The sequence below is a fragment of the Zea mays genome, chromosome 10, assembly GCF_902167145.1.
Source record: "Zea mays cultivar B73 chromosome 10, Zm-B73-REFERENCE-NAM-5.0, whole genome shotgun sequence".
NCBI lineage: Eukaryota > Viridiplantae > Streptophyta > Magnoliopsida > Poales > Poaceae > Zea > Zea mays.
In genome coordinates, this window is record NC_050105.1 from 150,532,964 (window position 1) to 150,604,045 (window position 71,082).

General features: G+C 44.9%; 4 protein-coding genes and 1 pseudogene across 13 annotated transcripts; 4 read left to right on the forward strand and 1 right to left on the reverse strand.

The window, feature by feature from the left end:
- The first annotated feature begins 3,118 nt into the window (after nt 1-3,118).
- LOC100303965 (OSJNBa0064G10.17-like protein) lies at nt 3,119-3,900 on the forward strand. Its single transcript, NM_001165516.2, has one exon. The coding sequence runs from the start codon at nt 3,146-3,148 to the stop codon at nt 3,563-3,565; it is 420 nt and encodes a 139-aa protein (NP_001158988.2). The 5' UTR covers nt 3,119-3,145; the 3' UTR covers nt 3,566-3,900.
- On the reverse strand, nt 3,802-16,033 carry LOC103642198 (katanin p80 WD40 repeat-containing subunit B1 homolog). Of its 2 annotated transcripts, none has more exons than XM_008665508.3 (18): nt 13,931-16,033; nt 13,369-13,499; nt 12,786-12,903; nt 12,476-12,702; nt 12,232-12,334; nt 11,450-11,520; nt 10,315-10,389; nt 10,082-10,225; nt 9,762-9,990; nt 8,796-9,662; nt 8,034-8,090; nt 7,824-7,936; nt 7,245-7,367; nt 6,849-6,923; nt 6,661-6,773; nt 4,780-4,896; nt 4,639-4,707; nt 3,802-4,411 (listed from the first exon to the last, which is right to left on the reverse strand). In XM_008665508.3, exons 1-18 carry the CDS (start codon nt 13,962-13,964, stop codon nt 4,345-4,347), a joined length of 2,733 nt encoding a protein of 910 aa, XP_008663730.1. In that variant the 5' UTR covers nt 13,965-16,033; the 3' UTR covers nt 3,802-4,344. The 2 variants fall into 2 exon arrangements, 1 of the variants encoding a protein (XP_008663730.1); XR_004853449.1 differs by having other exon boundaries at nt 3,860-4,411; nt 7,245-7,396.
- Nucleotides 16,034-28,387: 12,354 nt separating this feature from the next.
- On the forward strand, nt 28,388-35,841 carry LOC103642197 (long chain base biosynthesis protein 2b). 6 transcript variants are annotated; one of them, XR_004853452.1, is made up of 6 exons: nt 28,748-33,401; nt 34,103-34,202; nt 34,490-34,653; nt 34,819-34,905; nt 34,988-35,046; nt 35,137-35,841. XR_004853452.1 is itself a non-coding variant. In XM_035963585.1 (5 exons), exons 1-5 carry the CDS (start codon nt 33,390-33,392, stop codon nt 35,239-35,241), a joined length of 609 nt encoding a protein of 202 aa, XP_035819478.1. In that variant the 5' UTR covers nt 28,811-33,389; the 3' UTR covers nt 35,242-35,841. The 6 variants fall into 6 exon arrangements, 2 of the variants coding, with proteins under 2 accessions (XP_035819478.1, XP_023157009.1); XR_002749423.2 differs by having other exon boundaries at nt 32,362-33,401; XM_035963585.1 differs by having other exon boundaries at nt 28,811-33,401; nt 34,819-35,046.
- A 356-nt stretch (nt 35,842-36,197) lies between these two features.
- LOC103642971 (tubulin beta pseudogene) lies at nt 36,198-36,596 on the forward strand (annotated as a pseudogene). The gene has a single exon (NR_160809.1). The product of NR_160809.1 is annotated as a tubulin beta pseudogene (transcript).
- A 943-nt stretch (nt 36,597-37,539) lies between these two features.
- Nucleotides 37,540-38,893, forward strand: LOC100286159 (fiber protein Fb34). Of its 3 annotated transcripts, none has more exons than XM_035963094.1 (3): nt 37,590-38,003; nt 38,203-38,408; nt 38,502-38,893. In XM_035963094.1, the coding sequence occupies exons 1-3, from the start codon at nt 37,914-37,916 to the stop codon at nt 38,773-38,775; spliced, it is 570 nt and encodes a 189-aa protein (XP_035818987.1). In that variant the 5' UTR covers nt 37,590-37,913; the 3' UTR covers nt 38,776-38,893.
- Nucleotides 38,894-71,082: the final 32,189 nt, after the last annotated feature.

Genomic DNA, 71,082 nt, shown 5'->3' on the forward strand with positions numbered 1-71,082 from the left:
ATAGGAAGAGTACATCAGGGACATGCCAATTCTTAGGAAGGTCCCTGGTGTCGTGGAACTCTAAGAAACAAACCTCCGTTGCCCTATCCACCGCTGAGGCCGAGTATGTTGCCGCAGGACAGTGTTGCGCGCAACTACTTTGGATGAGGCAAACCCTCCGGGACTTTGGCTACAATCTAAGAAAAGTCCCACTCCTATGTGATAATGAGAGTGCTATCCGCATGGCGGAAAATCCTGTTGAACACAGCCGCACAAAGCACATAGACATCCGGCATCACTTTTTGAGAGACCACCAGCAAAAGGGAGATATCGAAGTGTTTCATGTTAGCACCGAGAACCAGCTAGCCGATATCTTTACCAAGCCTCTAGATGAGAAGACCTTTTACAGGCTGCGTAGTGAGCTAAATGTCTTAGATTCGCGGAACTTGGATTGAATTGTAGCATACATATGTTTATGCCTTTGATCATGTTCATTCTGCATTTTGTTGCTTATTGTGGTGCTCAAGTTGTACAAACATTCCCTGGTCCTCACAAGTCCTTGTGTAAGTGATGCACATATTTAGGGGGAGTTGTGTTACAACTTGACCCTTTGAGACTAACCATATGCTTGAGTTTGCTTGTTTTAGTCTCAAAGGAGAATTAAAAGGGAAAAGGTGGACTTGGACCATGAAAGACTTCCACTGCACTCCGATGAGAGGGTAACTTATTCCAAGTTCATCTCATGAACTCTTATTGCCATTTGCTCTTAATTGAAGATTTTGGTGAGGCAATGGGGTTAAAGGGCCAAGATTGATCCCGTTTTGGTGCTTGATGCCAAAGGGGGAGAAAATAAAGGCCAAAGCAATAGATGGATCAGCTACCACTTGAAAAATTTTGAAAATAGTAGAATAGAGCTTTTGGTTTGTCAAAACTCTTGCATTGTCTCGGTTGTCAGAATAGAGCTTTTGCATTGTCTCTTTTGTCAAAAGTTGGCCTCTTGTGGGGAGAAGTGTTGATTATGAGAAATAGGGGGAGTTTTTGAAATCTTTGATCAATCTCTTTTGGAATGACTCTCTTTATGCTTCAACATGTGTGTTTGACTTAGAGATAGAGATTTGAGTTTGATTTGCAAAAACAAACCAAGTGGTGGCAAAGGATGATCCATATATGCCAAAAATGAATCAAAATAAATTTGAGTTTTATTCGAAGTGATTTTGCACTTATTCTAGTTGCTTTATGTTGTGTTGGCATAAATCACCAAAAAGGGGGAGATTGAAAGGGAAATGTGCCATTGGGCCATTTCTAAGTATTTTGGTGATTGAGTGCCAACACAAGTGTTTAAATGTGAATTCATGCTTATGGATGGACAAAGTGCAAAACAAGAGCAAAGATATGTTTCTAAGTCTTAGTACATTGGTTTTGTGTACTAATATACTTGTCTAAGTATTAGAAACAGAAAGAAGAAGAAAAGAGAAGAGTTGGCTGTGTACAGCCAAAAGGCTGTTTCGGTCTGGGGCACCGGACTGTCCGGTGGTGCACCGGACACTGTCCGGTGCGCCAGGCTGCCTCGGCGCGAAGTGGCCGCTCTCGGGAATTCGCCGACGGCGTACGGCTAAAATTCACCGGACTGTCCGGTGTGCACCAGACTGTCCGGTGAGCCAACGGTCGGCCGGGCAAACGGTCGGCCGCGGAATCCGCTCGCGACACGTGGCCGAGCCAACGGTCAGAAGGGGGCACCGGACTGTCCGGTGTGCACCGGACATGTCCGGTGCGCCAACGGCTCTCTGGCGCCCAACGGTCGGCAGCGCCAGTTAAGGAAGGAAATCAGGCACCGGACAGTATCCGGTGTGCACCGGACTGTCCGGTGCACCCGACGACAGAAGGCAAGAAAGGCCTTCCAGATTTGCTCTCAACGGCTCCTAGCTGCCTTGGGGCTATAAAAGGGACCCCTAGGCGCATGGAGGAGTACACCAAGCAACCTTAGAGCATTCTTGATCATCCACACTCATTCTTTGCGCATTCGTTTGTCATTCTCAGTGATTCGAGCTCCATTCTAGTGAGAACTTTGAGATAGTCTTTTGAGCTCGATTCTTGGCCGTGTGTGTGCGCATTTTGCTGTGGATTTGTGTGTGTTGCTTCCCTCCCTTACTCCGTATTTCTTTGTGAATCTCAAGTGTAAGGGCGAGAGACTCCAAGTTGTGGAGATTCCTCGCAAACGGGATATTGAAAGGAAAAGCAAAACACTGTGGTATTCAAGTTGGTCTTTGGACTGCTTGAGAGGGGTTGATTGCAACCCTCGTCCGTTGGGACGCCACAACGTGGAGTAGGCAAGCGTTGGTCTTGGCCGAACCACGGGATAAACCACTGTGTCACCTCTGTGTTTGATCTCTTGTGGTATTGTGTTTTGTTGAGACTCCTCTCTAGCCACTTGGCAATTATTGTGCTAACACTTAACAAGTTTTTGTGGCTATAAGTTTAAGTTTCGCAGGATCACCTATTCACCCCCTCTAGGTGCTCTCAATCATTCCAACTACTATTGCCCCTTTTGTTCATAGAATTAGGTGTCACTCGGCTTACCTCCGACATGCACTGTACCTGCGAAGGTTTGTTTGCTTAAAGTTCAATTGAAGTCATCATTGTCCCTTTTTTTCATCATGTACCGTGTTTTCAAAATAGGTGATATATAAGATAGACAGTGGTGAAGCACCCATTATGGTTTACTATGGCTAGAGTCATACCTAAAAACATGTTTGGTGTAGTGGTAGGTTTCAAGTTCTTGTCCTACATGTTGCATCATATTTTTTTTTCTTTTTTATCCTTCTTGAGTCATACTTAATTATTATTATGTCCTCCGCCAGATAGAAGATTGGTATCTGGTAGCTGACCTCATATTTGTGATTTCAATCCGTCTGATATACCCCCATTCGGGTCTTTTGGATGAAAATGGTGCAAGAGAAGAAAACAAAAATGGTGCATGTATGCTCGCTCGGTTACGAGCACGTAGCTGGCGCCTCTCACCCAAACCAGTAGTTGAGACACGCCCCTGTTGCTTGCTGCTCGGTTGCTCACGAACGTACTATACTAGAGCACTATAAAAACACGCAGGGACTGGAAGCGAATGCCACTCACAGCTCAAAAGCAGCCAAAACGCTAGCTAGCTGCAGCGATGATGTCTCGCTCCTGCTACCTCGCCGTGTCGGTCCTTCTCGCGGTCGCCGCGACAGCCAGCGGCGCCATCGCGCCGGCGTTGCTGCACGAGGTGCGCCTCGAGGAGGAGGGCCTGCTGGTCGCGGAGGGCGCGAGGGTGGCGTCCACCTGGGCGGGCAACAAGGTCTCGCGGGCGCAGCCGATGGAGGCGTGGCCGAGCGGCGGCGTGGCCACGCAGGGCGACGACCAGAGCTCGTCGGGCGGCGGCGAGCACGCCAAGGAGGAGGGGAGCAGCAAGGAGGGCGAGAAGCAGGGCAGGAGCTGCCTCACCAAGGAGGAGTGCCACAAGAAGAAGGTGCTCTGCGGCAAGGCCTGCACGCTCTCGGCGCACAGCAAGTGCGCCGCCAAGTGCACCAAGTCCTGTGTCCCTACCTGCTAGGACCCGCCGACGAGGAAGCTAGTTTCTGTGATGCAATTGCCAAGATGATTGGAATAAGGACGGGTACTTCTTGCATGCATGCCTCTGGTCTAGGGTGCCATTTGGTTTTTGTCTGCATAATGGTTTGTGTAAGGTACTGTTGTTTAACATGCCACACTACCAGCTGCCTGCCTAACAACAGTACAAACACGTAGATTTTTGCCAGATCAGGGAAAATGGAAACTCACCGAAACCAGTTCAAGGCAACACCACATGATATCATTTTCACTCAATGCAGTGCATGACAAAGGGAGGTACTCAGAAGAAGAAAAGATATTAATTCTTCAAAATGATGTACATGGCTCACTTCATTCGCCAATGATCAGTAAATCGGCCAAACAACCCAACCCAACCACAAACACGCACATGCTAACGGTACATGAGAAAGGTGCTGCAGACAGCAAGGAACTACGAGTTCCCATCTGCTGATCATCATTCGATCGGGACCTGTAGCATCGCCGGCAGCCCATGAAACGACATCCACATAATATTGTGGCTGAAGTCCATTGTCCATGGCAGCAGCTTCTCTTCACAAATGACACGGATTATGTGTTAGCATGTGTACAGACTGCGGGAATAGCAGCAGCAAAATGCCCTTCACCGCTGCTGTGGCCTTGGAGCTTGATGACGGCGCTAAGACTGAGTAGCTCTTAGCGCTCCATGGGCAGCTGATATCCAATCTCGGTGCCAGCAGAGGGAAGAACGTCCCATCTAATTCTGTGTGTCTAGTATGTCGTCAGTCAGCTCATGATTTCCTGGAAGACGAGCGCAAGCTCTTGTGCAGCATTTGCAACTGCCCCTTTTCTTCTGTTGAGATTAAACAGAAAAGAACAAGATATGAGTATTGCAGAAACGTAAATTCTACGAACTGAAACCAAAGCCACAGACTAAGTTTAGAGAAGTATGGTCTCAAAATGGCTATGAATAACTCACTCAACTAAACCATGTACGATATAGTATGTTAAGTAGACTGCTAATACAGGTCAGAGGTAGAAATCTCTATAAGAAGGTATAATATTCAGATTGAAAAATACCTTGTAAGAGATGGAAGCTTATTTTTGGCATTCTCCAATTCAATGAAGCATAAATTGCAGCGCTCCCTCCTACAATAAATAAAAATCGCATCAAGTAGTCTAGTAATGGTCTTTCATATAAGCAGCTATCTAAAACAATACCTTTGCTCTGCCTCAAGGTCTACACCAACACAAGGACCTGATGATACTGTTGAATGGATCATTGGACCAAAAGTCCTTACAAGCTTCACCAACAATTCCAATGCGACGCCTAAGTGTCTACATACATTCAGCACAAACCATACATAAATCAATCAAAAATTTGTTGGTGTAAGAGAGTTGGAAGCGTGTGTTTGTATATTGATGATGATAGACAGCACATGTACAGGTATATATAGGGGAGGAAGGTGAGAGGTAAAAGGAAGCCTTCTACACCTAAGGAAAGATCTAGAGTACAATCAGATCCTCAATCATAGTGATTGAGATCCTCCCCTAATCCTCTCTATCTATATCAGACAATACTTCCATATAGGGCGGCCGGCATATCTGCCAGGCGTCAGCCAGGATACAGTTTCTAACACCCCCCCGCAGTGTTAGCGTCCGTGGAGCGAACGGTAAGACTGGTCCGAAATTCAGTGAAGACTGCTGATGGTAAGCCTTTGGTGAAGATGTCGGCGTACTGGGAAGTCGTCGGGACATGTAGCACGCGAACAACACCGAGGGCGACCTTGTCACGGACGAAGTGAAGATCAATTTCCACATGCTTGGTACGCTGATGCTGAACAGGATTGGAGGACATGTAAACAGCACTGATGTTGTCACAATAGACCAATGAGGACTTGGGGAGAGGAACATGCAGTTCTGTCAACAACTGTCGTAACCAGGATACTTCAGCGACTGCATTGGCAACAGCGCGGTACTCGGCTTCGGCACTGGAGCGGGAGACCGTGTTCTGGCGCTTTGAAGACCATGAGACGAGGTTAGCACCGAGGAAAACAGCATAACCGGAAGTAGACCTCCTAGTGTCTGGACAGCCAGCCCAATCAGCATCAGAGTAAACCACAAGTTCCATTTGCGGAGAGGAACTGAGGTGAAGGCCCATCTGAAGAGTGCCTCGGATATAGCGCAGGATACGCTTGAGAGCAGCCAAATGAGGTTCCCGAGGATCGTGCATGTGAAGACAGACTTGCTGAACAGCATACGCAATATCCGGACGGGTGAAGGTGAGGTACTGTAGTGCGCCGGCAAGACTGCGGAATTCCGTGGGATCGGAGACAGGGTCACCGTCGGCTGAAAGTTTGGGGTTGATATCAACAGGGGTTGATATCAACAGGGGTTGTACAGGGTTTGCAGTTACTCATACCAGCTCGCTCAAGTATCTCAATCATATACTGGCGCTGAGAAAGAGTGATGCCAGAAGCAGATTGTTGAACATGCATGCCCAGGAAGTGATGAAGGGGGCCAAGATCCTTCAGTGAAAATTCCTGTTGGAGAGCAGTAATAGTCCGCCGGAGAAGATTCATGGACGAAGCAGTTAGCACAATGTCATCCACGTAAAGAAGAAGGTAAATCATATATGTGCCCTTGTGGTAGACGAATAATGAAGTGTCAGACTTGGCCTCAACGAATCCAATTTGAATCAAGTGAGAAGCAAATCTACTGTACCAGGCACGAGGGGCCTGTTTGAGGCCATAAAGTGACCGATTGGAAGCGTGTGTTTGTATATTGATGATGATAGACAACACATGTACAGGTATATATAGGGGAGGAAGGTGAGAGGTAAAAGGAAGCCTTCTACACCTAAGGAAAGATCTAGAGTACAATCAGATCCTCAATCATAGTGATTGATATCCTCAATCAGATCCTCAATCATAGTGATTGAGATCCTCCCCTAATCCTCTCTATCTATATCAGACAATACTTCCATATAGGGCGGCCGGCATATCTGCCAGGCGTCAGCCAGGATACAGTTTCTAACAGTTGGCAATAATGATTGCTTCCCAAAAAAACATCATAATTACTCACAAACAGTGCAACAAGTACCTGTCAATTTTACTCTCCAGAAGATCAGTGGCGGCAGGTAGGATAGAGGTACATAAATCAAGTGTGATTACATCACTTTTTTCCATCAGAACGCTAGCCATATCAGCACAGACCTGAATTACCAGAAATCACACAATCATTAACATGCTGATTATTGCGTACAAAAGAAAGAGCAGCAAAGTACTGACAGCATGATCACCCATCCTTTCCATCGCAGAGAGTACACCCCTGATGTCATTTCTTTCCCACATTTGATGAATGATCTGCATATTAACAAAAAGGGGCAGCCTTTGAGCAATTGTAGTTTAAAAGCCTATTTTCTATCCAAACTGGTGCTTTACTCTACTGAGCAAAACAGTGATTTACAAAGTCTGATAACTGGAGCAAAACGGTTTAAAAGCCTATCTTCTATCTGAATTATAAACTTAGAAACCACAACATAAGGTACATATATGCACTCTTTTCTTTCATTAACCTGGAGCGTTTATGATTAATTGGTAGGAGAGAACTGGAATTATAAAAATTGCTTTTCTTCAGCAGCATTACATGACCAATGCAACCAAATTGTCAAGCACTGCACTGACCTGCAATTTTGTCAGCCGAGACTTTGTCGAGCTTAGAAATAACTCATGTTGTTCCATGAAAAGAGATATAACATCTTCATCATTAGCTATGATTGGAGTTTCAGAAGCTTGACTGCTTCCTCTCTGCAGAAGAGGAAAGGTTTCATGTAGATCTGTGTAAAAAGCATAGATGGCCAAATATGCAATTCCAGGTATAAACTGATGTGTTAAATAAAGTTTAAGAGCTGGAAATCTTCAGTATAGTAAGTGCAAGGTAGTCAAGCACAAGTGTCACGATAATTTCATAGGAATTATTGGAATTCAACAGGGTTTCAAATGGGAACTAGTGATAGGTGTAGGCTGGGCCTGGGGCAAGAGTATGATTGAAGGAATGGTTGAGTCATAGGCCCATGATGCATGCACAAGAATCAATGGGACAGCAGCAGCCACCATGAACCATGATAAATGAAATCAGATAATAAAGTAAGCACAAGTATCTTCAAGCTTAACAAACCCACATATTTACAACCTTTGGGAGTTAAAAAAATGAAGTACCAGAACATATAAAAGGAAAAGGTTTATGGCTTGTTTTAGACATACAGATGAATTTGGACGGCCTGTAGGAGCCAGCGAAGAACTGGCTGTCATCGGTTCTTCGTGACTAGGGGACTGGTCCCGCCCTTCCCAATTACAGACACTTGACCTTGCTCTCCCTACATGATTATTTATTCAGATTCATGAACAGATTACTGGAATCCTGACATAGTAGCATCTTCCGTAAAAAGATACACATAGTAGCATAAACCACACCTTTTCTTGAAACTTCAATATAGCAGTTATCTCGTGGTTTGCGCATTCTAGAAACATCTGTAAAACAGAAACAAATGGAGTGATTACCCAAAAAATATTTTTTGTCAAAAAAAAACACAAGGATAGCTAATAACTCAACAAAAGAAGACAGGTTTAGTGTTTCTCACATTCAGAATGTAAACTTTGAGAGACAATGTTGCATACAGATAATGTTGAGTAAACAACATATTAGTAAATCAAAGTCATATGACAGCTATGAGATACCTAGAAATTTTATTGAGCGCCTTAAACAAATGTGTTAATTCTTTTCATGAGTAAGTAAATCATTTGCTCATTAAAGCTTGATTCAATGGAATAAAATGGAAATGTGACTAGATACTGTAAGAATCATTGTTCTCGAATTCGAATCCACAATCCCAAAGCATTTAGAACTTACTATGATGAGTACCTTACTGCATAACTCTATGATACATATGTTTTTAGATAAAATAAAATTTAATTAATATAAAAGCATTACAACTATGTGCAGATGAATGCACAATCACGTCATTACATACATGTAGGGACATAGACATGCAATGCAAACACGATAGCACATTATGAATGAGCACAACCTAAATAGCAAAAAAAAAGTAGTAGCTCGATTTGTTGGTGCGTTAAAACACATTATGAAGGAAATCAAGAACCACTGACAATTGTGAAACAATATGTGAATGAAAGTGGTAGGAGCACATAAAACATATAAATGAGTGCAGATCATACAATTCTCACTGCGGACACTTGCATTTGGTTCTGATGAATTTGAAAATTCCGTCCTGTCAACTGGACCACATTTTACATCTTTACGGGTTTCTTCAGAACTTATTGTTTGAAAAACACCATTTTTACGGGGAAGAAATATTTGGCAATTGAAGTCATCTGTTCCAGTAGTTTTACTTCCTCTGTCAATTTTGGCATGGGCTAGCTTCCGCAGCTCAGCATATCTTGACTGGATTCTGAATGGTGATACTCTTCCAGCAGAGGGTTCTCTCCTTGAATCAGAAATCAGAATAACAGGTACTGCATCAGCACTTTCTTTCTTTGAATCAGTACCAGAATCTAGCTTTTTGTTTGTCTTTAAAAGAGCAGGTGCAGAATCAGAGGCCATCTCCATTCTTGCATTTGCCCTGGGATTGGGAACAGCAGGTGCTGTATCAGCACTTTCTTTTTTTGAATCAGGGGCAGCCTCCAACCTTCTGCCTGACTTGGAAGTAGAAATGGGTGCTGAATCAGAGGCTATTTCCATTGTTGAGCTTGCTCTAGGAATAACAGGTTCCACATCATTACTTTCTTTTCTAGAATCACTAGAAGGATCAGCCCTTCTGGTTACCTTAGGGAGAACAGGTGCCACATCACCAGCATCACTTCTAGAACCCGTAACCAACTCCCCTCCTGAGCTAGCTCTGGGAACAATGACAGGCACTATATCAGCTTTACTGAAATTGTGAACATTAGAGGCACTGTTACTCCGCAACGAACTTCTCTTCAAGGTGGTAGTGGTACCACCAGATTGAAAAGTTGAATTTCCAACAGATCTATTATTGGAGCTAAATCCAGCCCTTTGTGGTGTGCTTGGGACCAACCCGCTAGCTTCAGTATATTAAGAACAGATAGAAGACAGATAAGGCATGTGAAATGCTTCAGCCATTAAATGTAGGAATGAGTAGATAGAGATGAGCAGGAACATACAGGGTGTTGATTTAGTCTCTTTGGGAGCAGAATCTGAGTTCTGAGAAACCGACAGTCTTCCTGAGGAAGCTTTTAAGTTATTCTCTGAACTTTGCAAGACTGATGATTGCCCTATGTTAGCCCTTGAACCACTATCATTTTGTAAAGGCATAGTGCCACTAGACACAGTCTTCAATTCAGAATGGCCATTTAATTTTGTTGAAGTACCCGTTGCATATGACTCAAGACGCTGCCAATTGATTACTTTGTTATTACTTATTAGATTAAAAGGCAAGAAGGAAAACAGATCAGTGTTACAAATGTAGCTGAAGTCAACATACCGTCAGATCAACAACCCATATTCCAACACAACTTTGATTGAAAGAACAACCAAGAAGTTTTCCCTCGTGGACATTCAAATCAGCAAGTCTAGACCATCCCACATCGACAGTATCATGGCATCTTATTGGCTCCCAGGAGAAAACCTGCTTAGTTTGAGAAAAAAATATCTTTAGAAGTCATAGGGTACAAGAAGCAAGCTTGACATGATCACTTGAGAAAATAATAGCACTACCTTTAAGCTTTCGTGCAACCCACATAACAGAGTTCTTCCGTCAGGATTGAATGTCATGGACCGAACACCTGTCGTCTGGTAATTTTGATGGAAACAAAGTAATTCAGATGAATTAAATATTGATGGAAACACAAGATATAATTCAAATGAATTAAATAGGTGCCCAAATGAACTGAATTATGCTGCAAAACAGTAGTATATGACTGTTTGTGGTACCAAGTAGCATCAACCAGGGAGATCTAAGTTTATTTTTCATTTTGCATTTCTTTTTCGATGGAACATAGAGATGAGATCATAGTTATTAAAGTGGTAAGGCGATGTAAGGCGACCGACCCCCTTTTTACTTTTTAAGCAGTAAAGTGTAAGGTGAGGCGACGCCTTATTATATAGTAATATAACACCTTAATAATATAGTAATAAAAAAATTGTACCAAATATTATTTATATAACACTAATTCAAAATTAATAAGTAAGCTAGCACAACTATAAGGTCTAGTAGGCCCATTTCAACCTAGTAGGGGAGAGACATAGGAAAAAAGAAAAAGGAAAAACACACAACAAGGCCCAACTAACCCAGCCCAATAGTTTTAGGTTAAAACTTTCTCCAGCTCTCCCTCCCCTCCCGTGCAGGCGTGCAGCCGCCACTCTCCCGCTCCTCCCATGTAGCCGCCGCTCCCTCCCGTCGCCAGCCGCCGCTCTCTGCCCCCACAGCTTCTCTCTCCCTCCCGCAGCTCCTTCTCTCTCCCTCCCGTGGCTCTCCTTCCTCCTGGCCGGCCCCAGCCGTGCACCGCCACGCCCTTTGAACACCGCCTCGCCCTGCGCGCACCGCCACCGCACCTTGGCATAAGTCAAGGAGTCCATGGAGCGACGCCTTAACTGGGTTCAAGCCTTCAAGGCGCCAGGGCGACACCATAGAGGATGAAGCGGACGCCTTAGGCTACGGAGTAAGGCGACCTGGATGCGTTATCGCAGATCCTCGCCTTACCGTCTATGCGTCGCTTAAGCGACGCCTTAACAGGTATGGATGAGATACCCACCCAAGTTACTTATTAAGGAAATAATGCTGAAATTCTGAGAATTACAAATGCAAACAAAATAAACAATTATGAATTATCAGCTCAAACCACTAATGTACCTCAGGTCCTGTAGATCCAATCAACTCAAATGTCTCCAAATCCCAGAACTTGACAGTTTTATCAGCTGAACCTGAAGGAAGCAACAAATTTTACATAAGAGATTTAGTTTCAAAAGGAATATACTCTTCTGAGCTCCCACATAAATATATGAATACACTCTTCACTGCCTAACAGGAGACAATATGTGTCCACCAAAACAAAAATGGAATTTGTTAATTGATGACACGAATAGAAAGTTTATATATAGAAGATAGAACATATTATACACAGTTTTAATGCATCTCTTCACAAATGTCACCAAGGAAAACAAACATGATATCCCACGACAAAAAAATAACATAATACGTGCATAGCGATTTACTTAAAGCAAGCTAACCTATGCCAAGATATGACTACTTGGAATTTTCTTGACAAATAATCAAAAAGCTAATATGTGGTGTGGTGGGGCAGATAACAATTACAACCATAGTATGATCCATTACCTAAAAGGTCAAAAGAACAGTCATTACACTTTGGTTTAAATCTTATTTTTAGTTAGGAAATCATGTTTAAACAGTTTTCCACTCAATGGACAAATGCCAAGCTCGTCTTAGATAACACCTAAATACTTAAATTAATTTACCGGCTCAATGAACCGACAAGTCTTTTCTTCAACCAAATGTCCAAATGTCATGACAGAGGTCCAAGATTTAACCATAAACAAGTACATAATACAACCAAAAGGGACAAAGAAAAGTTAACAGTTAAGAAGTAGATATGCATTGTAAATTCTGAACCTAACCTGTTGCCAGGAGGAACTCATGGGGATGAAAATCTATGCACTGGATCTGACCCTCATGACACTTGAATTCATGTAATAACTTTCCAGCTGTAAGATCCCAGAGCTGCCAAGGCAAAGCATATTGTGACGAGTTCCAAAAAATAAGAATTTTTCATTACAAAGATTAAGGCAAAAGAAAAATCAAATTCCAGCAGAAAAACTAGCAATTGAAACACACAGCACTGAGTTACTGGTAAATTATTACCTTTACTATATTATCTTCGCCACCAGACACAACCCACCGCCCATCGGGTGTGAATCTAATAGCATTCACTCCTCGTGTGTGACCTTTGTATGTATGGATGCAATTCTTCCTTCTTATATCCCATATCTTCAGATTAGTGTCCAATGACCCAGAGGCAAAGAATTCCCCAAAAGGATGGAAATCAACTGACATACAATTTGATCTATGTCCAGTAAGAGTACGGACAACTGCATAGGAAACGAGCCAAAAGATAGAATTACTCAACGATTCATGCATATATATAGTAAGTTAAATATTCATATTTGCATACTCTTTGCCTCCTCCAAATCCCATAGTTTTATTGTTCCACTGGCTGCTCCTGCAGCCACAAAAACTTCGGTGGAATCAAAACCAACCGACTCCACAGCACTTGTGTGCCCTGATAAACTCTGTACAACCACCAAAAAGTTAAAGGAGTGTATTAAATAAAGTACTCCGTCCCTAAAAACACCATTTGTGACATCTACGTTAACTATATAAACGAACCATCCTCAAAGCACATTGTTGTGCGGTAGGTTGATATAACTAACATAAAAGTATCTTTGTATTAGTTGAATACCAGAATAAAGAGAACTGTGCTACATAAGCTGTCGGTGTTTTTTCAGGGGACTGGAGGGGGCTAGTTGCTGGTCATTCTGGCTGACCGACTTGGACGATTAATTGCGAAAATCGCGATTAGTCGGACGACTTGGACGATTAATCACGACTAATAGCGATTGATCGGACGACTTGAAAACCATTAAGCTTGTAAGCACTTCAAAGTCAGCAAAGGGTTCTGTTTTCCTACTCAACCATGGAGCCACAGTTTACAATCACTCCATACATAGAAACAGCACTAGCCAAATAAGTCTTACCAGAATTGAATTGGGCTTCCCAATAGCCCAAAGATTGACCTTATGATCCTCTCCTCCGGTGACAAGAACCCGTGAGGTCTTCCTCCCAATCTTGAGGCAGTTCACATTGGACGCATGCGCCACAAACTCCTCTACACCAATCGCAAGTCAAGGCATCGCAATGTGGCACATTTAGCAGCCCAATCTCCCCCGATAACTAACATCATTTACATCAATGTACCACTTCAGACATTTCCACAAACACGGAATGCCACCAATGGCACTCCTCGAATAATCAAAAGCAAATCATAACGGCTGCTCGATAGTCACCGGCAGCTAAATGTGACCCGCCCGCCCAATCTCACAACAACCAAACACCTATTTATCATATCGGAAGAAGCGGAAAATTGAGAGCCGGGGGCTCCCTCGCTGACCCATATCTCCCCCGGCCCCGCCCGACTGGTTGAACGACCGTGGCTGCGGCGATGGATCGGCCATATAAGAATTCGCTATGCACCACCCCCGACAAGGAATTCCACAAAAAAAAGGTAGCGAAACAGCGGAAACGAATCGACGAGGATACGGAGCTTGTAGGCGCGCTTGGTGTTGGTCGCCATGGCCGTCTACCTCCGCAGCGAGTACCGCGCCGCCGGGCCCAATCTCATCGCAGATCACGGCGACACCGCGGCGCCACCAACGGGACCCCCTGCCCGCCCTTGCAGCCCGGATCTCGCGCCCCGCCAGTCCCTAACACGAGGCGGCCGTACACACTGCCCGGTGGGGGCAGGCGCCGCCGCTCGGGGTGACGCGGAGCAGATGCGAAGTGCGCTGGCTGGAGGAGGGATGCGGCCGCGCTGGCTGGAGGAGGGGATGTGGCTGCGCTTTCGGGTTTGGTGCGCGGTCGAGGTGGAGGGAGGACGGGGAGGGGAAACGGAGCTGTCTGGTTGGGGCCGGCCGGGCGCTGTGCGGTGGGGGTGGGGAAGGCAGGACGCAGGAGGTGGAAGACGAGAGAGATGGGGCTTGGTTCGAATAAAAATCGAATTAAAAACATCTGCGGGGGTTGAGCTGAGAACTTTAATAGTTATCTAAATTTTAGTTGTCTAAATCATAGATTTAATAAGTTGCTAAATAACTTTAGAAATAAAAATTATGAGTTTTCCAATAATTCTCTAAATATAGGTTTAGTTTTGTTTTGTATCTATCCACATAAAAAATAAGTCAGAAATGTATTAATTATCTTCATTATCAATGTAATGGAGCCAACATTTTGGTTCAGAGAGTTGCTAAATTATTACCAAATGCAGAGAGAAAATAAGGTTAGATGAGAAGTTGTTAAATTTAGAAAATTTATTTAGAGAACTGTTGTAGATAAGTTTTATATTAGCTATCTAAATTATTGATTTAGGAAATCTTTTAGATAACAACTAGAGTTACCTCTAAGACTGGTTCGCCGATTGAAAATGGCGCTCTCTTTCGGGCCTCGTCTCGGCTAGCTCATGTACCTTCCATTTTTGTTAACGCAAGTTTCATCAATTTCATGCTTATGTGACACTTTAGGAAACCTAAATAGCACCCAATAACTTGATTATCTAGAAAACGTCCCTCGATAGTAAGGGGGTGTTTGGTTATAGGGACCAATTTCTAGCATTCTAGCCGCTAAATTATTAAATACGGAAACTAAAACTATATTTTAATTTACATATTTGGTAACATGAAAATCAAACACCCTCTAATACATCTAGTAATCGCCTCTCGCCAATGCAATTCTGCTTGTCTTGTAGCACCTTGTATAGTTGGTCCAATTTATTTTTATTTATAATCTAAAATTAACTTAAAAGTGACACGGAACAAAAACCAGTATTACGAGTTTTTTCTACACAACAAAATCTAACTTTTAAAATTCTTCATACGAGTACATCTTGCTATTTTTTTACCAGAACCAAAACTATTTTTCCCGATTGCAACATACAAAATAATCTCATGGGAATTACTAGTTTTTTGGTATTGGAATACAAATATTTGCCATTTTAAAGTTAGTTTCAGATTAAAAAGAAATCGAACCAATCATACAAGGTACTATATTGCGAGAAGAACTAAATTAGCGAGAAACATTTTCCTAAATATCTTACTAGCCAGGGATATTTTCTAGATGATTGTTCCCCTTATCAGGCGCGTCCATCGGAACTAGAAAAAGGAAATGTATGTAAGGAGTAGCTTGAAGAAGCCATTAATGCCAACCCCAACCGAAGACCAAGACCACACGTGAACGTCAGACGTGTAGCACTATCTTTATCCTATATCTAATTTTCTATTTTAAACTATGGTCTTGTTTATTTTCTTTAGGCCCTGTTTGGTTTCTTTAGTCATTAGAATAAATTTTAGTGACTAAAGTTTAGTCGCTAAAATATGTTTGGTTCCCGTGACTAAATCGGACTAAGGAGCATTAATTGTTGTGAATAATGATTGTTTTACCCCTAGAAGAAAGTGCGGAGGGCAAATAAGATAAAAATACTACTTTAGTCTTTTAGTCACTCCTTTGGTGACTAAAGAACTAAAGTTTATTCACTTCACTTTAGTCACCATATCTGCTTCTTTAGTGACTAAAAGTGACTAAACTTTAGTCATCCCAAACCAAACAGAGCCTTAGTCTAGGGACTAAAGTTTAGTCTCTATCATATTTGGTTCTAATTACTAAAATTAGTAAGAATACACTAAATGACTCATAAGAAGACTAAAATGACCTATAACATTCTCCTGCTATTAATACAATTAAACTAAATAAGGGGTAAATGTGAAATTAATATGATTTAGTCTTTTTTAGCCACATGTTGAGGGACTAGGGACTAAAACAGTTTAGTCCTACTGTTTGGTAATTTAGGAACTAAATGAGACTAAAATGGAGGGACTAATCTTTAGTCACTCAAACCAAATGGGGCCTATATTATACAATGTCATATGTAATTTCGTATCCTCTACTTTAGGTCCCGTTTGGTTTGAGGGACTAAAGAGTAGTCCCTCCATTTTAATCTCATTTAGTTACTAAATTGCCAAACAGTAGGACTAAAACAGGGACTAAAGCATATTAATTCCACATTTGCCCCTCATTTAGTTTAATTGTACTAATAGTAGGAGAATGTTAAAGACCATTTTAGTTTTTTTATGAGTTATTTAGTATATTCTTACTAATTTTAGTTGTTAAAACTAAATATGTTAGGGACTAAACTTTAAAGCCTCCTGTACTCTAAATATAGAGGACGAAACGGTTCTCTACGCTCTTCATCAACGTCCTCTAAACGGTCCTCTAAATTTAGAGGACGCTGTTGGATTCTCTATATATAGAGTTTCTCTAAACGGTCCTCTATACATTTGAATACTTTAAATAACCGGTTTAGCAAAACTAAAACATGTATAATACATTTAAGAGTATGACAAATACGTATGTACAAAAATAAAAAATAAAAAATGACTCTAATATAAATAGTTGCATATAGAGGACGTGATTTAGAGGACGTGTTGGAGAGGAAGAAGATATAGAGGATAAAATCTTTTAGAGGAGACTGTAAAGGACGGATATAGATGATGAATATAGAGGACGTTGCTGGAGACAGTCTTAGGTTAGCTACTAGTACAGTCTCACCGCTCACGCACGCGGGACGCGACCATGCAGCTAGCCGCGTACGAGAAGAAGAGGCAGGCAAGGATAGCGACGCCAGCCTGCCACAAATGACAAACCTCCCCAGCAATAGCAAATACCGAACTCAAGTCCTACTTCCTGCCAGGCTGCCAGCAGCATTACAACGCACAGGTACCTCCGGCGCTATCCATCCGCTCGGAAGCGGAAGACTCGCGAAAAAGAAAGGGAGCGCCGCCGCCCGCCTCTCGTGTGAGCCGTTCAACTTCGGCATCGACGACTGCTTCATTGATCCGTGCTGCACACCGCGCCACTCCGGTCCCGTCCCGAGCGCACTGTCTTTTTCGAGCCGTTCTGTGGGCTCTAGTTAACCCACGAGCCCTGGCTGTCACCCGAAGGAAGGAAAGAAGCCACGACAGGGGAGGGTAATAGAAGCTAAAATGGGCCAGCACGTATAGTCCTCCGAGTAACGGGCCTTCAGATATCATCAGCCCAAATCGTGGGAAATAATCTCTCTCCCCCTTTTCATTCATTCCGCTGGATAACGACTAATATACAACCACCGTGCAAGCGTGCGAGCAAATCATCTGATCCATTAAATTACAATTCAACCGTATGTCATATTTAACACTTAAAACCTTCCACCATCAGCTCAATAATCTTTATAAAAAAAACCCTAACAAACCATGGTTGTATCTGTGGTTGAATCGTAATATAATGGATCAGATGGTTTACTCGCACACTTACACAAAAGGACTGCTTGTATAGCAGTCGTTGCCCATGCTGTTGTCCCTTGTATGTGATCTTTGTGGTTAGTACTTTTAGATTCAACCATTTATTTCTACGTTCTTGATATGCTGAGGTACGATAAATAAAAACCATTATAAGAACTGCTATGTTCTAGATTATAATATATATATTTTAAAAAAAAATACTACATGGTTTGTGCTATGGATCTAGACATAGTACAAAAATTTTATCATACCTGCGCAAGAGCTGAATTTAACCAATTCAGCCACCAACAGATTTCTTACTATCAAGTCCGCGCCCACGCTTATAAGCCGCTCCATGTCTCCTTTAGTAGCCAGTATGGTACTAAGTTTTTGCAAGACAGCAGGAGAGCGGTTCTTCCTCGGCCTATTATCCCTTCCGCGCGGCCCATGTGCTGAGTGTCACTCGGACGGCCCATTTCGTGCGGCGTTACCCTCAGGCGGTCTTCTTCCCCGTAGTCCCCGATCCGCCCTGCTTCACCAGATCTGCCCCCTCCCCACGCAACAGCCACCGTCTGCGATGCTCGCCACACGACGTCCGCGTCCGTGATGCTCGCCGCCCCATCTCCCTGCCTGGCGACCCCATCTCCCTGCCTGGCCACCACGATGCTCGCCATGCCCCCGCCCACCCCCGCGCAACTGCCACCGTCCATCCCCCTCTTCGCCCCGCGTCCGTGATGCTCGCCAGGTCTGCCGTCTCCAGTCCTCGATGCCACGTCCGCCACCGAGGTCCGCGTCCGCCCCCTAGATCTCCGCCATTCCTCACCCCCCCGTCCGTTTCTCGCCGGCATCGTCGCGTTTCATCCCCCGTAAGAGATCCATCCCCATCGCGACAGTCGACTCCGTGCCTCCCGCCATCCTCGACGCCATCGTTGCACCCTCGCCTTCGATGGAATCGCACAATCGCGCCATCCTCGGCCGCAATCCCCTCGACCCGACTTCATCCGCGCGCCCACAATCCCCGCAAGCCTCACCCCTGATGACGTACTCCGCCCCCTTGCGTCCATGACACCGCAATGCTCACCCACGCTCCAAATAAGGCGCGCACGCAATCCCTGCGATGGCGAGGCCAACCCAGAAATCTCGCCGCAATCCCACCAGCGTCCTTCCACGCCCTTCAATCGCCCAAATTGGCACCGCGAAAGCTGCAGGCGAGGCTTATTTGGAGCGTGAGCGAAAAAATGGAGAATGGCACAGATAATGGAGAATGGGCATCTCAGTTTCTGGACAGATAATGGAGAATGGCACCTCTACAACCGCTGATTCTTGTTGCCGGAGGACCGGGACGGGAGTGGCACCGGCAGCAAGGGTCCGGGCATCCAACTCCTACCTCTACCTCCTCGCCAAGGGCTTGAACATCGTCTACCAGTTCTGCAAGGCGTAGAGCGAGATCGACAATTACCTACACCTCATCCCACTCATCACGCTCATCGACAATGCCCGCATTCGGGTCGGTAATCTGCTTTCACCTCTCTCTCCCTTTTCTACCCTAGACTGGATATGGGCCTTGTAGGCCTTTTCAATCAGAAACACTGATTTCATATCTGATGAGAATATCCTGGTATCGGGGATTGGGTCTCTTGGGGTGCCTAGAATATCTTCTTTTGAGGTTCTAATAGTCACTACGGGTGATTTCATATCTGATGAGAATATCCTGGTATCGAGGTTTGGGTCTCTTGGGGTGCCTAGAATCTTTGACGTTTTCATTTTTTCTACGCACCCGCAATGTTGTAGTTTTATCTTTTTTTAGATGGGGTAATGCATGTGAACCTGTAGATAGTTGGTAGGCTAAGTTGAATTCTATATAGTGTCGCCAATTGTTTTGCTCCAGTGAAATGCCATTTTTTCTTACCTATACCATGTTTGTCTTAATCTTCATCTTTTCTTGTCCTAGCGTTTCCCTGTTTCCACATGTTAAAGTATTGAGAGGGACCAATGTGAATGTTCTTTTGATGAGGAAGACAAGAAAGTTCAAGATGCTCTGTTAAATCCTGACCCTTGCACGAATCCTACAATATAGTGCTCAAGAAGACTCTGTCATGCTCCTATCCAAACTTGTTTTTCAATGAGGCCCTCCAAAAGGAAAGTGAGAAGCTTCAGGTTGAGCTTCAAAGATCACAGATCAACATGCATCTGGGTTTGTGTGAGGTTATTCAATACTTTAACGTGTGGAAACAGGGAAAGCAAATTATAAATCGTTGAGTGAAGCGGGGTGAAAAAAGCGCCTGACTGAAGAGTAGTATTATGTTACTCAACAAAAGGGCACTGAAAGAGCATTCACGGGGTATGTTGTCAAGTGGTTTTTATTCAAATTCTTTTCACAATCCACTCAAACTATTAATCTTCTTTTTCCCACCATTTTTATTTACTCAAACTAATATTCACTGGGTACGTAAGATACAGAGCATCTTACTCAGCAGAATTGTGCTGAGAACATTGTCTGTTTTTTATGTATCAGGGAATACTAGAATACTAAAACCCCTGTCCTGACACAAGCATACACATCATAGCGGCAGTGCTATTCATAGAAATATGTTTCCTATCTTGGGAGTACTGAGGCTGCATGCTTTTTGCAAAGAATAGAAATATGTTTCTTGAAAGAACATGCATTGCTTTCCTTCTCATGAGCTGCAAGGAGCAGTATTTTGCAAAAAAACATGCAGCCTATTCATGTCTATGTGCTTGCAGCAGTAAGGAACTGGCTCTGCTGAACTGTCTACTATACTGTATACCAAGATCCTCACCTTTTAAATGGCTTGTAGGTCTGTCACCAAGAGCTGGAGTTCAATTCTGCATTTTGCTGCATTTTAGATGGCCTGTAACTCCTAATTCACCACGCACAGGTCTAAGACCACAAATTCAGTCATATGCTGCATTTTGCATTCTCGATATCTAGCACGATCTGAAATCATTATTTACCTAGCATAGGCTGATGTTGCTATTCTTCTTAGGAAGGTACTAACTTTTTAAATTCATCACTGTCGTCGTTGTCGCGCATAAGTTTTCGCTCTCCTGCCTAGGCTGAGGCATCGAGCGCGTCACTGTCTTCCTCGACCTCTACAACTAGGGATCTACGTGAGTACCACTGCTCCCCCATAGCACCCCACCGCAGATGTGATTTTCTGCTTGTGTAGTCTGTCGATTTGTCTCTTTTTTGGGAGATTTGAACGCACCATCAGCATCTTGGACCTGAGTTTGGCGCCTTCAGTGACGCAAGATTTCCTTCTTAAACTTTAGCAAAAGTACTTAGTTTACCGTTATATTCAAAAATTAATCTTCTCAAGAAAGGTAGGGGACTGATTGTGTCTTCGATTGAGACAGACCCACAAACATGACAATGGATCTGTTTTGAACAATCTATGTCCATAACCATACCATTTAGAGATACACAGTAATTCTCATGTAGATGAACTCATGACCCAAGATGCAAATATTTGCCATTCAAGTGCACACAAGACCATCAAATAAAAACCGTGCTAAAAACACAATAGGCAATAGAGAAGTCTATGTGTTATTTAATTCCCCAAGCTAGAATATTCATCATATGTATGAATTGATTACTAAGAAACATTAGAGGAAAAGTATATAGCCGGCTCGCAGCTGTTCCCGTGCTCCGGTCGTCCGCGCGCGACGCGCAACCGCTGGCGCCTAGGGCAGGGGCTGCTGGCGATAGTCGAGCGCGCCGGAGCAGGCAGCAGGCCAACAACTCAGCAGACGGGGGAAGCAGCATCAAGGCGGTCCGCGCACCGCCGTCGACGACCCGCTTCTTCCCCGATGCTGAGCGCCACAAAGCCCGGCAGCCACCGCCGACAAAGATCAAGGAGGAGGGCGCCACCCCACCGCCGCCTGCAACCGAAGCGGAGGAGTTGGTAGTGAGACCGGTGGTTTTGCTGTTTGGATAACCAAGGAATTTAATTTTTTGAAATTATTTTTCCCTAGCTTCCAGATTGGACATACATGATTGGAAGCCATACTGTTCCTTGTTATTGGCCTTACATAGATCATGATCTCCTTGTAGTGAGCTGTATTTAACTTTAAATTCATGGAGTAAAGTATGGCCACACCATGTTTGCATAGATCATGATCTCCTTGTCAATAATGATTTATATACGTAGACAATTCTGCATTTTATTTATTTCTATAATATTGTATATAGCCTTCAAAGTTAATTACTGATTGAAGGATAAACATGGAGTAAACTTGGTAGTATACAATGTAGAATATCTTAAATTGTTTGTGCTGATTATAAACAGTCCTACCTTGTTTAGCTCAGTAACTATCACACCATGTTTGCCGAAACATATCATAGTAATGTCTGAATGCTGTGCATGAATTGTCTGCGTATATAAATCATTATTGACCATTTCCATCTCTGATTCATGTGCTCTATTTCAGCTAAATAATATAAATTAATTTTAAGGTGTTGGTTACCTGTCCCCTTTCATATATGTCTTAAAGGTCGCTTTGCATGATTTGAAACTACCTAGCTGTTCTAATAACCTTTTGGTTGTATACTAAAGTGGATTTTGACACTAATCTGTGTAAATCAGTAGAAGCACATCCCTATGTGTTCTTTTTTTGTGGACGTGCATATAGAATCTGATCGCAAAATTATGCAACCTGAAATTTTGGATCTTTCCTATTGGGTTCTTCATCCGTTTGTTCTTCCTGCATTCCTGATCCTGCCATTTCATTTACTATTATGTTTCATGTAAGAACTATGCATTTTAGAGCTCAGTTCTCCGAATTAATAATGTATCTACATTAAGTAAAGAGCTTTATTGATATTTGGTTTGGTTTTGGCCTGTAGGTGAACATCAAGATTATTGATGAAGCAATATTAATTGGAGCTGCCCTCAGTAACTTCATCTGCTTTTGTTCTCCATGTTTGCATTCTATTTACAAATTACATCAACAATCATTCTTTAAAGTATTGAGTTTTGCTTTCACATTTGTAGCATGTCTATTTTGGGCCAAACAGAGTAAACTGACTTATTTTATGTCAAATGGTTGATCCTCCGAGGAAGGCTACGTTCAGTGTGTGCATATGTATTAATTGTACCTCACTTTTTAGCTGCCAGTCATACTTAGGCATAATTTACATATACATACGCACGCCTAAGCCTGGCAAGTTTCTGAAATGGCAAGCTGAGTAACTGAGTTCTTTTGTGCGCAACATCTAAGGATATGTCGTGTCTGTGCTACTGAGTAAGCTGTTGGAGAAGGACCACTGACGCACTGGTTGGGTCAAACTAGATGTATTTCGCCAAATTGAACAGAATGATTTGCTTGTGCTCTTTTCCAAACAAGCTAGCTTACTTAGCATGCACAGGGAGCTGTTTTTGGTGGTCTTGATTATACAACCTTGTAATTTTGCAGCAACATCCCTTGAACAAAGCATCTACAAGACTGCAACATTAGGACAGTTAGGCTTGAAAAATGGTATATATAAAGGATATGTTCCTCCCTGGCATCAATTTACAAGTTTTTAAGCTTCAGGTTATGCTTGAGCTTCCTGAGTGTATGGTGCTCAAGTCGTGCTTCTCTTTATTTGAAGTTTAGTAGCTAACCTGCAATTTTGAACATTGCTACTGAACATAATGTGTTTTGTGTCTGAAGCACATTAAGTTCAGACAAGTTCAACTCAGAGGAAAGTGGCTCACATGCTTTGCAAGAAGCAATAATTGCTAGCATCATAACATCTCTCTTTCACTTAATGCTATTGGGATGCTGACTTAGGTTTGTCAACTTAATGCTATTTTTCTACTACTAATTATAGATTTGTATCTAGCCTAGAGTTTTTGGTACACTCTTGAAAGGGAATTAGGCTTACACCTAGTTCCCAAATAATTTTGGTGGTTGAATTGCCCAACACAAATAATTGGACTAACTAGTTTGCCCAAGTGTATAGATTATACAGGTGTAAAAGGTTCACACTCAGCCAATTAAAAATACCAAGTTTTGGATTCAACAAAGGAGCCAAGGGGCAACCGAAGGCACCCCTGGTCTGGCGCACCGGACTGTCCGGTGTGCCACCGGACAGTGAACAGTACCTGTCCGGTGCACCAGGGGACTCAGACTCAAACTCGCCACCTTCGGGAATTTCCAGGGCGACTCGGCTATAATTCACCGGACTGTCCGGTGTACACCGGACAGTGTCCGGTGCGCCAAGGGAGGTCGGCCTCAGGAACTCGCCAGCTTCGGGAAACGCCAACGGCTAGTCCGCTATAATTCACCGGACTGTCCGGTGTGCACCGGACTGTCCGGTGCGCCTCCGAAGCAACGGTCGTCTCCGCGCCAACGGCTCTCTGCCGCGCATTTAATGCGCGCTCTGCGCGCGCAGAAGTCAGAATCGCCCATGCTGGCACACCGGACATCAAACAGTACCTGTCCGGTGTGCACCGGACACCCTGGCGGGCCCACAAGTCAGAAGCTCCAACGGCTAGAATCCAACGGCAGTGATGACGTGGCAGGGGCACCGGACTGTCCGGTGTGCACCGGACTGTCCGGTGCGCCATCGAGCAGACGCCTCCAGCCAACGGTCAAGTTTGGTGGTTGGGGCTATAAATACCCCAACCACCCCACCATTCATTGCATCCAAGTTTTCCACTTCCCAACTACTACAAGAGCTCTAGCATTCAATTCTAGACACACCAAAAGAGATCAAATCCTCTCCAATTCCACGAAAGGCTTTAGTGATTAGAGAGAGTGATTTGCCGTGTTCATTTGAGCTCTTGCGCTTGGATTGCTTCTTTTCTTTCTCACTTGTTCTTGAGATCACAACTCCATTGTAATCAAGGCAAGAGGCACCAATTGTGTGGTGGCCCTTGCGGGGAAGTTTTGTTCCCGGCTTTGATTTGAGAAGAGAAGCTCACTCGGTCCGTGGGACCGTTTGAGAGAGGGAAGGGTTGAAAGAGACCCGGCCTTTGTGGCCTCCTCAACAGGGAGTAGGTTTGCAAGAACCGAACCTCGGTAAAACAAATCTCCGTGTCTCACTTGCTTATTCGTTTGGGATTTGTTTTGTGCCCTCTCTCGCGGACTCGTTTATATTTCTAACGCTAACCCGGCTTGTAGTTGTGTTTATATTTGTAAATTTCAGTTTCGCCCTATTCACCCCCCCTCTAGGCGACTATCAATTGGTATCAGAGCCCGGTGCTTCATTAGAGCCTAACCGCTCGAAGTGATGTCGGGAGATCACGCCAAGAAGGAGATGGAGACCGGCGAAAAGCCCACTACAAGCCACGGGAGCACTTCATCGGAAGAGTCCCGCACCAAGAGGAAGGAGAAGAAGAAGGACTCCTCCAAACGGAAGGAGAAAAAGTCTTCCTCTTCTCACCACAGAGAGAAGAAGGAGAAATCTTCTTCCCACAAGCCGCATCGGAAAGGCGACAAGCACAAGAGGATGAGGAAAGTGGTCTACTACGAGACCGACACTTCATCAACATCGACCTCCGACTCCGATGCGCCCTCCGTCACTTCTAAGCGCCAAGAGCGCAAGAAGTATAGTAAGATCCCCCTACACTACCCTCGCATTTCCAAACATACACCTTTACTTTCCGTCCCATTAGGCAAACCACCAACTTTTGATGGTGAAGATTACGCTATGTGGAGCGATTTAATGCGATTTCATCTAATCTCGCTCCACAAAAGTATATGGGATGTTGTTGAGTTTGGTGCACAGGTACCGTCGGTAGGGGATGAGAACTATGATAAGGATGAGGTGGCCCAAATCGAGCACTTCAACTCTCAAGCAACGACAATACTCCTCGCCTCTCTAAGTAGAGAGGAGTATAACAAAGTACAAGGGTTGAAGAGCGCTAAGGAGATTTGGGATGTGCTCAAAACCGCGCACGAAGGAGATGAGCTCACCAAGATCACCAAGCGGGAAACGATCGAGGGGGAGCTCGGTCGGTTCCGGCTTCGCAAAGGGGAGGAGCCACAACACATGTACAACCGGCTCAAGACTTTGGTGAACCAAGTGCGCAACCTCGGGAGCAAGAAGTGGGATGACCACGAAGTGGTAAATGTTATTTTAAGATCTCTCATTTTTCTTAATCCCACTCAAGTTCAATTGATTCGTGGTAATCCTAGATATACTAAAATGACCCCCGAGGAAGTTATCGGGCATTTTGTAAGTTTTGAGTGCATGATAGAAGGCTCGAGGAAAATCAACGAGCTTGACGACCCATCCGAAGCCCAACCCGTTGCATTCAAGGCAACGAAGGAGAAGAAGGAGGAGTCTACACCAAGTAGACAACCAATAGACGCCTCCAAGCTCGACAATGAGGAAATGGCGCTCGTCATCAAGAGCTTCCGCCAAATCCTCAAGCAAAGGAAGGGGAAGGACTACAAGTCCCGCTCCAAGAAGGTTTGCTACAAGTGTGGTAAGCCCGGTCATTTTATTGCTAAATGTCCTATATCTAGTGACAGTGACCGAGGTGACGACAAGAAGGGGAGAAGAAAGGAGAAGAAAAGGTATTACAAGAAGAAGGGCGGCGATGCCCATGTTTGTCGGGAATGGGATTCCGACGAAAGCTCAAGCGACTCCTCCGACGACGAGGACGCCGCCAACATCGCCGTCACCAAGGGACTCCTCTTCCCCAACGTCGGCCACAAGTGCCTCATGGCAAAGGACGGCAAAAAGAAGAAGGTTAAATTCAACTCCTCCACTAAATATGAATCTTCTAGTGATGATAATGCTAGTGATGAGGAGGATAATTTACGTTCCCTTTTTGCCAACCTTAACATAGCTCAAAAAGAAAAATTAAATGAATTAGTTAGTGCTATTCATGAAAAGGATGACCTTTTAGATGCCCAAGAGGATTGTCTAATTAAAGAAAACAAGAAACATGTTAAGGTTAAAAATGCTTACGCTCTACAAGTTGAAAAATGTGAAAAATTGTCTAGTGAGCTAAGCACTTGCCATGAGATTATTGACAACCTTAGGAATGAAAATGCTAGTTTGAATGCTAAGGTTGATTCACATGTTTGTGATGCTTCAATTCCCAATCTTAGAAATGATAATGTTGATTTGCTTGCTAAGATTGATGAATTGAATGTATCTCTTGCTAGCCTTAGATTAGAGAATGAAAATTTGATTGCTAAAGCTAAAGATTTTGATGTTTGCAAAGTTACAATTGCCGATCTTAGAGATAAGAATGATATACTTCGTGCTAAGATTGTAGAACTTAATTCTTGCAAACCATCTACATCTACCATTGAGCATGTCACTATTTGTACTAGATGTAGAAATATTGATATTGATGCTATTCATGATCATATGGCTTTAATTAAACAACAAAATGATCATATAGCAAAACTAGATGCTAAAATTGCCGAGCACAACTTGGAAAATGAAAAATTTAAATTTGCTCGTAGCATGCTTTATAATGGGAGACGCCCAGGCATTAAGGATGGCATTGGCTTTCAAAGGGGAGACAATGTCAAAATAAGTGCCCCTCCTAAGAGATTGTCCAACTTTGTTAAGGGCAAGGCTCCCATGCCTCAGGATAACGAGGGTTACATTTTGTACCCTGCCGGTTATCCTAAGAGCAAAATTAGGAGAATTCATTCTAGGAAGTCTCACTCTGGCCCTAATCATGCTTTTATGTATAAGAGTGAGACATCTAGCTCTAGGCAACCAACCCATGCTAAGTTGCCTAGAAGGAAAACTCCTAGTGCATCAAATGATCATGCTATTTCATTTAAAACTTTTGATGCTTCTTATGTGCTTACAAGCAAATCCGGCAAGGTAGTTGCCAAATTTGTTGGGGGCAAACACAAGGGATCAAAGACTTGTGTTTGGGTACCCAAAGTTCTTGTGTCTAATGCCAAAGGACCCAAAACCGTTTGGGTACCTAAAGTCAAGAACTAAATTTGTTTTGTAGGTTTATGCATCCGGGGGCTCAAGTTGGATACTCGACAGCGGTTGCACAAACCACATGACAGGGGAGAAGAGGATGTTCTCCTCATATGAGAAAAACCAAGATCCCCAAAGAGCAATCACATTCGGGGATGGAAATCAAGGCTTGGTCAAAGGATTGGGTAAAATTGCTATATCTCCTGACCATTCTATTTCCAATGTTTTTCTTGTAGATTCTTTAGATTACAACTTGCTTTCTGTTTCCCAATTATGTCAAATGGGCTACAACTGTCTTTTTACTGATGTAGGTGTCACTGTCTTTAGAAGAAGTGATGATTCAATAGCATTTAAGGGAGTGTTAGAGGGTCAGCTTTACTTAGTAGATTTTGATAGAGCTGAGCTCGACACATGCTTAATTGCTAAGACTAACATGGGTTGGCTCTGGCACCGCCGACTAGCCCATGTTGGGATGAAGAATCTTCATAAGCTTCTAAAGGGAGAGCACATTTTAGGATTAACAAATGTTCATTTTGAGAAAGACAGGATTTGTAGCGCATGCCAGGCAGGGAAGCAAGTTGGAGTCCATCATCCACACAAGAACATCATGACGACCGACAGGCCGCTTGAGCTACTCCACATGGATCTATTCGGCCCGATTGCTTACATAAGCATCGGCGGGAGTAAGTATTGTCTTGTAATAGTGGATGATTATTCTCGCTTCACTTGGGTATTCTTTTTACAGGAAAAATCTCAAACCCAAGAGACCTTAAAGGGATTCTTGAGACGGGCTCAAAATGAGCTCGGCTTAAGGATCAAGAAAATAAGAAGCGACAACGGGACGGAGTTCAAGAACTCTCAAATTGAAGGCTTTCTTGAGGAGGAGGGCATCAAGCATGAGTTCTCTTCTCCCTACACGCCTCAACAAAATGGTGTAGTGGAGAGGAAGAATAGAACTCTTTTGGACATGGCAAGAACCATGCTTGATGAATACAAGACTTCGGATCGGTTTTGGGCGGAGGCGGTCAACACCGCTTGCTACGCCATCAACCGGTTATATCTTCACCGAATCCTCAAGAAGACATCATATGAACTCCTAACTGGTAAAAAGCCCAATATTTCATACTTTAGAGTTTTTGGTAGCAAATGCTTTATTCTTGTTAAAAGAGGTAGAAAATCTAAATTTGCTCCTAAAACTGTAGAAGGCTTTTTACTTGGTTATGACTCAAACACAAGGGCATATAGGGTCTTTAACAAGTCCACTGGACTAGTTGAAGTCTCATGTGACGTTGTGTTTGACGAAACTAACGGCTCTCAAGTAGAGCATGTTGATCTTGATGAGATAGGTGAAGAACAGGCTCCATGCACAGCGCTAAGGAACATGTCCGTTGGGGACGTGTGTCCTAAGGAATCCGAAGAGCCTTCAAGAGCACAAGATCAACCGTCCTCCTCCACACAAGCATCTCCACCAACTCAAAATGAGGATGAAGCTCAAGTTGATGAAGTGGAAGATCAGGCAAATGAGCCACCTCAAGATGACGGCATAGATCAAGGGGGAGATGCAAATGATCAAGACAAGGAGGATGAAGAACAAAGGCCGCCACACCCAAGAGTCCACCAAGCAATCCAACGAGATCACCCCGTCGACACCATTCTCGGCGACATTCATAAGGGGGTAACTACTCGATCTCGTGTTGCACATTTTTGTGAACATTACTCGTTTGTTTCCTCTATTGAGCCACACAGGGTAGAGGAAGCACTTCAAGATTCGGATTGGGTGGTGGCGATGCAAGAGGAGCTCAACAACTTCACGAGGAATGAGGTATGGCATTTAGTTCCACGTCCTAATCAAAATGTTGTAGGAACCAAATGGGTCTTCCGCAACAAGCAAGACGAGCATGGTGTGGTGACAAGGAACAAAGCTCGACTTGTGGCCAAGGGATACTCCCAAGTCGAAGGTTTGGATTTCGGTGAAACCTATGCACCCGTAGCTAGGCTTGAGTCAATTCGCATATTATTGGCCTATGCTACTTACCATGGCTTTAAGCTTTATCAAATGGACGTGAAAAGTGCCTTCCTCAATGGACCAATCAAGGAAGAGGTCTATGTTGAGCAACCTCCCGGCTTTGAAGACAGTGAGTACCCTAACCATGTCTATAGGCTCTCTAAGGCGCTTTATGGGCTCAAGCAAGCTCCAAGAGCATGGTATGAATGCCTAAGAGATTTCCTTATTTCAAATGGCTTCAAAGTCGGAAAGGCCGATCCTACACTCTTTACTAAAACTCTCAAAAATGATTTGTTTGTATGCCAAATCTATGTTGATGATATTATATTTGGGTCTACTAACGAATCTACATGTGAAGAGTTTAGTAGGATTATGACACAGAAATTCGAGATGTCTATGATTGGGGAGTTGAAGTATTTCTTAGGATTCCAAGTAAAGCAACTCCAAGAGGGCACCTTCATCAGCCAAACAAAGTACACTCAAGATATTCTAACCAAGTTTGGGATGAAGGATGCCAAACCCATCAAGACACCCATGGGAACCAATGGGCATCTCGACCTCGACACGGGAGGTAAGTCCGTGGATCAAAAGGTATACCGGTCGATGATAGGTTCTTTACTCTATTTATGTGCATCTCGACCGGATATTATGCTTTCCGTATGCATGTGTGCAAGATTCCAAGCCGACCCTAAGGGAGCTCACCTTACGGCCGTGAAACGAATCTTGAGATATTTGGCTTATACTCCTAAGTTTGGGCTTTGGTATCCTAGGGGATCCACATTTGATTTGATTGGATATTCGGATGCCGATTGGGCGGGGTGCAAAATCAATAGGAAGAGCACATCGGGGACTTGCCAGTTCTTGGGAAGATCCTTGGTGTCTTGGGCTTCAAAGAAGCAAAATTCGGTCGCTCTTTCCACAGCCGAAGCCGAGTACATTGCCGCAGGCCATTGTTGCGCGCAACTGCTTTGGATGAGGCAAACCCTGCGGGACTACGGTTACAAATTAACCAAAGTCCCTTTGCTATGTGACAATGAGAGTGCAATCAAAATGGCCGACAATCCTGTCGAGCATAGCCGCACTAAGCACATAGCCATTCGGTATCACTTTTTGAGGGATCACCAACAAAAGGGAGATATCGAGATTTCATACATTAATACTAAAGATCAATTAGCCGATATCTTTACCAAGCCTCTTGATGAACAATCTTTTAACAAACTTAGGCATGAGCTCAATATTCTTGATTCGCGCAATTTCTTTTGCTAGATTGCACACATTGCTCTTTTATATACCTTTAATCATGTCTCTTTTGTATGCTATGACTAATGTGTTTTCAAGAATATTTCAAACCAAGTCATAGGTATATTGAAAGGAAATTGGAGTCTTCGGCGAAGACAAAGGCTTCCACTCCGTAACTCATACTTCGCCATCACTCCAAGCAACTCTCTATTCCTTGGGGAGAAATGAGCATCAAGGAAAAGGACTTCGTCTTTGGTATATTCTTAACTCATTCATTTATGACCAAAGGTGAAGAAAGCACTTCGAGGGCTCTAATGATTCCGTTTTTGGCGATTCATGCCAAAAAGGGGGAGAAAGGAGCCCCAAAGCAAAAGGACCGCACCACCATCGATTTCAAAATCTTAGTGTTGAATATTTATCAATTGGTTTTCCTATTGTGTTCAAAAAGGGGAGAAAGTAGTACTTCAAAATAATATCAAAACCCTCTTGAACACTAAGAGGAGAATCTCATTTAGGGGGAGTTTTGTTTAGTCAAAGGAAAAGCATTTGAAACAGGGGGAGAAAATTTCAAATCTTGAAAATGCTTTGCAAACTCTTATTCATTTGTCTTTGACTATTTGCAAAAGAACTTTAAAATGGATTTACAAAAGAATTTGCAAAAACAAAACATGTGGTGCAAGCGTGGTCCAAAATGTTAAATAAGAAAGAAACATTCCATGCATATCTTGTAAGTAGTTTTATTGGCTCAATTCCAAGCAACCTTTACACTTACATTATGCAAACTAGTTCAATTGTACTCTTCTATATTTGCTTTGGTTTGTGTTGGCATCAATCACCAAAAAGGGGGAGATTGAAAGGGAATTAGGCTTACACCTAGTTCCCAAATAATTTTGGTGGTTGAATTGCCCAACACAAATAATTGGACTAACTAGTTTGCCCAAGTGTATAGATTATACAGGTGTAAAAGGTTCACACTCAGCCAATTAAAAAGACCAAGTTTTGGATTCAACAAAGGAGCCAAGGGGCAACCGAAGGCACCCCTGGTCTGGCGCACCGGACTGTCCGGTGTGCCACCGGACAGTGAACAGTACCTGTCCGGTGCACCAGGGGACTCAGACTCAAACTCGCCACCTTCGGGAATTTCCAGGGCGACTCGGCTATAATTCACCGGACTGTCCGGTGTACACCGGACAGTGTCCGGTGCGCCAAGGGAGGTCGGCCTCAGGAACTCGCCAGCTTCGGGAAACGCCAACGGCTAGTCCGCTATAATTCACCGGACTGTCCGGTGTGCACCGGACTGTCCGGTGCGCCTCCGAAGCAATGGTCGTCTCCGCGCCAACGGCTCTCTGCCGCGCATTTAATGCGCGCTCTGCGCGCGCAGAAGTCAGAATCGCCCATGCTGGCACACCGGACATCAAACAGTACCTGTCCGGTGTGCACCGGACACCCTGGCGGGCCCACAAGTCAGAAGCTCCAACGGCTAGAATCCAACGGCAGTGATGACGTGGCAGGGGCACCGGACTGTCCGGTGTGCACCGGACTGTCCGGTGCGCCATCGAGCAGACGCCTCCAGCCAACGGTCAAGTTTGGTGGTTGGGGCTATAAATACCCCAACCACCCCACCATTCATTGCATCCAAGTTTTCCACTTCCCAACTACTACAAGAGCTCTAGCATTCAATTCTAGACACACCAAAAGAGATCAAATCCTCTCCAATTCCACGAAAGGCTTTAGTGATTAGAGAGAGTGATTTGCCGTGTTCATTTGAGCTCTTGCGCTTGGATTGCTTCTTTTCTTTCTCACTTGTTCTTGAGATCACAACTCCATTGTAATCAAGGCAAGAGGCACCAATTGTGTGGTGGCCCTTGCGGGGAAGTTTTGTTCCCGGCTTTGATTTGAGAAGAGAAGCTCACTCGGTCCGTGGGACCGTTTGAGAGAGGGAAGGGTTGAAAGAGACCCGGCCTTTGTGGCCTCCTCAACGGGGAGTAGGTTTGCAAGAACCGAACCTCGGTAAAACAAATCTCCGTGTCTCACTTGCTTATTCGTTTGGGATTTGTTTTGCGCCCTCTCTCGCGGACTCGTTTATATTTCTAACGCTAACCCGGCTTGTAGTTGTGTTTATATTTGTAAATTTCAGTTTCGCCCTATTCACCCCCCCTCTAGGCGACTATCAACTCTCCTTCCATTCTATTGCTTCACTTGATAGATCAGGTGCTATGAAAATTCAGTAGCAAAGATGTATCCTGACGGTAAATGAGTTTATGAAAGTATTTCCATTTCCTATTGTTGTGCAGATGCTGGCGCCGAGGTAAATGGGTTTATGAAATTATTTCTAGGTACGAAATTGCTTTCAGCTTTCCTCTACAAATTGCAATCAATTTTTGAGATATTGAGTTTGATAATATATGTGTTCTTCATTTTCTTGTAACCGTTGCACACTAACATTTTATCGAATTATTTGTGTGCCGTCACAATGTACGAGCGCTCTACTAAGCAAATATGTCAAACAAGCAAAAAGATGTCTGATCTTCCTTCCAGATGATTAATATGGTAAGATGGACTGAATTCAGGCTTGATTCTTTTATACTACATTATTCAAACATACAATCAACACAGATTACGATCCATATATGCTACATCAGCAAATAAGTAACATTAGCGAATAAGTAACATTTCCTTACAACAGAAATGGATATTTATATTCTTTCTACACAAGTGGAACATGACAGACTTGGGTCGATTTGTAATCTTTTGAAATATTTCTTTTACTTCTGCATATTCTTGCACACAGTCTTCTCTTTTTAGAAGGTGTACACTTGTTCATGTTGATATCCATATATGCTACCTTAGTGGGTAAACATTTACTTAAAGGAGACATTGGTTATTACTGCAAAAATGCAACTATATCATTTCTACATGACTACACCAGTGCACCATGTTAATTCTTTCAGATGATTTCTGCCTGTTTTGCATAGCCTTGTATGTTGTCTTCTTTTATACTGAGGGAGCTCAGTGGGGAAGACCTAAAGGTGAAGACTGTAAGTTTGTCATTGAGTCATTTTGACTTTTTATTGAATGATAACATGGATCTGATTGTCCTTTTCTGAGTTTTTAATTCCTTCCTATTTAGTGCCATTTGGACATGTGGTAGCTGGCTGTCACATTGATCTGAATTCCTATATATATTCTTTAGATGGCATAATCATTTTATCGTTGCAAAAGTTGTTTCAGATAAAATTATGTCTGCATAGGTTCCCTTGCCCCAAAGAAACTCCATGTTCAGTTCAAGACCAAAGTACAAAAAGAAATCTTCAACCTACAATACTACTACTCCATTTCATTCCTTACAAGGTTTGTCTTTCTTTGATACAAATTGCAGAATGCACTGAATAGCCTTGAAATCTTTAAAAAAGTTGTACTCACACCAGCGCACTAATGTCAGTTAGGCCATCAATGAAGTTATAGAAGTCACTGATGTCATAAGTTAGGCCATTGGGTTGATATCCCTAATTTTTCTTTCATAAAGCCCACAAATCCCTACCATTTCTGTTTACTGTAAAAAGTAACTTGTGTACTTTAGAAGGGAAATAAATCAAGAAGCATTTCTAACTAGAAGTTCTATTTAAATTTTTCTGAAGCGGAAAAACTCAGGGAGAAGCTGAGGCAGGAGTGCCTGCGGAAGGGGACGGAACTGGCGCATGGGGTGGCTGACGCCCTCTTCGCTGTACCACCCACCGAGGACCTCGACGGCCCTATCGTACACCTCCCATTGCCCGTTGTCCGACTCCCGCGCGAGAAGCATGTGAGAACCTCTCGCTTAATTTGCTTATTTCAGGTGTCCGAGGAGGCCGGAAATCATCTCTTTGTGGAGTCATGCATTCCTCTACACGACTACATGTACATTATTGTTTCACAGGACAATGCTACAGTTACACTCTTATCTAATTCGCACGTATCATTTTTGCAGCTTGGTGCTGGGACCTCACTGCCACGATTAGTAGCTGCAAAGGTTGGGGCAGATGTAACACTAACAGACATTGCGCAGAATGCAGAAGTGAGTTCCAATTCGTCTTTGGAATCCTTATTGTTTGATCCTTGTCAGAGCTTTTCCAGTATGGTTTGGACCTCACTGCCAGGATTAGTAGCTTTTACCAAGTCTTTTGGATCATGTGGTGGATATATTGTCGCATCAAAGGTGCATACTACTGAAAGTGACTGTATTACACTGTAGCATTTGGTAAGATTTCATTGAAGATTTGCTGATTCTTTTCACTATAATTTTCAGGAGATAATTCAACACCTTAAGCATAGTTGTCCGGCCCATCTATATGCTACTTCCATGTCGCCACCAGCAGTCCAACAAGAAAATATCAAAATTGCTCCAAAATGATCTAAATCGCCACGATGTGATCTGACTACTCTGATTGCGTACACAAGTCTCTGCTATGAAGACTTCAGGCTTTTAAGGAATTCATGCACCACCTGACCGCAGTCTGCAAGAAGCTGAGCCAGAGGTTTTGCAATAGAAGCATCAGTGTTACAGAATATGCTATGCACTTCGCCTCCAATCACATGACGAGCAGCCCCAGTGAGGATCTCAATGTATTCGTCGACTGAAGGAGGCAGATCCACCACCAGCACGGTTTCAAATTCCTCTACATCTGTCACTGACATGTTCTCCCGGTCTTTCACAATGACATTCATCAGCCCCACACTGCAAAATGCATGTACAATGTCAACGATAGAGGATATGAGTTATATGCTACTCAGTCAAAAGATAATATGGCGATTAAAACTTTTCGAGGACCTCGAACCCAAAAGATAAAATGTTTTATTTGTGATATGCATTGTCAGAAGATTTATATTCCTATGATGGCTTTGCTACAATATATTTTGGCTCAATAATTTCATTGACCTTTTATTTATTCGTATTGTTAGCAGATTATATACACATGGCTGCCGAAATAAAAAAACAAGCTGGCATTTGATCTGTACCGGATTTCAATCAATGATTTCGCTTCTTAGTGTTTACAAAAATCATGTTGTCATTTAGTATTTTGAAATTCTTGAATACTTCTGATAGTTTGTTTCTGAACAGTTGGAGACTTGAACCACTTGATCAGTGCAACGATGAGCGATGTCACTTGCTGCCTCCGCTTCCTAGGACAACTAAACTCTGACCTGTGCAAGCTTGCAGTCAACCTGATAACCCCTCGGCTCCACTTCTTCATGGTCGGCTTTGCGCCACTCACCTCGTGTGGCTCGCAGCAGTACCGTGTGCTCACCGTCCCTGAGCTAACCTAGCAAATGTGGGATGCCATGGTCGCTATCTCACAGCCTATGCCATATTCCGTGGCAAGATGAGCACTAAGGAGGTTGATGAGCAAATGATTAATGTCCAGAACAAGAACTCGTCCTACTTTGTGGAGTGGATCCCCAACAACGTCAAGTCCAGTGTTTGTGATATCCCTCCACGTGGCCTCTCCATGGCCTCCACCTTCATTGGCAACTCCACCTCCATCCAGGAGATGTTCCGCCGTGTGAGCGAGCAGTTCACTGCTATGTTCAGGCGGAAGGCTTTCTTGCATTGGTACACTGATGAGGGCATGGATGAGATGGAGTTCACCGAAGCTGAGAGCAACATGAACGATCTGGTGTCCGAGTACCACCAGTACCAAGATGCCACTGCTGACGAGGAGGCAGAATACGAGGACGAGGAGGCCATCCAAGACGAGTAAGTGTGGTTTGGGCTTTGCCACATTTGTACCCTTGTTTCCTTTCATTCTGGGGCTTGCCTATGGTTTGCTTATTGTATTCGCTCAAGTTATGTGGTATGTAGTAGTACTTTCATGCATAGCATGCTATATGCTACCACAAAGACTTTGTTCACCTGCACTGGTTGATATGCCATGGCATATGTGACGAGTATTTCATTATTGTATTTGCATGCTTGCTCCTGTGAAATTATTTGTGCGATTCTATTTCAATCTATTTGGGTAGACATATTTATATCGTTCTGTATCTATGTTTAATCATAGATTTCGCTGTCACTATTGTACTCATGCCGCCCGTCGCTAGGGCCCTAAGTCCACTAAGTCCATTGGAGGGTCGCAATTTGTGTTCCGTGGTATCGCACGGGCACCTTCCTAGTATATATATATAGCGGATTCGTTAAACTTATTGCTTTAAGAAAAGATATGAAGCCTTGTCGTATGTACACATTTCAGCGTGTGCGATGTGAGAGTGGGACCGGCGACTATCCCAGCACTCACTACTTGTCGTCAACCCCAACCCAGGTTAGACTGTTAGGATTGATTTGGTGGCAAAGGAATCACGGAAGTATTAGAGGGATTGAAGAGAAAATAAACTAATTTTCATTTCAATCTCCTCCAATTTTCCTGCTGTCTACGCGCGCTGCGGTCAAGCTTCCGTTCGTTCCCCCACCCTGCACGCGTTGCAAAGCAAACACTGGACTCACCACCGAGGTCGTGCCTTGCGTGTCTGATGAACACGTACGTTTTTTCCGGTGATCGACGACACGTACGCACACCTTCCAGAGTTCCTAGGCGCCCCACGGTCTAACCGTCTAACACAAGTGCCGGCTAACAGTAATCCGACGGCGACGAGGAATAGGCTGAACTCCATGCCACGTGTCCCCCCAGCTTCCACTCCGAATGCGCGAAGGAGAGGAGAATCCGAGGTGGTGGTGCACCCGACCCGAGTCGCGAGCGGGACGCAGCAGGCAGCAGCACTAGAGCAATGCTGGTTCTAGCTAGCGCGTCAACGTCAGAGCCGCATCGCCTTTTTAATTTGCTGCTCCACTCCACCCCCACCACCTCGCTAAGCAAACCACGCCGCTGCTTTCCAATTTCTACGCCCATCGCCCGTGGTTCGGCCTAATCCTCCTCTCTTTACTTTGTTCGTGAGTGCCGCCGACGACGACGGAGGAAAAGCTAGGGGAGCTAGCGAGTGAGCCCAGACATCCTCCTCTAAGATTAGCTTTTAGCTAGCACTAGCTAGCTAGCTCGATCATCTGTCGGTCGGTCCGGCGCGCGCGAGACCATGGCGTCCATCATCGTCATCGCCGTCGTGCTCGTCCTGGACGTCCTCGCCTTCGTGCTCGCCATCGGCGCCGAGCGGCGCCGGAGCTACGTACGTGAGCAGCTCTGTTAATCCGTTCGCTTGATTGGCAACTTGTTGCGCGTACTCAGACCCTCTCTCTCTCTCTCTCTCTCTCTCTCTCTCTCTCTCTCTCTCTCTCTCTCTCTCTCTCTCTCTCTCTCTCTCTCGATCGATCCATTCGATTCCATGTGTTGGCGACTCGATCGTGTCGTGCGTGCTGCACGCGCAGGCCAACGTGACCGCCGCCGACTCGTCCGGGCGTGCCTACTGCGTGTACAGCTCCGACGCGTCCACGGCGTACGGCGTGAGCGCGCTGCTGCTGCTGCTGGCCGCGCAGGCCGTGGCCATGGCCGCCACCCGCTGCTTCTGCTGCGGCCGCGGTCTCTCGCCGGGCCGCTGGCGGGCATGGTCCGGCACCTGCTTCATCATCTGCTGGTTGGTAACATGACATCATGCTCTCGACGTCGTTCTTCTCCCCTTCCAGTCTCTCCAGCTAGCGCCTAGCTCTCGTGAGTGATTTGGGCGCAGCGCAGCGCAGGGTGACGTTCGTGATCGCGGAGCTGTGCCTGCTGGCGGGGTCGGTCCGGAACGCCTACCACACCAAGTACGTCTCGCTGTTCAGCAACGCCCCGCCCCGGTGCGCCGTGCTGCGGAGGGGAGTCTTCGCCGCCGGCGCCGCCTTCGCCTTCCTCACCGCGCTCCTGGCCGAGCTGCACTACCTCTTCTACGCCAGGGCGCGCGCCGCCGCCGCCGTGCCCCCGCCCATCGTCGGCGGCATCGGCATGACCCGCATGTGATGTGACTCTGTATTTTGTGGCAGCTGCCCCGCCGGCGCTTGGCTGCGTGCTTTGTACCGTGTGTTCATGCCTTCCACGGGGCCTTTTTGGCGAACCTGCCGTGTGCTCTCTGTGCTTCTCCCAGTCCGATGGCGAACCTGCCGTGTGCTCTGCTCGCAGCAGGCAGGCAAGCAGACAGAAGCTGCCTGGCGCCTGTCTTGCTCCCAGCGAGCAGAAACGCGAGCGACCGCGTCTCCGGCCGAGCCCCGTCTCTCTAGCTCGGCCACCGGAGCAGCTGCTAGCGTATGTCTGCCGGAAGAAGGCGTGATCGATCGACCAGAACCAGACAGGGCAAACTAAGCCTGTCTGTAAAACATTAACGGAGGCTAAACTTTAGCACTTCAATTTTAACAACTTTTAACACTTTATATTTAAATTTGCTAAAAGTAGTGCGAAATTTTAGCACTGTGGATCCAAACATCCTTAACTACTATAAAAAAGCAATAAACTGCTGCCGAACAAATCTTTAAACTAAAAAGGTTCTCTACCCAAGCAAGAACCACAAGTTGCAGGGAGTGAACAAAGGTGCCATGTGCATAACAACTTCTAACCAGGTTACATCGCATACGCTTGTGAAGCAACGCTACGAGGGAACTGCGAATTGAATCTTGCAAGCAGTGAATATACGTCCTACTGTCGACAACCAAAATTATACATTCTATAAAAGTTGACAAAAATATGAATCTGAACATCATCATTATGTTCTCTGTTCTCTAGTTAAGATCATAAAAAGTAACATGTCCAGTGTATATAGAACATTAGTATACATGATGTACATATTAAATTGTGGACATCGATAACTCCATAATCTCGAATTTTTCAATGATATGCAACAATCATCGATCTTTTGTCTTCTAGTGGTAGACAATGTATTCATAAAAAAAAGATGTTTGTGCTAACTTCACCGGCAGATTTGTCGGTAACGTTCCCTTTAGATGTAGTGCTTAGACTATCTCTAACAGACTGTCTATTTCACTCCCTGTTTCGAACCCCACTTTGCAAACAATGTAACATGCGGTACAAACATTATTTTGCACGACCGTTTACACGACCTACTTAGCCTATATATATAGGACTAAAATAGGATGGGGATGCATCAGGCCCTGAACCATAGTTTGATGAATATCGCCAGACCAGTTCAACACCGCTTAGGAGCTCTCGGGTAGCTAGATGCAAGACGTCGGACCATGGAGCATAGTCCCGCGAGCATCCGACTAAAGGGTGTCGGATGGTGCCATTTCGGTTTGTATGCATGGGAGACGTCTGATATAGCATTGGTGCCCACACCACATGTGAGCGCAGTAATAGTTAGTATGGGAAACAGACTATTGGGGAGGCACTAGCGTGTCTCGTGCAGTGGAAAAGTTGGCACCATACATGTCGGTGCCCGAAAAAGTTGAGTGCAGTTGTAAGGGACAGTTTAAGCAATTAGGGGGTATTTATACCCCTTATATAAACCCCTTGAGGTGTTTTCCCCTTCATATAACTGACTCGGTCCTTTGAGAGAAAGAAAGAACATTTGCACAGTGAGGAGATTGGAGAAGTAATAATCTTGCAATTAGCAACTTTAGTGCATAACACTGGCTTGTGTGCATCCACCACCCACAAGTTAGAGCCTAACGCTTGTTATTTTTGGTGATCGATGTCACCTGCTCGAGAGAGTTCTCGGTGGCGTGCGACCATCAGACGATGGAGAGGTTAATGTCTCTGAAACATCGCTCCACCAAAGAACCTAAACATGTTGGGATGAAACAGGTTTTTGGACAGTGATCACATGACCGCTCGCCGAGTTAATGTGCACTGCTTCATGTACAAATTTGGATGACATTGTGAACTCATCCTTGTTGTGACTAATAATGAATTTTTTTCTCATGTTTCTATTAGATATGTTTAATATGCTACGTGCACAGATTTGTCGGTAACGTTCCCTTTAGATGTAGTGCTTAGACTATCTCTAACAGACTGTCTATTTCACTCCCTGTTTTGAACCCCACTTTGCAAACAATGTAACATGCGGTACAAACATTATTTTGCACGACCGTTTACACGGCCTACTTAGCCTATATATAGGACTAAAATAGGATGGGGATGCATCGGGCCCTGAACCATAGTTTGATGAATATCGCCAGACCAGTTCAACACCGCTTAGGAACTCTCGGGTAGCTAGATGCAAGACGTCGGACCATGGAGCATAGTCCCGCGAGCATCCGACTAAAGGGTGTCGGATGGTGCCATTTCGGTTTGTATGCATGGGAGACGTCTGATATAGCATTGGTGCCCACACCACATGTGAGCGCAGTAATAGTTAGTATGGGAAACAGACTATTGGGGAGGCACTAGCGTGTCTCGTGCAGTGGAAAAGTTGGCACCATACATGTCGGTGCTGAGAGCACCTAGAGGGGGGGTGAATAGGTGATCCTGTAAAACTTAAAACTTAAGCCACAAAAACTTGGTTAAGTGTTAGCACAATAATTGCCAAGTGGCTAGAGAGGAGTCTTAAACAAAACACAATAACCAACAAGAGATCAATCACAGAGATGGCACGGTGGTTATCCCGTGGTTCGGCCAAGACCAACGCTTGCCTACTCCACATTGTGGCGTCCCAACGGACGAGGGTTGCAATCAACCCCTCTCAAGCGGTCCAAAGACCCACTTGAATACCAAGGTGTTTTGCTTGCTTTTCTCAATCCCGTTTGCGAGGAATCTCCACAACTTGGAGCCTCTCGCCTTTACACTTGAAATTCACAAAGAAGCACAAAGCAAGGGAGGATTAGCAACGCACACAAGACACAAGAATCAGAGTATCAACACGCACACAAGAGCTCGCAACACAACTCAATGAGTTCACAACTCCACTAGAGCTCTATATGCTATCACAATGAAACGAATGCGCGGAATCGAGGTCTTGGTGCTTAGAAATATTGTAGGAATGCTTGGTGTACTCCTCCATGCGCCTAGGGGTCCCTTTTATAGCCCCAAGGCAGCTAGGAGCCGTTGAGAGCATTCTAGGAAGGCTGATCTTGCCTTCTGTCGACTGGCGCACCGGACAGTCCGGTGCACACCGGACAGTGTCCGGTGCCCGATTTCTTTTCTTGTACGGCGAAGCCGACCGTTGGCAGCCAGAGAGCCGTTGGCGCACCGGACATGTCCGGTGCACACCGGATAGTCCGGTGCCCTCTTCTAGCCGTTGGCTCGGCCACGTGTCCCGCGCAGATCGCGCGGCCGACCGTTGGCCCGGCCGACCGTTGGCTCACCGGACAGTCCGGTGCACACTAGACAGTCCGGTGAATTATAGCCATACGTCGCCGGTCAATTCCCGAGAGCGACCAGTTCGCTCGAGCCAGCCTGGCGCACCGGACACTGTCCGGTGCACCACCGGACAGTCCGGTGCTCCCAGACTGAGCAGAGTCTTGGCTGCTCGAGCCAAGGCATTTTCAATTGGATTTTTCCTGTTTCCAGCACTTAGACACAATACATTAGTCCATAAAATAATGTACTAAGTCTGAGAAACATACCTTTATCCTTGATTTGTACTTTGTCCACCTTTTTACACTTAGGCACTTGTGTTGGACACTAAATCACCAAAATACTTAGAAATGGCCCAAGGGCACATTTCCCTTTCAATCTCCCCCTTTTTGGTGATTTATGCCAACACAACATAAAGCAAGTAGGACAAATACAAAATCAATTCAAATAAGAACTCAAATTGTTTTGATTCAAATTTGACATATATGGATCACTCTTTGCCACCACTTGGTTTGTTTTTGCAAATCAAACTCAAATTTCTATCTCTAAGTCAAACACACATGTTAAGACATAAAGAGAGTCATTCCAAGAGAAATTGATTCAAGATTTCTAAAACTCCCCCTTTTCCCATAATCAACACTTCTCCCCACAAGAAGCCAACTTTTGACAAGAGAGACAATAAAAGAGTTTTGACAAACCAAAAGTTCTATTTTACTATTTTCAAAATTTCTCAAGTGGTAGCTGATCCATTTATCGCTTTGGCCTTTATTTTCTCCCCCTTTGGCATCAAGCACCAAAACGGGATCAATCTTGGCCCTTTTAACCCCGTTGCCCCACCAAAATCTTCAAATAAGAGTACAAAGGCACTAAGAGGACATGAGATGAACTTGGAATAAGTTACCCTCTCATCGGAGTGCAGTGGAAGTCTTTCATGGTCCAAGTCCACCTTTTCCCTTTCAAACCTCCTTTGAGACTAAATCAAGCAAACTCAAGCAAACGGTTAGTCTCAAAGGGCCAAGTTGTAGCACAACTCCCCCTAAATATGTGCATCACTTGCATAAGGACTTGTGAGGTCCGGGGAGTGATTGTACAACTTGAGCACCATTGTAAGCAACAAAATGCATAAGGAACATGATCAAAGGCATAAACACATGTATGCTACAATTCAATCCAAGTTCCGCGAATCTAAGACATTTAGCTCACTACGCAGCCTGCAAAAGGTCTTCTCATCTAGAGGCTTGGTAAAGATATCGGCTAGCTGGTTCTCGGTGCTAACATGAAACACTTCGATATCTCCCTTTTGCTGGTGATCTCTCAAAAAGTGATGCCGGATGTCAATGTGCTTTGTGCGGCTGTGCTCAACAGGATTTTCTGCTATTCGGATAGCACTCTCATTGTCACATAGGAGTGGGACTTTGCTCAGATTGTAGCCAAAGTCCCAGAGGGTTTGCCTCATCCAAAGTAGTTGCGCACAACACTGTCCTGCGGCAACGTACTCGGCCTCAGCGGTGGATAGAGCAACAGAAGTTTGTTTCTTAGAGTTCCACGACACCAGGGACCTTCCTAAGAATTGGCACGTCCCTGATATACTCTTCCTATCGACCTTACATCCAGCATAGTCGGAATCTGAGTACCCAATCAAGTCAAAGTTAGACCCCTTTGGATACCAGATCCCGAAGCAAGGCGTAGCGACTAAATATCGAAGAATTCGCTTCACAGCCACTAAGTGACACTCCTTAGGATCGGATTGAAATCTAGCACACATGCATACGCTAAGCATAATATCCGGTCTACTAGCACACAAATAAAGTAAAGACCCTATCATAGACCGGTATGCTTTTTGATCAACGGACTTACCTCCTTTGTTGAGGTCGGTGTGTCCGTCGGTTCCCATCGGCGTCCTTGCGGGCTTGGCGTCCTTCATCCCAAACCGCTTTAGCAAGTCTTGCATGTACTTCGTTTGGGAGATGAAGGTGCCGTCCTTGAGTTGCTTCACATGGAACCCAAGGAAGTAGTTCAACTCGCCCATCATCGACATCTCGAATTTCTGCGTCATCACCCTGCTAAACTCTTCACAAGACTTTTGGTTAGTAGAACCAAATATTATGTCATCGACATAAATTTGGCACACAAAAAGATCACCATCGCAAGTCTTAGTGAAAAGAGTTGGATCGGCTTTCCCAACCTTGAAAGCATTAGCAATTAAAAAGTCTCTAAGGCATTCATACCATGCTCTTGGGGCTTGCTTAAGTCCATAGAGCGCCTTAGAGAGCTTACATACGTGGTCGAGGTACCGTTCATCCTCGAAGCCAGGGGGTTGCTCCACGTACACCTCCTCTTTGATCGGCCCGTTGAGGAAAGCGCTCTTCACATCCATTTGGTACAACCTGAAAGAATGGTGAGCGGCATATGCTAGCAAAATACGAATTGATTCTAGCCTAGCCACAGGAGCGAATGTCTCCTCAAAGTCCAAACCTGCGACTTGGGCATAACCTTTTGCCACAAGTCGAGCCTTGTTCCTCGTCACCACCCCGTGCTCGTCCTGTTTGTTGTGGAACACCCACTTGGTTCCCACAACATTTTGCTTGGGGCGAGGCACCAGTGTCCAAACTTCATTGCGCTTGAAGTTGTTGAGTTCCTCCTGCATGGCCAACACCCAGTCCGGATCTAGCAAGGCCTCTTCTACCCTGAACGGCTCAATAGAAGAGACAAAAGAGTAATGCTCACAAAAATTAACTAATCTTGAACGAGTAGTTACTCCCTTGCTAATATCACCCAGTATTTGGTCGACGGGATGATCCCTTTGAATCGTCGCTCGAACTTGGGTTGGAGGTGCCTGAGGTGCTTCTTCCTCTTCAACTTGAACATCCTGTGCTCCCCCTTGATCATGCGCCTCCACTTGAGGTACCTGTTCATCATCTTGGGTTGGCGGATTCACCATAGTTGAGGAAGACGGTTGATCTTGCTCCAATTGTTCCTGAGGCCGTACATCTCCAATCGTCATGGTGCTTATCGCAGCCGTTGGAATGTCTTCTTCATCTACATCATCAAGATCAACAACTTGCTCTCTTGGAGAGCCATTAGTCTCATCAAATACAACGTTGCTAGATACTTCATCCAAACCCGGTGATTTGTTGAAGACCCTATACGCCTTTGTATTTGAATCATAACCTAATAAAAACCCTTCTACAGCTTTGGGAGCAAATTTAGAGGTTCTACCTTTCTTCACAAGAATATAACATTTGCTCCCAAATACACGAAAATAAGACACATTGGGTTTGTTACCAGTCAGCAGCTCATATGAAGTCTTCTTGAGGAGGCGGTGAAGGTAGACCCTGTTGATGGCGTGGCAAGCCGTGTTCACGGCTTCCGACCAAAAGTGCTCGGGGGTCTTGAACTCTCCAAGCATAGTCCTCGCCATATCGATGAGCGTCCTGTTCTTCCTCTCTACCACACCATTTTGCTGAGGTGTGTAGGGAGCGGAGAACTCGTGCTTGATCCCCTCCTCCTCAAGGAATTCCTCCACTTGAAGATTCTTGAATTCGGACCCGTTGTCGCTCCTTATCTTCTTCACCTTGAGCTCAAACTCATTTTGAGCTCTCCTTAGGAAGCGCTTGAGGGTCCCTTGGGTTTCAGACTTATCCTGGAAAAAGAACACCCAAGTGAAGCAGGAAAAGTCATCAACAATAACTAGACCATACTTACTTCCTCCTATGCTCAGATAGGCGACGGGTCCGAAGAGGTCCATATGCAGCAGCTCCAGAGGTCTTGAAGTGGTCATCACATTCTTGCTGTGATGTGCTCCTCCCACTTGTTTACCTGCTTGACAAGCTGCACAAGGTCTATCTTTTTCGAATTGCACGTTAGTCAAACCTATCACGTGTTCTCCCTTTAGAAGCTTGTGAAGGTTCTTCATCCCCACATGTGCTAAGCGGCGATGCCACAGCCAGCCCATGCTAGTCTTAGCAATTAAGCATGCATCTAGACCGACCTCCTCTTTTGCAAAATCAACTAAATAAAGTTTGCCGTCTAGTACACCCTTAAAAGCTAGTGAACCATCACATCTTCTAAAGACAGACACATCTACATTTGTAAATAGACAATTATATCCCATATTACATAATTGACTAACAGATAGTAAATTATATCCAAGAGACTCAACTAAAAACACATTAGAGATAGGGTGCTCATTTGATATTGCAATCTTGCCTAAACCTTTCACCTTGCCTTGGTTCCCATCACCGAATATGATTGAATCTTGGGAATCCTTATTCTTGACGTAGGAGGTGAACATCTTCTTTTCCCCTGTCATATGGTTCGTGCATCCGCTGTCGATAATCCAGCTTGAACCCCCGGATGCATAAACCTGCAAGACAAATTTAGGCTTGGGTCTTAGGTACCCAACTCTTGTTGGGTCCTACAAGGTTAGTCAAAATTGTCTTAGGGACCCAAATGCAAGTTTTATCATCCTTGCATTTTGCCCCTAATTTCCTAGCAACTATCTTCCTATCCTTTCTACAAATAGCAAAGGAAGCATTTAAAGCATGGTAAATTGTAGAGGGTCCATTCATAACTTTCCTAGGAACATGAACAATATTCTTTCTAGGCACATGATGAATATTTTTCCTAGGCATATCCCTACCATGCATATAGGAAGAACTGGGAGCAAACATAGCATAAGAATCATAGGCATGTGAATAAAAAGCATTACAACTCCTATGAGACTGTCTTCTATCATTGTACATAAAAGCATGGTTCTTCTTAGTACTACTTGCCATAGGGGCCTTCCCTTTCTCCTTGGCGGAGATGGGAGCCTTATGGCTTGTTAAGTTCTTGGCTTCCCTCTTGAAGCCAAGCCCATCCTTAATTGAGGGGTGTCTACCAATCGTGTAGGCATCCCTAGCAAACTTTAGTTTATCAAAATCACTTTTGCTAGCCTTAAGTTGGGCATTAAGACTAGCCATTTCATCATTTAACTTTGCAATACAAGCTATGTGTTCACTACAAGCATCAATATCAAAATCTTTACATCTATTGCAAATAACAACATTTTCTACACAAGTTGTTGATTTACTAGCTATTTCTAACTTAGCATTCAAATCATCATTAATGCTTCTTAAGCTAGAAATCGTCTCATGGCAGGAAGATAATTCACAAGAAAGCATTTCATTTCTCTTAACTTCTAATGCATGAGATTTTTGTGCTTCTACAAATTTGTCACGTTCTTCATATAACAAGTCCTCTTGTTTTTCTAAAAGCCTATTCTTATCATTCAAGGCATCAATCAATTCATTAATTTTATCTACCTTGGTTCTATCTAGGCCCTTAAATAAACATGAATAGTCTATTTCATCCTCATCACTAGATTCGTCCTCACTTGAAGAAGCATAAGTAGAGTTTCGAGCACATACCTTCTTCTCCCTTGCCATAAGGCATGTGTGACGCTCGTTGGGGAAGAGGGATGACTTGTTGAAGGCGGTGGCGGCGAGTCCTTCATTGTCGGAGTCGGACGAGGAGCAATCCGAATCCCACTCCTTGCCAAGATGTGCCTCGCCCTTTGCTTTCTTATAGTTCTTCTTCTTCTCCCTCTTGTTCCCTTGATCCTGATCACTATCATTGTCGGGACAGTTAGCAATAAAATGACCAAGCTTACCACATTTGAAGCATGAGCGCTTCCCCTTTGTCTTGGTCTTGCTTGGCTGCCCCTTGCGACCTTTTAGCGCCGTCTTGAATCTTTTGATGATGAGGGCCATCTCTTCATCATTAAGTCCGGCCGCCTCAATTTGTGCCACCTTGCTAGGTAGCGCCTCCTTGCTTCTAGTCGCCTTGAGAGCAAGAGGTTGAGGCTCATTGATTGGACCATTCAGAGCGTCATCCACGTACCTTGCCTCCTTGATCATCATTCGCCCGCTTACAAATTTTCCAAGGACTTCTTCGAGCGACATTTTGGTGTACCTGGGATTCTCACGAATATTATTCACCAAATGAGGATCAAGAATGGTAAAGGACCTTAGCATCAGTCGGACGACATCGTGGTCCGTCCATCGCGTGCTTCCGTAGCTCCTTATTTTGTTGATAAGGGTCTTGAGCCGGTTGTATGTTTGGGTTGGCTCCTCGCCCCTTATCATCGCGAATCGTCCAAGCTCTCCCTCCACCAACTCCATCTTGGTGAGCAAGGTGACATCGTTCCCCTCATGAGAAATCTTGAGGGTGTCCCAGATCTGCTTGGCGTTATCCAAGCCGCTCACTTTGTGGTATTCTGTCACACCCAGGTTTCGGGGCACAAAGACCCGGGCGCGAACATAATCACCAGGTGTGCTGGGACCAAGTCTCACACATATGATGAATCATGGCACAGGATCGAATGTCACATCTTTACTATATAACAGGAGTTCTATACAAAATAAATAATTACTTTATAAGGAGACGACGGTCCAGCAACCCAAAGTTGACTGGGAGACGACGGCCTAGACCTCTCACGAACACATCGCAGCATCCTCCATGCGCCTCAACCTGTGGTACCTGTTCTTGACCTGTGGGGGTGAAGCGTCCCGAATCCTCTGGGACTCAAATGTGATACAATTACTAGTCCTAGGAGGCTAGTAAACACATTTATACATCAGATGATACCAAATCTGCTTAAACGAGACAAACCTACAAAGGTGGCGAACAACTTTAAGAGTTGGTCCACAACTCGGGACATATCATCAGAGTGGGGCTGAAGCAGCCCGATATACGCAGCGAAGCAATTCAGCGGTCCAACAGCCACAGGCAAGGTTGGGAACAGTCGTAACTCTTACCCGATCTCCTTTTTCTGAAAAAACAACAAATAAGCAAGGGTGAGTACAAACGTACTCAGCAGCCCACCTTCACCCGCGGAATGGGGAAATCAGATATAATGCATGGAATATGTAGAGCTCAGGATATTTGCAGAAACAACAATATTTTATGCAGGGTTGTTTTGAAAAACATTTTGTATTTTGCAAAGTGCATCCTCTCCAAAAGGAGCAGGAAGTTTTTCAGTATTATAACAAAATCCCCTGGACTAAACCATCCAGGTATCTCAGCAGTTTCCCACTGGTTTTCATTTTCAAAAACAGCTATTGGACTTCCCGTCCACCATAGCTCACGGCTCAACCGCCGGTCCTTTTAAAAACCACTTTTCTCAAACACATCCTTTTTTTGGAAAAACCAAACACTAATTGCCATACCACACCAGACTCTTCCATTTCTGTGGACACAGACTATTCGAATAGGTTCTCAAACTCTGCGTAGAGGTGTACACTTTACCCACTAGTCCGGCTCTGCGATCTCATGGCTGATGAGATCCGAATCCGAATCTCTTTCTTTCCTCGCACGTCCTAACCTTAACAGTTATACCGGAAGGAGTCAGGCCACCGCCATGTCCAAACCGGACAAAACTTTCCCCCTCCTTATCCTCCCGGTGCTCCCCAGCCTTCATAACCCTGGGGTTGGACCGTACGAGTTCAGATTGAGTGACTGCCCACACAGTCTCGAGTGGTTGTACTTATCATGAGTACAGGTAGTGAAAGATGACAAACCGGTCCTTATAAGAGGGGACAATCCTTCTGCTCACGCCTAAACCAGCTGAGCCATCACCTTAGGCCCTCCCCTAAACCAGGGAGTCCTTGATCATCCCTACTCAAAGGTGATAAGGGTGAAAACCCTTCATCAAACACATTTTGAAAAGCATTTTCTTTTGAAAACTCACACCTTTCCTCAAATCATTTGTAACAATTATATCAGGGATTGATTGCGGCAAGCGGCTGGGTGGCCATAATAACTTGTCTCAAAATCATATTATGCATAAAATAACAGGCTGAGGGTTGTGGTTGTAAAACATAGGTAATTTATGCATCAAAGGGATCCAGTGAGCTTGCCGTGCTTATTCGGCGAAGGGGAAGAGGAGCTCGCGGAACTGGCTTCTGGCTCCACCGCCTAGCGTAGACTTGTAGATCTGGCCTCCACGAGACGGCACGAACGCTCCGATAACTATGCAACATGAACAAGCAAACATACAAACCAGCAAGTATACCAACAAATATTTAGTATAGTGGTCAGAATAGCGATATATGGATGGGTAGAGTCTTGAGTAGAATCTGTGTCATGTGGTGTTGTGATATTACTGGTGGTGGAGCGGAGGTGCTTACCAGAAGGGTGGACTGGAGGCGAAGCGACACTATGTGTGTAGCCGGCAGAGCAGAGTAACTGAGTGGGTGGGGTGTTTGCCTTGGCTGAGGGTGTTGAGTGTGTGTGGAGAGGGAGAGGGTAGCTGGGTGTATTTATAGCTGGGTGTATGTGGTGTAGCACAGTGAAGTTCACTGTTGGTGAGAATAGTGACGAATGAATCGTCTGACTTAGTATGAACAGGAGAGTTATAGGCAGAATATGGGACAAGAGTATTTTGGGAGTTTTCTGGAATATGGATCATGCTTAAGGGATGACATGGTTGGGTAGGGAATAGTTTGATAAGAATTTAGAAACGAGATTTATTGGAATCTGAGTTTGGGAGCCTGGTTCGAAGGATTCTCAAAGTTAAGCGTGCTCAACTTGGAGAAACCTAGGATGGGTGACCAGATGGGAAGTTCCCTACTGGAAGAAAAATCACAGTCACCGGAGTTCGTATGACTGGAATATGGGTCTGGCTGGTCTTAGGTGGACTGGACAACATGATGTACGAGTAGTTGAAATTTGGGATGACTAGATGACCGATGAATAGTAACGATGATCAGTAACGATGAATAGTGGCGATGGAAAAGAAATTATAGATATCATCGATGAATAGTAACGATGACGAATAGTAATAATAAATAGTAACGATGATGAATAGTGTATGTGAATAGTAATGGTGAATAGTGATAGTAAATAGTTCGTATGAACGAACGATGAACGATGAATATGAACTATGAACGAACGGACGAACGATCGAATGATCGGACGAACGAACGATCGGAATTTCGGCAGCATAACGGCAGGAAAAGATTATTTGGACGAACGAACGGACGAACGATCGAATGATCGTACGAACGAACGATCGGAATTTCGGCAACATAACGACAGGACAAAGATTATTTAGAAGAACGATGAATAGGGACTATGAACGAACAATGAACGATGAATAGGGACTATGAACGAACGATGAACGATCGAATGATCGAACGAACGAACGATCAGAATTTCGGCAGCATAACGGCAGGACAAAGATTATCTGGAAGAACGATGAATAGGGACTATGAACGAACGATGAACGATGAATAGGAACTATGAACGAACGATGAACGATCGAATGATCGAACGAACGAACGATCGGAATTTCGGCAGCATAACGGTAGGAAAAAGATTATTTGGACGAACGAACGGACGAACGATCGAACGATCGAACGAACGGACGAACGAACCATGAACGATCGGACGAACGATCGAACGATCGGACGAACGAACGAACAAACTAAGAACAGGGGGACGAACGATCGAAGAATGATCGAACGATCCTTGTGCTAGTGTGTGCTTGTGTGGAACATGGAGTGGGTGTGTGTGGGGGGGGAGAGAGTTGCCATGAAATGGCTTGGGGTGGGATGAGAGGAGGCCCTTGCCCCTCTATTTATAGCCATGGTGGGGGGATTAGGGGGAGGGATGAGAGGATTAGTGGGAGGATGAGAGGATTAGTGGGAGATTAGCATGTATTTGTCTTGTATAAGTGAGATTTGCTTGTAGAGCTCACCGTATGACACTGGAGGCATACGTATACGTATGAGCATGAGGAAAGTTATGAAGAAAATATTTATAGGGCTTGAAAAATGATTCTGAAGGTATTTCTCAGGAGGAAAATATCTGGAGATATATCGGTGGAATATTTGGGCAGTATTTCTGGAAAGAACTTGAAGAGGATCACTAGGGAAATATCTGGGCAGTATTTCTGTAAACAATTTGAGGGGGATCACTGAGGAAATATTTGTAGGGTATTTTGAGGAGGATTTTAGAGAGAATATAGACCACTATACTTTATTTGTTGATATCAACTCGCAAACAAACATTTTGAAATGAAATTTGAAATTCATTTTGAATTTAGGGCGAGTTTGAGAAAATTTCAGAATTTGAATTTTTGGGATGCTACAAATCTACCCCACTTAAAAGGAATCTCGTCCTCGAGATTCGGTTTAGAAGGGTTATGGGTATAGCTTTACTTCAGCTACATATCTTCACTTTGCAACTCTTCGAGGAGATGAAACTTCAACAAAGTCTGGCCTTTGAGGAACATCTGGTTGCTGATTGAAAACACTGATTCTGGCTACTCAAAGATCATCTTCAGGCTTCTAGCTTTCGCTTGGCAGCTTGCTTATTGAAGGAGCATAGATGCCAACACACAAACCTTTCTCTTGCGAACTCCCACATGGATTCCTTCCTTGATTGTTCTTCTGGTGCTTCATCAACGGAACTTGGGTGACCACTTCTCATACAGAAACTTATAAGCTTTGGTGATCTGGTCCTCCACAAGCTTGCTACATGCCTTCTTATTTTTCTCCATGACAGGAACCTTATTGGAACACTACCCCACTTAAAATGAATGAGGGTAGATCTCTTGAATCTTGGGGATTTGAACTCCTTGAAGTACCTCATAACAAAGGTGTTACGGGGCCTTCTTCTCCTGTTGCTGCTTGAGCAGGCTGCGGAGAAATGACTGACACAGGGTTGATTCTGGGACAACCTTCTTCTCATCTTCTCTTCACTATCTTCTTTTCTCTTCTCACTTTTCACTTTTCACTGCCTCTTTCTTTCTCTTTGCTCTTCCCACTCGAGGATTCTATCAAAGAGTATTACCATCATACAGAGGAGGAAACCGAAGATGTTGAACCATATACAACAGTCTTCAACCCAAGAATCACCAAGCATTGTGATCTTAGGGGCGAGGGAGTGGAAAAATGGAGTTGCTTGCGATTTGGCAGAGGGGATTTATCTGGAGTGTGCTTTTGCTTTGAGCGAGATGGGAGTTGAGGGAGATAGTGGGGGGGTTTTATAGGCGAGCGGGGGTGTTCGGTTGCAAAGCAGTGGTGATGGAGTAGGTGCTACGCGGCAGCGGGTGCGATAAGGGGAGGGGGGCCTAGTGTTGCCGGCGATGATAGTGGCGGTGGGTGCGCTGCAAAGGTGGCGTGGGCGGCGGTAGTGCGCTGCAAAGGGGGGCGTGGGGCGGTGGTAGTGCGCATGGAGGCGGGCACGCGTGGGGGGGGGCACGGGTGAGTGGTGGGGTCGATGACCCTGATGTTTGTGGTCTCTGGTTCCAAGAATCTTTGCCTCTGTGTATGGTAATAACTCCTTCTATCCTCTTTTCCTGTTTACTTTGACTCAGGGGCAGTGCTTTGATTCTCACGGTCGGTCCTTTTGACTGAGCGGCTGGACTGGCTTCTTCTGTAGCTTGTTCCAGGCTTCAAGGGTAAGCTTCCCGGTATCTTCTTGGGTAAGGCACTTTTCTCTTGAGATGGGTTAAGATGAGAATGGAAGCATAAGGTGAGGATTAGATCTAATTTGTGATCTATGTTTTTTAGAGAAAACCTTTCTTAAAAAACACACAAGCTCAGCAATGATAAGCACAAACAAATCGAATGTTTTGAATAAGGGAAGAATAGAGTTTTTCCAAAGCACGGACTACTCAGATTCGGGGGCTAAGCATAACTACTATTGCTTGGCTCCTAAATTGAGAACTATGCTAAATGCAACTTATGAGCACTAACGTTAAAGCATCACATATGCACTCAAAAGGGAGGAAAACATCAAGCGAAATTCATTTTGAAATGCCCTAGGGGGCAACACAAATAGAGTTTTTTAAAGCACGGGACTACACGATTAACTCTCATACATGCAGGGCTCTAGCCAAAGTGAAGAAAAACTTCACTACCCAATGCATGCAGAGGACTGGGCATACTAACTTCAGACCAAACAACTTCTCTTCTGGCAGGGCTGGCACACAACTTCAATCTGAGACATCTCCTGGATGGGTCAAGAGGGAGCTGACGTTGATGACTTCTTCTGGCGGCGACTGAGATGGCAGGACAGGGTCGAACTCTTCTTCAAGCGAGACTGGCTCCTGTAGCTCCTCTGAGGGCGGCGGTGCTGGCGGGGTGCTTGCAGCTTCTTCCTTGACCTCAAGGGATGGTGCTGGAATCTTCTTCATGGTGAGGGGCTCAAACAACTCTGGCGGGGGATCTTGGGAGGATTCAGGGTGCTCTTGCTTATCCATAGCCTGAGGGGAGACTGGAATTCCTTCCAAGACTATGGCTCCTTCCGGGAGTTCCCAAGCCTTCTTTTCTCCTCTGATAGAGACCGGGTGACCTTCAAGAATCTAGGGGTCTTCAGCTCTCCTGGGTTGAACTGGGTTGGATGGAGCAGGCTCTTGGATCCGCAGGGCTCTACGTTGGTTATGGGTTACCAAGTAGGCCTCCATCAACTTCTGGATGTGCTCATCCTTGGCTTGCTTCAGGGCTTCAACAGCAATGACTTCACGACTTTCCAAGGCAGCTACACGGGCTTGAGCTGTGGTGAGATCCACATGGAGCTTACGGTTGAGCTTCTCTGCATCTTCTGCTCGAGCAATCATCTGACGGTGGTGCCGAGCCAAGAAATCATATTGTGCATCCAGGGTGAGCAGGTATGCAGTGAGGTACACGACTGTGGGGTCATCCTCAAGCAGCTGCTGCCCTTCCAATGCACGCATCCTGGCCATCCAAGCGGGACGGTTTCTCTGAAAGGGCGGAAAGAATCTGAGCGGAGTGTCAGCCACTTCTTCTTCATAGATCTGACACAGGGCCCTCAATGCCTTGCGAGCGACGACTTGGCAGGTGTCTTTGAATCTGTGCCCAGCAGCAGTGACACTCCATTCCACATGGTGTGGACTGGATCCAATGTATACAGTCACGACACACTTCTCTGTGCCATGCTCGACGAACTCACGACCATCATACTCTGGCTGGCTCCTGATTCCGAGGCGGACTGTGCATGCTCTCAGCAACTTGGGGAAACCATCTTCATTCTGGCAGAAGCTGGTTTGGCACTGAACCTCCATCTGACTTCTGAGAGAAAGAAAGGGGAAAACATTTTTGAAATGAAGGGATGCGAGCAAGAATTTTTTTAAGAAAATAGTTTGGACTCAAAAACTTTTGGATCAGGCTAAGGGTTACGTCCTGCGGCCAACCTAACAGCTCTGATACCACCTGAAGCGTCCCGAATCCTCTGGGACTCAAATGTGATACAATTACTAGTCCCAGGAGGCTAGTAAACACATTTATACATCAGATGATACCAAATCTGCTTAAACGAGACAAACCTACAAAGGTGGCGAACAACTTTAAGAGTTGGTCCACAACTCGGGACATATCATCAGAGTGGGGCTGAAGCAGCCCGATATACGCAGCGAAGCAATTCAACGGTCCAACAGCCACAGGCAAGGTTGGGAACAGTCGTAACTCTTACCCGATCTCCTTTTTCTGAAAAAACAACAAATAAGCAAGGGTGAGTACAAACGTACTCAGCAGCCCACCTTCACCCGCGGAATGGGGAAATCAGATATAATGCATGGAATATGTAGAGCTCAGGATATTTGTGCAGACTCTGCGCAGAGGTGTATACTTTACCCACTAGTCCGGCTCTGCGATCTCATGGCCGATGAGATCCGAATCCGAATCTCTTTCTTTCCTCGCACGTCCTAACCTTAACAGTTATACCGGAAGGAGTCAGGCCACCGCCATGTCCAAACCGGACAAAACTTTCCCCCTCCTTATCCTCCCGGTGCTCCCCAGCCTTCATAACCCTGGGGTTGGACCGTACGAGTTCAGATTGAGTGACTGCCCACACAGTCTCGAGTGGTTGTACTTATCATGAGTACAGATAGTGAAAGATGACAAACCGGTCCTTATAAGAGGGGACAATCCTTCTGCTCACGCCTAAACCAGCTGAGTCATCACCTTAGGCCCTCCCCTAAACCAGGGAGTCCTTGATCATCCCTACTCAAAGGTGATAAGGGTGAAAACCCTTCATCAAACACATTTTGAAAAGCATTTTCTTTTGAAAACTCACACCTTTCCTCAAATCATTTGTAACAATTATATCAGGGATTGATTGCGGCAAGCGGCTGGGTGGCCATAATAACTTGTCTCAAAATCATATTATGCATAAAATAACAGGCTGAGGGTTGTGGTTGTAAAACATAGGTAATTTATGCATCAAAGGGATCCAGTGAGCTTGCCGTGCTTATTCGGCGAAGGGGAAGGGGAGCTCGCGGAACTGGCTTCTGGCTCCACCGCCTAGCGTAGACTTGCAGATCTGGCCTCCACGAGACGGCACGAACGCTCCGATAACTATGCAACATGAACAAGCAAACATACAAACCAGCAAGTATACCAACAAATATTTAGTATAGTGGTCAGAATAGCGATATATGGATGGGTAGAGTCTTGAGTAGAATCTGTGTCATGTGGTGTTGTGATATTACTGGTGGTGGAGCGGAGGTGCTTACCAGGAGGGTGGACTGGAGGCGAAGCGACACTATGTGTGTAGCCGGCAGAGCAGAGTAACTGAGTGGGTGGGGTGTTTGCCTTGGCTGAGGGTGTTGAGTGTGTGTGGAGAGGGAGAGGGTAGCTGGGTGTATTTATAGCTGGGTGTATGTGGTGTAGCACAGTGAAGTTCACTGTTGGTGAGAATAGTGACGAATGAATCGTCTGACTTAGTATGAACAGGAGAGTTATAGGCAGAATATGGGACAAGAGTATTTTGGGAGTTTTCTGGAATATGGATCATGCTTAAGGGATGACATGGTTGGGTAGGGAATAGTTTGATAAGAATTTAGAAACGAGATTTATTGGAATCTGAGTTTGGGAGCCTGGTTCGAAGGATTCTCAAAGTTAAGCGTGCTCAACTTGGAGAAACCTAGGATGGGTGACCAGATGGGAAGTTCCCTACTGGAAGAAAAATCACAGTCACCGGAGTTCGTATGACTGGAATATGGGTCTGGCTGGTCTTAGGTGGACTGGACAACATGATGTACGAGTAGTTGAAATTTGGGATGACTAGATGACCGATGAATAGTAACGATGATCAGTAACGATGAATAGTGGCGATGGAAAAGAAATTATAGATATCATCGATGAATAGTAACGATGATGAATAGTAATAATAAATAGTAACGATGGTGAATAGTGTATGTGAATAGTAACGATGAATAGTAATGGTGAATAGTAATGGTGAATAGTGATAGTAAATAGTTCGTATGAACGAACGATGAACGATGAATATGAACTATGAACGAACGGACGAACGATCGAATGATCGGACGAACGAACGATCGGAATTTCGGCAGCATAACGGCAGGAAAAGATTATTTGGACGAACGAACGGACGAACGATCGAATGATCGTACGAACGAATGATCGGAATTTCGGCAGCATAACGACAGGACAAAGATTATCTAGAAGAACGATGAATAGGGACTATGAACGAACAATGAACGATGAATAGGGACTATGAACGAACGATGAACGATCGAATGATCGAACGAACGAACGATCGGAATTTCGGCAGCATAACGGCAGGACAAAGATTATCTGGAAGAACGATGAATAGGGACTATGAACGAACGATGAACGATGAATAGGAACTATGAACGAACGATGAACGATCGAATGATCGAACGAACGAACGATCGGAATTTCGGCAGCATAACGGTAGGAAAAAGATTATTTGGACGAACGAACGGACGAACGATCGAACGATCGAACGAACGGACGAACGAACCATGAACGATCGGACGAACGATCGAACGATCGGACGAACGAACGAACAAACTAAGAACAGGGGTACGAACGATCGAAGAATGATCGAACGATCCTTGTGCTAGTGTGTGCTTGTGTGGAACATGGAGTGGGTGTGTGTGGGGGGGGGGGGAGAGTTGCCATGAAATGGCTTGGGGTGGGATGAGAGGAGGCCCTTGCCCCTCTATTTATAGCCATGGTGGGGGGATTAGGGGGAGGGATGAGAGGATTAGTGGGAGGATGAGAGGATTAGTGGGAGATTAGCATGTATTTGTCTTGTATAAGTGAGATTTGCTTGTAGAGCTCACCGTATGACACTGGAGGCATACATATACGTATGAGCATGAGGAAAGTTATGAAGAAAATATTTATAGGGACTTGAAAAATGATTCTGAAGGTATTTCTCAGGAGGAAAATATCTGGAGATATATCGGTGGAATATTTGGGCAGTATTTCTGGAAAGAACTTGAAGAGGATCACTAGGGAAATATCTGGGCAGTATTTCTGTAAACAATTTGAGGGGGATCACTGAGGAAATATTTGTAGGGTATTTTGAGGAGGATTTTAGAGAGAATATAGACCACTATACTTTATTTGTTGATATCAACTCGCAAACAAACATTTTGAAATGAAATTTGAAATTCATTTTGAATTTAGGGCGAGTTTGAGAAAATTTCAGAATTTGAATTTTTGGGATGCTACAGGGGGGGGGTGAGACAGCAAGAGTGAGCTCACATACGTTCATCGCTCAACAAGTTGTGGGGAATAATGTGCATGAACTCGCCAAAGGTGGGAGCTCACGTGAAGTGTAAGGCTTACCAAAGGAGATGGTTAGAGCTGAGCATTGCTTTTAAAGTTGGTCAAAATTTTATTAGCAGTTACTAAGTATAAGTAAATACCAACCCAGTTAAGTAGTAGAACAAAAGTAACAACAAAATCACCTGCGATGCAATGCATATGGCAAATTGAATTTAGTTCCATAAATTAATCATGTGAGGGTCCGAGCTGCTCATGACCGTGAGCACGACTAGTATACCAGTTTTACACTCTGCAGAGGTTGCGCATCTTTACCCACAAGTCATGTTACCCATCTGCCAAGGGATCGCGACTTCCCATACACCTCTACCGAGGAGGCGAGGCAGGGTAACACTACGAGGCCTTTACAAAGTTCCACTAGCTTCAGAAAACCCGCTACAGTTTATAGGAAGCTCCAATGCAGGAATCCCTTGCAGGACCGCCATCGCAGCAAAATCCTCCCGAGGGCCTCCCTACACTGACCACTCCCCTACTGCCCTTGCCCCTTTCAGGTAAGATAGTCTTCCACTAGCTTTCCTAATTAATCGGCCAAGGGCGTCCCATTAAACCCTTGTGGTAGCACTGTTTTCCCGGGTGGTCGCTCCATGTTCTAATTAACATAATGATCTTATCATGAACAGTAATAATAAACATATAATAAAAGTGTGATCATGAATAGTGTATCTCCATACCCAAAACCACATAAAGCACTAGCAAGCACTACCCAAAAAGTTCAGTGGTAAACAAGGTATAAAGATAGACAAACTAGGGTAACCTATTGGGTCCCATCAAAATTAACCTATGCAGATCATTATGATTAATTAGAACATGAGTGGGTAAAAAGAAGTGACCAAGGGCACAACTTGCCTGGGACTTGAGATTCCAGGTACCAACTTGCTCTTCAGCTGACTCGTGACCTCACGCTAGTCGTAGTAATACAAACAAACAATGTATAGGCAAAATTAACATCACACCAAACATAAGAATAAATTGCGTAATAATAATCTACGAGTCGCTATGAGATCGTGGGAACAAGAACCACTAAATTCGAAGTTACGGTTAAGAAGTTATGGTTTTCCCGAAGATCCACGCCATTTAAGCACTTAAAACTAGACCTTATGTTGATTTAATAGATCATGTGAGAAAATAACCTAAATAAATAATTAATTCAACTTTAAGTTAAATCATAATATAATTAGGGATCATATTTTAGCCAAACTATAATTATAAACATATTAACTTTGATTCAGAGAGGTTAATCTACTAAACGTAGGTTAAATGAATATCTAACTATAAAAGTATGAGATATGGTATGATTAATGTTTTTAGTATGTAGCGAATATTTTTATGAAACTAACGCAACTGGAACGGAGTAAAACGGATTTAAAACGAGTAAGTTATGCCATAAACAAGTTTCTAGGTTTCCTAATTATTTATTTTAACTCAGTAAAGGTTTCCCGGGATATATTTAAAAAGTCCAGGTACTCTATTGTAAGTTTTGCCTACTAGCGAGGACGGCGGGTTCTATTTTGTAAAAGCACGAGGACTTTTTAGTAAAGTTTACCTCGGTGAAGGGGGGGTACGGGTTAACTAGAGCCGCCAGATCGAAATCCTACGCACCAGATTAAATGAATCCTTTAAGCGAAGAGTTACGCAATCTTTGCCGTTGGATCTTCGACCAGGCGCCTGGATTTTAAGTCCTTAGGCCGATTATCACGCGCCGGATCCACATCAAACGACTGAGAAGAGTTCAGGCCAAACTAGAATCCGGGATCAAATCCCAGCCCCAGTGTACGGCGGATCCGCGGCACTCTAATCGCTCCGGCGAGCAATCTGTCGCACGGCGCCTTCACCCGAGCCCGAATTCAATACCCCCGCACGACCCTAGCTAGATGTAGCTCCCATTAGACACCTTCTCGGCCGCCGAGCGGGATAGAGTGCGGGTTGAGCGTGCGGCGGCGCAATAGGGTCTTCTCTATCCCTCTCTTTCTCTCTCCCATCTCTCATGGTGTCTGCCCCGGCAGAACATCATCCACCCGGCAACGCTAGTAGGCCAACGCCCAGCTTTGTTGTTCTCGTCTACTACCGCTGGCTCCCAGACTGCTGCCGACTTGTCACAACAGAGGCCCATGGCGCCCGACGGATCAAGAAGCGGTGAGATGAGTCAGGCTGATTTGTTACAGAGATCGCGGGGTGCTCGTCTGAGGCCGTTTGCGTACATGAGTCCATGCCAGAGTCAAACGCTAGAGATCGGATGTGCGAATGGGAGCTCGAAATTTGGAATCGAAATCTAGGCGGGTCAAAGATTTACCTCGGCTTCAAGAACCCATCGGTTCCGCCCGCAACGACCTTCATTCCTTCGCTCACGGTCGTCTGCTTTGTGCCCTCCTTCGTGGTCGGGTATGAACCGATGGAGGAAGAGGGAGGGGTGCACAGGAGGCTTATATGCTTCAAGGGGGAAAATCCAATCGTGCTTGTTGGGTCACGGCGAAGAAATCGGCCTAGGAATCGCGTTCGTTCAGGCCGGCGCGCACAAGATGGAGAGAGAGGCAGAGTCGGAGTCGGAGGTTTGTTATGGCTTGTCGTGGAGTGGAAACGAAACCTCCCCTCCCGGACGACGGGGATGCAAGATGGTGACTATCTCCAAAAAAATGTGGTCGAGTTTGTTGCGTCTGTTACGATAGCGACGGTGGCTATGGTTCCCAGCCAGCCGGAGAAAATCTCGGCAGGATTCAGTTTGATACGGCACGGAGGAAGGACAAGGCTGACCAGGGTGGCTCATGCGTCAGCGATTCTGAGAAGAACAGACCACACGGTGACTTGCATGCTGATGTCAATGATCGCGTCATGGTGATGTCATTGCGGCAAGAGGAATAAACAATGAAGAAAAGGAAGTTGGACGTCACGTGGTTTCCGTGGGCTGGTTTGGGCTGAAAATTGAAGAAGTGGACCGGCAAGGAAGCGTTTCGGCCCAGTGATGTCAGTTTTTTTACCTATTCTAAATTCTGAATTCAATTAAGATTCAAGTTTCGAATTAAATTTACATAGAGTTTAAACTTAAAATATATTTAAGTGTCAAACAAAAACTCCAATATGTTATACATGGTCTATTTTATTTTATATATCAAATATTTATTTAGTCTATGTTGCAAATACGAAATACCCACCCATCATTTACTTTAGGAAAAAGGTTGTTATGATTGTGTGATTTAATTAAAAGTTAATTCCACTGTGGCTATCTATTACATATTTTATTTGAGCAAGTTATGTGAAATCTCTATCAAGATATATTTTCACCTATTATTTTAAAGTGTTTTTTACTTATATAATTTATGAGGAGAATAATCCTCTTTGAATAATTTAATAAAAACATGTAAATATTTATTTATTTATATGATTATTTTATCTGATACAAATTTTTGGGCTTTACAAATCCTACCTCCCTTAATAGAAATCTCGTCCTCGAGATTTGTAAGAAAAGAGATACATAAGGATTGGTTTGTGATTCGGCTTTTAGTCTATAATAGGTTCAAGATCTAGAGTTTCATATTTTTTTTAGACAATAGTGGGTGATTAGGAAGGCCTGTGTATATATGGGTATATCCACTTTATTGTGCAGGGTGAAAGATATCTTTAAAGCATATATAGTTTTGGGTAAGAAGGAATGGGGTAAGAAAAGACTCCATCCAAGATTGTGGATCTTGACTCATCTTGGTGATCTCACTTGATCCTTGAAGACTTGAGTTGGTGCTCATCCTTTCTTGATGAAGTTGATCATCTTCGATCTTCGTTCTTGAAGTTGTTATCCGAATTAGGGACATGTAGGGAAGGCAGATTCTTAGGTAAACAAAATAGGTTAATAGGTGGTTATGAGTTAAATAAGTTCAAGCAGAGTCTGTCTTGTTGTTTTGCTTCTAGATTGGTTGAATAAGTTATGTAACCTGTTATATAGGTCAAGTTGCAGTGTATGGCCGAGTTGATATAAGTCACCAGTTTTAAGCTTAAGTGGATTTGGAGTATGGCTTTATTCTTTGTACCAGCCTTAAGTAACTTACTCTAGATTAGATATTAATAGATTAGATAGAATCTAGATTAGGTTGGTACGACTAGATTAAACTAGTTAAGATCTCATTATTTTAGATTAGGTCCTGGTGGTTACTTTAGGATCAGATAAATATAGTGGTTAGGATAAAATGAATCTTTCATGACAAGATGAATCTATTAGGATAAGAGAGTCTTTTAAATAAGATGAATTGGTTAGAATGGGATCTTTTAGGATAAGATAAATCTCTTAAGCTAGATATATTTTAATTAGGATAAGTTAGGATCTTTTTGAGATAAGATGGATCTATGAGTGTAGGATAGAGTCTTTTTAGATGAGATAGATATTGTTAGGCTAGATAATCTAGTTTGTCTAGTTATATTTTTTTTCTATAAGCATTTTTTTGTATGTATATGCAGATGTAATTGTGACATTACTCCACAACCCATCACACTCAATCAAAGATCCAAATCAGACGAGTATCATAAGAACAAGCATTCAAGCATATATATATATATATAATAATTTTGTTTTTGTTCTTAAGAGTAGGTCTCCTATTCCTAAAGGTCACTTTAGGCATAGGATTTCAAAGTGTGAAATCCACTTTTGTCTTTAGAGAGAAAAGGTAAGAATAATCAGAGTAAAGCGGAAATAGATGAGAAAAGATTAAGAAAAGTTTAGATAAGAATCAGAGTAGCAAAGGTAAGTAAATATTGGTTGTCCAATTCTATCTAGGTTTCGTCCTACAGTCAACATTCCTCTGATACCACTTCTGTCACACCCAGGTTTCGGGGCACAAAGACCCGGGCGCGAACATAATCACCAGGTGTGCTGGGACCAAGTCTCACACATATGATGAATCATGGCTGTCACACCCGGTTTTAGAAGGCAAACCGAATGCGAACCATGTACGTGCCAGGATCAGTTATTCACGTACACAGCAGTTACATAACATGGACATCATCACACAGTGCTCAAAATAGTATTAAAAGGGAATAATAGTTGATTACATCATACGTCTGAGACGTCCATATAGTTCTTATAATAAATCAAAGTGCGGAAAAGAAACGTAGATAACTGCGGCCTTCACAGGCAGCCGACTGGGGGTTGCCGCTAACCCACTCCTAGAACTCGTCGTAGTCTTGGAACTCCTGGAAGTCTCCTTCCAAAGCTTCATCTTCGCCTGAGCAGTGGTTGCAATGCTGACAACCTGGGGATGGGGGGGGGGGTTTGGTGTGTAGAGCAAGGGTGAGTACACATCAACATACTCAGCAAGTATCCTGTTTGGCTGTAGTGGACTAGCTTTATGTGGGGATAAGTCAAGCAGTTGCTTTTAGTTGGTCAGATTATTACTTACTAGTAGAAAGTCAAGTTTTAGCATTACCCAAGTTATTAACCCGATGTACCCTTTCCAAACGGAAAGAATACCACTTACCAGCACCATAGTCATAACCAACACCATCGATTCTCATAGCCACCTGTACCACAATGTCTCTGATCAAGTACCACTAATCACTGGAGCTCCCTTGGCCGCTCATAACCGCGAGCACGACTGATATATCAGTTTTCAAACACTCTGCAGAGGTTGTGCACTTTACCCACAAGCTGTGATTCCCTTTCTGCCCGGAGAGAGCTACTCCCCATTGACCACTACCTAGGTGGCCTAGCAGGGCATCACTACGTAGCCTTTACAAAGATTCCCCGGTGCTGTAGCCACCCGTTAGGTTTCCTAAATGTACCGCACTCCTCCCCAAGGGACAAATCAACCTTGGCAGAGCGAGCCGCATACACCGAGCCCCATTGACGGCACGACGGCTAAGTGAACTACATCCCGGATCCTCTAATTATTCAGCTAAGGGCACCCCATTCTACCCTCATGGTTGCACTGTTTTCCCGGGCGGTCATCCATAGAACAGGTCCTTACGGAGAGGCACTCGAGAAACCGCTCGAGCCCCCTTAAGCCACAAGTACAACATCATAATAAGAGAAGGGAAAACAGCGTATCATAGATAATCTCATCATGTTCATTGATTAGAGTTGAGCAATAGCATAAAGCTAACTAATAATAATAATAATCCAACCCAGATAGGTAAACAAGGACATGGACAACAAAAGCTAGTCAATCCTTAGGTATAAATGTGTAATGCGGGAGGTGAATTAAATAATGAATAGGACAGAGATAGGTCAAAGGACACTTGCCTCCACCAATCGACTGCTGCTCAGGGGCTTCTCCTGCGAGTTCCTCGGGCTCTTCGACCGGATCGTTCTCTATGCGATTGCAAGCATACATACATTCATCCATTCAAATTGGGAAACAAACAGTACATCATACAAGGGAACAAATAAAGTGAATATGCATCAAGTATGACATTCGATATCGCATTCATTATGGTTAGAAAGAAACGGGAAAAGGTCTCGCAGGGGTTAAAGCTTATGCACTAACGATTAGTTACAATTGGTTCTAACAAAAGAATTTAGTTATATGCACTAATGGGAACCTAGTCATTTTTAGTTGATCAATATTGAACTGGATAAACAATTGATTATATGAATCAACTAGCGTAACGGAATTCCAAATTAAATTTCCTGTTTCAATAACATGAACAATGATTAACCTGCCTAAAATAAAACACATACCAGTAATAAAAATAAAATGAAAATAAAAAAAAGAGGGGGGCGGTTGAACCGGCCAGGGGGCGGTTGAACCGGCCTGGGGCAGGGGCGGCTGGGCAGGGGGGCGGCCGAGCTGGGGCGCGCAGGGGGCGGCCGGGCTGGGCGGCCGAACCGGCGGGGGGGCGGCCGAGCTGGGCAGGCGAGCGGCCGAACCGGCCAGGGGGCGGGGCAGGGCGCGCAGGGGCGGCGGCGGCCGAGCCGGCCAAGGGCGGCCGAGCTGGGCAGCGGGCGCGCAGGGGCGGCGGCGGCCGAGCCGGCCAAGGGCGGCCGAGCTGGGCAGCGGTTGGGCCGGGGAGGGGAGGGAGGAGAGGAGGGGGAGAGGGAAGGGAGGAGAGGGGGAGGGGGACCTCACCGGGGACGGGGACGGGCGGCCGAACGGCGGGGCGGCCGAGCTGCAGGGGCGGCCGAGCTGCAGGGCGCGGCGGCTAGGGCAGGGGGGCGGTGGCTGGGGTGGGGAAGAGAGAGAATGAGAGGGAGGGAGAGGGGTTTTGGGAAAAATAAAGGGAGGGGGCGGCATGGGCCAACTGGGCCCAAAGGGGCGCGCGGGGGGCGGCTGGGCCGGCCAGGGCGCGGCCCACGGCGCGGGGGAGAGAAAAGGAAGAGGGAGAGAAAGAAAAAAGAAAAAGAAAAAAAAGAAAAGGTTTTTCTTCTTTTCGAAATCCGATCTTCTTAGATGAATGCACTTACATTCCTAAGCAATCAAAGAATGCATAGTTCGGCATGGTGCATCAAACAACCTAAGGTAATTTAGGGTTTTTTCTTTACACGGGAATCCCAAGCCGAACCCCGCTAAAACTTTGGAAAAGGTCAAAGTTTAGCGAGGGAACGAGAAAAGAAAAGAGTAACGCCCGAATTTGGTGAGAGAAAAGAAGAAAAAAATCTACCCCCAAATTCAGGGCGTTACAAACCTATCCCCCTTAAAAGAATCTCGCCCTCGAGATTCAGGGCTGGCTAGCAAAGAGCTCTGGGTACTTAGCCATCAGATCATCTTCACGCTCCCAGGTTGCTTCTTCCTCTGGGTGGTGATTCCATCTGACTTTGCACATTCTGATGGTCTTCCTTCGGGTGACTCTGTCTGCAACCTCAAGGATTTGCACTGGCTTCTCAACGTAGGTCAAGTCCTCCTGGACTTCAAGACCTTCCACTGGCAACTGCTCTTCTGGCACACGCAAGCACTTCTTCAACTGGGACACATGAAAGACATCATGCACAACAGACAAATTTTCTGGTAGACTGAGCTGATAGGCCACTTCTCCACGTCTTGCAAGAATCTGATACGGACCAATGTAGCGGGGTGCTAACTTGCCTTTCACTCCGAATCTTCTGACTCCTCTGATCGGTGACACTTTCAGATAGACAAAGTCTCCGACTTCGAAACTCAGCTCTCTTCTTCTTGTGTCTGCATAGCTTCGTTGTCTTGATTGCGCTATCTTCAGATTCTCTCGGACCATCTTGATGTTCTCTTCGGCTTCCAGCAAAATGTCTGGCCCAAACACTTGCTTTTCTCCAGGCTGATCCCATTGCAACGGAGTTCTACAACTCCTTCCATAGAGCGCCTGAAATGATGACATCTTCAAACTGGCCTGGTAACTGTTGTTATAGGAAAACTCTGCATAAGGCAATCGCTTGTCCCATCCGGACTGATCTTGCAACGCACAGGCTCTCAACATATCTTCAAGAATTTGATTGGTCCTTTCGGTCTGACCATCTGTCTGCGGGTGATAAGCTGAACTGAAATTCAGATGGGTGCCCAAGGCTTCATGCAACTGCTGCCAGAAATGAGAGGTGAACTGCGTTCCTCTGTCTGACACTATCTTCTTTGGCACACCATGAAGACAAACGATCTGAGACATATACAATTCTGCCAATACTGCACTGCTGTAGTTGGTCTTGACAGGTATGAAGTGGGCTGACTTGGTCAAGCGGTCTACTACTACCCAAATGGAATCGTAGCCGGCTTGAGTGCGAGGCAATCCGACTATGAAATCCATACCAATTTCATCCCATTTCCACTGAGGGATCTGCAACGGTTGCAACAATCCAGCAGGTCTCTGGTTCTCTGCCTTAATTCTTCGACAACTATCGCACATAGCCACATGCTCTGCGATTTCCCTTTTCATTCCGTACCACCAGAATTTCTTTTTCAGATCCTGATACATCTTCTCACTGCCAGGGTGAATTGAATAGGCTGTCTCATGAGCTTCCTTAAGAATCAATTCCCGAATGGACTGGACATTGGGAACACACAAGCGGTCTTTGAACCATATCACGCCTTCTGCATCTTCTCGAAAATCTTTGCCTCTGCCATCTAGAATCAGTCGCCGGATCTCACTGATCTTCTCATCATTCTTCTGCGCTTCTTTGATTTCGCGCTCCAGGGTAGGTTCCAACTCAACTGTGACTCCTCGCGAATTGTTCAGAAATCCGAGACTCAACCTGTCGAACTCCTTGGCCAACTCATAAGGCATCGGACGAGCGACCATCAGATTGACTTGACTCTTTCTGCTCAAAGCATCTGCCACTACGTTTGCTTTGCCTGGATGGTAATGAATCTCCAACTCATAGTCTTTGATCAACTCTAACCATCTTCGTTGCCTCATGTTCAACTCTGACTGAGTGAATATGTACTTCAGACTCTTGTGGTCTGTGTAAACATCGCATTTCTGTCCATACAGATAGTGCCTCCATGTCTTCAGTGCGTGAACCACTGCTGCCAACTCTAGATCATGGATTGGGTAATTCTTCTCATGAACCTTCAGCTGTCGGGACGAGTAAGCCACAACTCTTCCCTCTTGCATCAACACACATCCCAAACCTGTGTAGCAAGCATCACAATACACCGAGAAGGGCTTGTGCACATCAGGCAAGACTAGGACAGGCGCTGTAGTCAACTTCTCTTTCAGCGCTTCAAAGGCCTCTTGGCATTTCTGGGTCCACTTGAACTCAACCTTGTTGCCTAGCAACACTGTCATAGGTTTCGCAATCTTCGAAAACCCTTCAATGAATCGCCGATAATATCCGGCCATTCCAATGAAACTCTTGATTCCTCGAGCATCTGTTGGCGCTTTCCAGTTCAGAATGTCTGCCACTTTCTTCGGATCCACAGCCAAACCTTCTTTGTTGATTATATGACCCAAGAACAGGACTTCATTGATCCAGAACTCACACTTGCTCAACTTTGCATACAACTGGTGCTCTCGCAATCTCTGCAATACCATCCTCAAATGATCTGCATGCTCTTCTTCGCTTTGAGAATAAATCAGAATGTCATCAATGAATACCACCACAAACTTATCAAGGTAATCCATGAATACACTGTTCATCAAGTTCATAAAGAACGCTGGCGCATTGGTCAAACCAAAAGACATCACAGTGAACTCATACAAACCATACTTGGTAATAAATGTCGTCTTCGGAATGTCCGAAGGTCGGATCCTGAGCTGATGATAACCTGACCTCAGATCAATCTTGGAGAACACACTGGCTCCTCTCAACTGGTCGAACAGATCTTCTATTCTGGGCAAGGGATACTTGTTCTTGATCGTGACTTCATTCAAAGCTCGGTAATCGATACACATCCTTTTGGTGCCATCTTTCTTTTTCTACGAACAAGACAGGGGCGGCCCAAGGCGAGGTGCTTGGCCGGATGTAACCTTTCTCTGACAGCTCATCAATCTGCTCCTTAAGCTCAACCAACTCTGGTCCAGATATTCTGTAAGCTCTCTTAGAGATAGGGGCGGTTCCAGGAAGAAGCTCTATGGCAAACTCAACTTTCCGCTCTGGTGGCATACCCGGTAAGTCCTTTGGAAACACATCTGGGAACTCAGACACAACCTTGATACTCTCAATTGGGTCTACTTCACTGCTATCAACGGCCATCTGATAACAACTTCCTTTCTTTGGCTCAGGCGGGACTAACTCGGTCACCACTTCCTCTCCTAGTGGAGACACCAACTTGATTGTCCTTTTATCACAGCTGATAACTGCCTGATACTTATCTAGCCAATTCATCCCTAGGATGACATCTATTCCCTGAGTACCCATTACTATAAGGTTGGCGGGAAACGCTATCCCCCTTATTTCCACACTTATATTCAAACAAATGCTATCGGCTCGAATTCTACCACCGGCTGAGTCAATTTGAATGGGGGTTGACATGGTAGTAATTGGAAGATTATGTGCTTCTACCCATGATGCAGTAATGAAAGAATGCGTTGCTCCGGTATCAAATAACACTTCTGCAATATGGGAGTCGACTGGGAACATACCTACTATCATGCCGGGGGTCTCCTGAACTGCTTCCGCCTCCAAGTGGTTCAGTCTCCCATGATTGTAACGCGGCTGAGAGTGATTGCCTGCTCCAGGCTGAGACACGTTCTGCTTCACTGGGGCATTAGGGCCTGACTGCTGCTGGGCTGCCTTCTTCGGACATTGCATCACCCAGTGGCCTTGCTCTCCACAGTGGAAACACGCCCTGTTTCCAACCTGAGCTGGTGCTGCCTGATTGTTCTGCTGGTTTGTTGGGGCAGGAAGACGAGGTGCTTGCTGATTCTGCCTCTGAAACTGACCTCCTGACTGATTGCTCTGACGGTTCTGATACTGATGCTGAGGATACTGCCTTTGGAACTGTTGATGCTGCTGAGGTGGACGCTGGTTCTGCCTGAACTGCTGAGGTTGATTGCCTGAGAAACGAGGACGACTGCTGCTTCCAGGCTGGGGTCCACTGATCTTGCGCTTACGATCCTCCATCTCCTTACGCTTTCTTTCTGTCATGATTGCTCTGTCAATCAGGTGCTGGAATGTCGGGAAGGTGTGATTCATCAGTTGGTACTGCAGAGGGTCAACTAAGCCTCTCAGGAAACGGTACTGCCGCTTGGCGTCAGTGTTGACATCTTCAGGAGCATAACGAGACAATTGCAGAAACCTGTCTCGATACTCACTGACAGACAACGGCCCTTGCTTGAGAGCCAGGAACTCCTCCTTCTTCACTGTCATCAGACCTGCAGGGACATGGTACTGACGAAAGCTTCCTCTGAACTCTTCCCAAGTGATAGCGTCAGGGTGGGCATGGGTGGCGAGGTAAGACTCCCACCATGATTGGGCTGCTCCTCTCAACTGACGGGGACCATACAAGACTTTCTCCCTGTCATCGCACTGAGCGGTATACAACTCCCGCTCCACAGTGCGCAGCCAGTCTTCAGCATCCATGGGGTCAGAAGAATGAGCGAACGTTGGTGGATGACCTCTCATGAATTCAGCACGCTTGTCTCTGGGCATCTGAGGCATCTGAGGCTGAGGTGGGGCCTGCTGCTGTTGCTGCTGCTGCTGCTGAATGGCGGCCAAAGTCTGACCGATGGCTTGAACTGCCTGAGTCTGCATCAGAAACATCTGCTCGATGGACATCAGGGGCGGGGGCGGCAGGTGCTGCTGCTGGGGCACCTCATCCTGTTGAGCGGCTCGCTCCTGCTGAGCACGCCTTCCTCCTCTGCGCCTGTTCTCTGACATCTGCAGAATGCAACCACACATCAGAACTGATCTGGCAAGTCTTGCAGCATAAGAAAAGAGTAGAGGATTCTTCAACAGCACTGAACAGATGAGCATCTTCACTGATCTCCAACACAGACCACACAGCTTCTCAGATAAAGAGGAAAGGGGAATAAAAGGTTTCCCAACTATATAACTAACTCCATTAACATAATAGG

What these genes read in the sequence shown, in the direction of transcription:
- LOC100286159 (XM_035963094.1), top strand. Translation starts at nt 37,914, where the DNA reads ATGGCGTCCATCATCGTCATCGCCGTCGTGCTCGTCCTGGACGTCCTC. An exon ending in CCGAGCGGCGCCGGAGCTAC is followed by an intron (nt 38,004 to 38,202) that starts GTACGTGAGCAG and finishes CTGCACGCGCAG; the next exon opens with GCCAACGTGACCGCCGCCGA. An exon ending in ACCTGCTTCATCATCTGCTG is followed by an intron (nt 38,409 to 38,501) that starts GTTGGTAACATG and finishes ATTTGGGCGCAG; the next exon opens with CGCAGCGCAGGGTGACGTTC.
- LOC103642197 (XM_035963585.1), top strand. An exon ending in TCCATTTCATTCCTTACAAG is followed by an intron (nt 34,203 to 34,489) that starts GTTTGTCTTTCT and finishes ATTTTTCTGAAG; the next exon opens with CGGAAAAACTCAGGGAGAAG. An exon ending in GACTCCCGCGCGAGAAGCAT is followed by an intron (nt 34,654 to 34,818) that starts GTGAGAACCTCT and finishes TCATTTTTGCAG; the next exon opens with CTTGGTGCTGGGACCTCACT.
- LOC100303965 (NM_001165516.2), top strand. Translation starts at nt 3,146, where the DNA reads ATGATGTCTCGCTCCTGCTACCTCGCCGTGTCGGTCCTTCTCGCGGTC.
- LOC103642198 (XM_008665508.3), bottom strand. Translation starts at nt 13,964, where the DNA reads ATGGCGACCAACACCAAGCGCGCCTACAAGCTCC. An exon ending in TGAGTTCCTCCTGGCAACAG is followed by an intron (nt 11,521 to 12,231) that starts GTTAGGTTCAGA and finishes TGCTTCCTTCAG; the next exon opens with GTTCAGCTGATAAAACTGTC. An exon ending in AAGTGTCCGCAGTGAGAATT is followed by an intron (nt 8,091 to 8,795) that starts GTATGATCTGCA and finishes TCTGTTTTACAG; the next exon opens with ATGTTTCTAGAATGCGCAAA.